Source organism: Spermophilus citellus, assembly GCF_964194105.1.
Source record: "Spermophilus citellus genome assembly, chromosome: 9".
Taxonomy (NCBI): domain Eukaryota; kingdom Metazoa; phylum Chordata; class Mammalia; order Rodentia; family Sciuridae; genus Spermophilus; species Spermophilus citellus.
Window position 1 is genome coordinate 89,028,404 of NC_138191.1, and position 72,089 is coordinate 89,100,492.

Consider the following 72,089-nt stretch of genomic DNA (forward strand, 5'->3'; position numbering starts at 1 on the left):
AAGCTGGAAGCGTAAGAACACATTCTCCCTGAAGCCTGTAATAGTGATTTCAGTCAAATGATAATGATGCTGCATTTCTGGTTCCCAAATCTGAGATTCACGTTCTATTTTCAATTTTCTTATAGTGGCCATAGGAACAGAAACATCTAGTTACAATGTCATACTTGTTCTATGGGAAGCAGGCTGAGTATTATGTGGGACATTTGTTTTTTAAAACTTCCCATAAGAAGTCTTTTAAAAGTGTGGGAATTCTGTAAAGCTGTCAAGGCAAAGTTGTGAGAGTGGAAAGATAATGGGGCAACTCTGACTAAGGGGCCCATCTTCCCAACTCTCGTCCTGGACCAAATGCTGTAACCCTCTGTGGTTTCTTATTTTTTAAGACCTGCATCAGGAGCCGGGTACAACTCAATGGTAGAGGGCTTTTCTCACATGGGCAAGATCCTGATTCAACCACCAGTACTGCAAGAAATAAAAGCACAAGTATTGAAAACACAGGGAAGAGAGTTGATCTGTAGAGGTAGGCAGTAAAATTCAAAAACTATTCAACTACCTACATAATGACAAAGTACATTGGAAAAGGTAAAACTTTTAATAGCAAAATGAGTATATTCAAATGGAAAAGGCAGATTCACTGATACATGATAAAATTATGAAATATCCTTCCCCATACATTCAGCATTTGCATTTTTTCTTCTCTACCTTACCACCTTTCCCCTGTACATTTCTATTACTTTCCCCATCTGTTCTCCCCATCTGTTCCTTCTTCCCCGCTCAGTAATAAAGAAACTTCCCTAAGCAAACTATGACGACTACCATTACATTTTTAAAATATGCCCTTTAACCTACATAACATCTAGGTAATAGCACTCCTTTCCCCCTCATCCCCAAATAAACAGTTAGCTGCCACTCTTCTGGACAGAGATGTTTTATTTGTCAATTTTCTAATATATGTTGGGGTGAGAAAAGTAACAGTTGCATCCACCTATGTTGTTTTCGCCAATAATTCTTTCAAAGTGGGTACACAAGAAATAAACATCCTAAATTCTTCCATATCAAAAAATATCTTTGTTTTACCCTGGAAATCAAATGCCAGTTTGGCTGGATACAGAATTCTAGGGCGAAAGCCTGTCTCCTGAAGCACTTTTATGATGTTGCTCCATTAACTTCTTGCATCCAGGGTGCCCAGTGATAAGTCGGCTGACAGTCGGATTCTTGTGCCTCTATAGGTGATTTCTTTTTTCTCTCTAGAAGCCTTTAAAATTTTCTCTTTATCACTACAATTCAAGAACTTCACCAACATGTGCCTAGGAATGAGTCTGTTTTTTTGTCAATCACACTGGGGTTCCGGTGAGCACTCACTATACCAAGACTAGAATCCCAAAGGTCTAGAAAATTTTCTTCAATTATTTCCTGCAGTATGTCCTCTGCTTCATTCTCTTCACTGTCTTTTTCTGGGATTCCTATCAAATGGATGTTGGCCCTTCTGAATCTATCCTCCCTCTCCCTTAGAGTTTCTTTATTAATTATCTGTTTGGCCATCAGTATGGTATACTTAGACAATTCTTCCATCTCATCATCTAGATTACAAAATCTTTCTTCAAGGATGTCTATTCTACTTCTCAGACCATCTATTGAATTGTTTGTTTCCAAGATATCTGGAAGGCATTTTTTTTACTTTTCCAATCTCTTCTTCCATCTCTCTGAAGATAATGATCATAGTTCTATAGTTTGTTTTCTGGATTAGGTCTGCGACTCTGGATGTGTGTGTTTGAACAGTCTTCCACGTAAAAAACCCTCCTTCTTCCTTTCTCCTTAGTCAGAATTTCATTCCCAATTGAAAGTAATAATCTTTTCATAATCTCCCTCCATTACCGTTACAGTTGTCTCAGGAACAGGGCGTTTCTCACATAATATTGGGAAATATCTGCTCTCCTCCCCATCCTCCCATCACTCACACTCCCACCACTCTTCTTCCCCAGAGGTATTAAATGTCACCTGCAAAGCCTCTTGTCCTTCCTCTTCTACGGCACAGGTCCCTTCTTCCTCTTCTGCCCTCATGTAAAAGATGTCGTCCTCCTGGGTCTCTGAGTTTTCTCCTGTCACCTCAAAGGTAGGGATTCCTTTATCTTTCCCCTCCAATAACTCTTCCTCCAGAGTCTCTAAGCTCTTCACTTCTGGCCTAGAGACTTTCACCTCTTTGATGAATAAGGAATGTAAGCCATCACTTGCTGTTCCTCCAGCTTCCTGTTTTGAATTTACTACATCGTTACCCTGAAAGTCAAAAGAAAAGTTTTGTGAATTGTATGGCTTACAGAATTAAAATTTTCACTTCACTCTCTAAATTTACTATGACTACCACTTTGACAATGAGCAAGTACTGGGAGAACTGCTTCAACCTTTCTTCCTTTATTGTGGTGCTGAGGATCAAACCCAGGGCCTTGTAGAAATGACATCTTTGTGAAGGCCTAATCCCCAAGCAAGGCAAGTTTGTCTATGATTATTCCAAAATTCATACCTGCTTTAGTAGTATTGGCAACAAATTTTCATGATGTCTTTATGCCTAAATTGGTCCTTCTATATCGCTATCCCTGATGCTTTGTATATAACAGATTTTAAATGACAACTTACTTTCATCACTTGTCTGTTTATTGCAATAAGACCTTGTAACCAAGCACAGTGGCACATGCCTATAATCCTAGTACCTCAGGAGACTGAGGCAAGAGGATTTGAGTTCAATGCCAGCCTCAGCAAAAGCTGAGGCCTAAGCAACTCATCAAGACCCTACTTACACTTTACACATAACTTTATACATTAATATGCTTACCCCCTTTATAGGGATCCCATATCCTCCTCCTAGATTTGGTTCTTCCTTCTGTCGGAGCACAGGGTTCAGTAATTCTCCTAAGACAGGTTTTTGGCTGGTAAATTGTCCTAAGCTTTGCAGGTCTGAAAATGTCTTCATCTCACCATCACATTTAAATGCTAATTTGACCTCACACAGAAACTCAGGTCCAAAGCCATTTTCTCTCAAAACGTTGAAGATGTCGCCCCACTGCTTACAGACTTCCAAGGTGGCTGATGCCAGAGGGTCTGCAGCCAGGGTGAGCACGGCTCCTTCATCCATCAGAGTTTCTTCTTCTCTTGATGCTTTGATGGTCTTCTCTTTGTTACTGAGGCTCTGGTGGTTTTCTTTCTCCATTGCTTTTACTGCTCCACCCTCCCTATGCTTTGGCTTCTCTTTGTTGGGCAGTCGTATGTGGTGACTGCCATTTCTACATGTGTCATCGTTCATATCTGAGGCTTCTGCCATCCCTTCAATGGCTTGGTAACTTTGGGGCTCATTCTGGGGTAATTCCTTCCCTTGACTGCTAGTGGACATCTTGGCTTTGTGCCATTTACAACTCTGCTCATATATTTCGTCCTTTCTAAAAGTTAAGTTTTCAGTACACTCAGTGAATTTAGAATTTTTTTCTTCTTGTTCACTCAACTCTGTTTTTTGTGAAGCTAAATCTTTGACTTCCTGCCACTCTTCCCTGCTACTACAGTGTTCTGTATCTTTTGTTTCAGATATCTCACTTTTTACTAGCATTTCCTTTAGGTCCTTTTTCATTGTTTCCCTCATGTCAAAAAACATCAGGACCTGCATTTGCAACAAGTCCTTATATTTCTCCATAATAGTAGTTGATATATAATCCTCGTACTTGTAATCTAACATCCGAGGTATCTCCTCATCAGTACATCTTAGCTGATTTCTTTTGACCCAGGTGGTTTTTTTCTGTTCCTTTGCAAACCTAGACATTTTTGACTGTACAGGTGACATTGTATCTATATTGTCCAGATTGTATTGTTTTCCCTTTTGAAGAGTAATTTTAGTTCTTGCACAATGGCTAGGCTCCAGGAATCTAGAATCCTCAAAAAACTCTCATCTGCAATATAAATAAATGAAAAAATTATTTACCAATGAATTTCACTGAGAAACTCAGTAGTATGAACTTCATTAACTATGTGGACTCCATAAAAATTAGAAGATGAAGACTCATGAAATGGGCATATGAACTCTAAAATGAGGAAAATCAGTATTCACAATTTGTGCATGATCATTAAAACCCATTTACACTTTGGATGTGGTGGCATATACTATAATTTCAGTTACTCAGAAAGCTGGGGAACTTGAGGCTCCTCGGGAACTTGAAGATCACAAGTTTAAGGTCAGCCTGAGAAGTTACAAGATCCTGTCTCAAAAAAAATTATATATATATGATGTAGTTCAGTGGCACAATACATGTGTAGCATACTCAAGGCCCTGGGTTCATTCCCCAGCACAGAAGAAAAACAGATGAGCCTGACAGCTGATAACTAAAAATAATGGAACTAGTTGATTTCCCATAGTATTAATTTTTCAGTTTAAATTCTGCATAACAAGCATCAAACAAATTAACCAAAACATTTTTTAACAATGTACCATACCAACCTGAGTGGAATCTTGCACAAAACCAAGGAAGAAAAGTCTCTTTCTAATTACAGAGATTAATAACATTAGGACTATTCCTCAAAAAATCACCTGACAATCAATATATGGTGGTGTCAGCCTGAAATCTAAGCTATTTAGGAAGCTGAGGCAGGAGGCTCATAACATCATAGCCATTATAAAGGGATAGGGGGTTGGGGTTGTGGCTCAGAGGTAGAACACTAGATTAGCATGCCTCAGGCACTGAGTTCCATCCTCAGCACCTCATTAAGATAAAGGTATTGTGTCCACCTACCACCTAAAGTAAATGTCAAAAAAGGATAGGGATATGGCTTTGTAGTTCAATGACCCTGGGCTCAATGCCCAGCATCAATGAAGAATTTATTATTTTTTTCAAGTAAAAATATTAAAATATTAATGCACACGTAAACCAGACCCCTCTTCCTACCTCCTGCAGGACATATGTTTGCTTAAGGAGCCTCAGTTAGGTTGTGTTGTGTGTGTGTTTGTGTGTATGTGGATAGAACTTTATTTATATACGGTGCTCAGAATCAAACCCAGTGCCTCATATATGCTAGGCAACTACTCCACCACTGAGCTATACCCCAGCCCACCTTTTTGGTTTTAACCATTGTATACACCACATTGTACAAGTGCCTGACTGAGCAAGAAGCCACTCCATTCCTGAATCAGGAGCTAAGAGACACAAGGGAGGAAAAGCACAGTACAACAGCTGGCTCCATTGCCAGCAGACATGTGTCCCACCCTCTTCCTCTCTGTGGCCTGTTGGGTACTCAGGTCTTATCAGTCCAGTTCACCACTGCCAACAATCCCCAAGCTGCTTAAAAATCACATCCTGGGGAAATAGCTCAGTTGGTGGAGTGCTTGCCTAGCATGCACACTGCCCTGGTTCAATCCACTGCCTTGCAGGTATTCAGTGGTTTATGGAATGGAGATCAGGGTTAATTATCAAAAGTGGTAGGAATTAACTGGGTATGTGGCCCTTCATGCCTGTGACCCCAGCTGCTAGGGAGGCTGAGGTGGGATGAATATTTGAGCCCACAGATTCCAGACAAACCTGGGCAACAGAGACCTGCCATCTCAAAACAAATAGTTGGGTGCCATGACACACCCCTATAATCCTAGCTATGTGGGAGGCTGAGGCAAGAGGATCTCAAGTCTGAGGCCAGTCTGGGAAATTTAGCAAGACCCTGCCTCAAAATAAAACAAAGGCTGGGGAAATTGGGCATGGTACACATGCTTGTATGTTTTCCCTCAGGTGGAAGCTAGAGAGAAAGAAAGAAGAATTAAAAAATCTCACTAAAATAGAAAGCAGACCATCAATAGAGGGAGGGAATCATGAGGGGAAGAGGGAGGCATGGGTAAGTACCAGGGAGCAAAACTGACCAAATTATGCAATGCCCATGTGCATATATGTCACAATAAATCCCACTTTTCTATATAATCATCATATCCTAATTAGTAATAGTAGAAGGGAGATCAGTAGAACAAGCAAGAGGATGGGAAGGGAGAACAGGGAAGGTACAGGGGGATGAGATTATTCACAATGTTATGTGCATATACAAATATGGAATGATGCATCGCACTAGTATGTATAATCATCACGTCCCAGTAAATAGTTACTGTAAGAGCCATCAATTCTACTTCTGTGTATATGCTCCAAAGAAAAGCAGGGACTCAGGCTGGGGATATGGCTCAAGCTCGCCTGGCATGCGTGCGGCCCGGGTTCGATCCTCAGCACCACATACAAACAAAAGATGTTGTGTCCATCGAAAACTAAAAAATAAATATGAAAAATAAATTCTCTCTCTCCTCTCTCTTTAAAAAAAAAAGAAAGAAAAAAGGGACTCATGTGTATTTGTACAGTCAGGTTTGTTGGACCATATTTTTTTTTTGCGGGGAGGCGGGGAAGATTGAACCCAGGAGTGTTCTACCACTGAGCTACATCCCAAGCCCTTTTTTTTTTTTTTTAAGAGAGAGTGTGTGTGTGAGAGAGAGAGGGAGAGAGGGAGAGAGAGAGGGAGAGAGAGAGGGAGAGAGAGAGAATTTTTTTAATATTTATTTATTTTTTTAGTTCTCGGTGGACACAACATCTTTGTTGGTATGTGGTGCTGAGGATCGAACCCGGGCCGCACGCATGCCAGGCAAGCGTGCTATCGCTTGAGCCACATCCCCAGCCCCCATCCCAAGCCCTTTTAAATTTTCATTTCATTTCATTTTTTTGCAGGGCAATGGATGGGAGGTGGATACAAGGGTTTCATTAGATTTCTTACAACCCAAGTTGGTAAGGCTAGCCTCAAACTTGGAATCCTACTGCCTTAACCTCCTGAGTTGCTGATATTACAAGTATGTTCCACTGTTCCTGGCTCCCAGTCCACAGCATAACATCATTATTTACAGCAGCCAGAGGTAAATAACCTACATACCTAACCACCATGGGTGAATAGGTGAATAAGGCTCGGCATATACATGCTGTGGAACATCACCCAGACTTAAAGGAAATTCAGACACAGAATACAACATAGAGAAACCTTGAATAGAAGCTAAGTAAAGTAGGCTAGAACGAAGAAATAGTCCATTCAAGCTAGGCTCCCAAAGTAGTCAAATTCATAGACACACAAGTGATTGCTAGGAGCTGTGGAACAAAGAGAATGTGGAGTTGCTGGACAAACCTAAAACAGACAAAATAGTTGCAAAACAAATCACTTTCTTAATGAAATAAACTAAGGACAACCCAGCACCAGGAGAGGTGCATGAATGAGGAAGCAGCCACACAACCCACAACACAGAGCCTTGTACAGGACTTGAAAATTCATACCCAGGCCAGAGAGGGGCCTTCTCTAGCTCACAATAACAGAACTCGCTATATGCAACATGTGTGCCTTATTTGGATATTAATTGAAATAGACCAATTTTTGTGTGTGTGTGACTCACTTTTTACAAATTGTCTTCAGTTTGATAAACTCTCAGGCTTAAAAAAATTATCAAAAAATCTGTTGAAAAAGAACAACAGTTTTTACATGTGTCTGGTGACAGCCATACACTTGTGTACTTATCAATGTTCCAAATGTATTGTAATATTTGTTTATTCTTCAGAATAGAAAAATTATAAAGCAGAGATTTTGGATGGACAGAGTATTAACTGATATCAAGGAATATTAATTTCACTAGCTAGATAATATGATTGTTTAGGAATATATAGCTGAATGGCAGAGTGCTTGCCTAGTACTTGTGAGGCCCTGGGTTCAATCCTCAGCACCACATAAAAATAAAAAGCATTGTATCCAATTACAACAACAACAAAAGATGTCTTGTAGTACCCAATGGTATGCACCTACTACTCCAGAGTCAGCATGTTCCAAATTCCAGGCAGGCCTCAGTAATTTAGTGATTAAGCACTTCTGGGTTTAATCCCCAGCACTCAAAAAAAACACACAAACAAGGTTTTGAATACTGAGGTTGTTGTGACCAGAAAACAATGCCCTCTGATGGTTGATCCAATGACTGTTTGTATACATCATGTAATTCTATAGAATATCTTTGTATATAATATTTTTGACACACCAAATATATACATAAAACTTGCACATTATTTTCTATACATGTAGTTTGAGCACTCCATAAACAAAATCCTAAATCTGAGATACTCCAAAATGCAGAGTTTATTGAGCATCAACTTAAAACCAGTAAAACCTTCACATTATTAAATTTTTCATCATACATGGACACACACGTTTTATTCCAAAATCTGAAAAAATTCTGACACTTCTGCTCCCCTCCAGGTTGAAGATAAATAATATGAAATCTGTGTATATATTTATATACAAACAAATGACTATGCCAGTGGGGCATGCCTGTAATCCCAATTGAAGCTGAGGCAGGAGGGCTGAAGGTTCAAGGCAAGCCTCAGTACCTCAGTGAGACCTGCTCTCAAAAAAAAAAAAAAAAAAAAAAAAAAGGGCTGGGGATGTAGCTTGGTGCTAAAAGGCACCTGGGTTCAATTCTCAGCTAAAAAAAAAGTGGCACACAAAATATAAAGGGGTAGGGATGTGGTTCAGTGGTTAAGCATCTCTGGGTTTGGGTTTAATTTCTGGTTCCAAAAAATAAGTTTCCTGGAGCCAGGTTTTTGTCCAAAAAACTTTTTTTTGGTACTGTAAAGGTAAAATTTCTAAGTTGATTCTAAGCTGCAAAAGTCTGAGTTAAAGTGTAAAAGACTAGGGCATTGTAAAGCTACTAGATTACAAGGCCTGGGCTAAAAGGTAAAAGCCTATTGTTACAATTCCTCCGCTATCCCCGGAACCTGTAAGTTGTTAGGACAATGCGAGAGCTGCTCAGTAAATATCTCCATTGATTCCCTGGTTGTTTAATAGCTAAGGGCTCCAGGTAACATGGCACGTACGCATATAGGCCCCAGGACCAATCAGTTTGAATGTGTGCCCCACTTGGAAGTGACCAATCACCCCTGCCCAAACTGTTCCCGCCAATGAATGGACTAATCATGTATCAGAATTGTTGTTCAATTTCCCCGCACCTCATGATGATTTGTTCTGATGTATGCAAAGCCCACCGCCCTCTCCAAAAAGTGTACTTAAGCTCTGCTTGACCTCTGCTCTGGGCTCTGGGCTGCTCTCCCTTCTTGAGTGAGCACAGAGTCCCAACGCGTTGGAACGGATCCCTAATAAAAATCCCCCTTGCCATTGCATGAAGCTAGTCTCGTGTGGTCTTTCCTTCTCTGACGTTTCGCCGGACCCTTACAGTACCAAGCCTCTAGGGTGCCCAAGGCCCTGAGATCACTCCTCTTAACTCACTCCCCCAAATAACACACAAAACCCCACATCCCTGTATCTGAAAGCCCCTATGGCCAGTACTAGGGCAAAAGCCCACCCTTGCTGCATTTAGAGGGACCCCAGGCATTGTTAGATCTTGGGGTCAATAACTTGGCAGAGGCCCTGTCATCCAACACTCACTTTTTAGGGTAACGTGTCCTGCAAAAGACACAGGTACATTGAGAAAAAAACTGGAAATTACCCACATACCCACTGCTGACTTGGAACAAAGGCACCAAAATGTCCAAACTATGGAAGAGTGCACAGCAAGGAGAAGAGATCTGTAGAGACTAAAAGGTTCTCAAGGACCTGGCCTCAGAATCAGAACAAAAACCCAAGTAGCCAGAAAGGAGAAAATCATAAGAAAAATATGAAGTCATCAAAAAATGTCAAAGGCCCCTGACCCTAGGAAGGAGACTCATTAACTAGAACTGAAGTTGGCACCCTACCTTATTCTCTAACCCTGTACTCCATAAGTATTAGCCCACCAAACTGAGTGCCTACTGAGGCCAGAGCCTATACTAAATGAAGTTCATTAAATTGTCAGGAAAAAAAAGGCCTATTTTGAAGTCTTTTACTTTAATGACAATGCAAATAGCTAATAAACACATGAAAAGAGGGATTCCGCAAGCCAAGGAAATGAAAAATCAATAACATTTACTTTTTCCTTCCTTAAAACTAGGGGGACAGGCTGGGCATGTGACTCTGTGCTAGAGCACTTGTGTGTGGCTTTGGGTCTTGGGTTCCATTCTCAGCACTGCATACATGAAAATAAAGGTCCATCAACATCTAAAAAAAAATCTAGGGAGAATTCACCTACCCACCCAGCTCTAAGGCCCCAGGCCTGTGAATTGCTAACTGTCTCAGTTCTTCCTAAGCATACTGCCTCTTATTGTATAGTACTAAGAAAATGAGCTTAAAAATAAAGCTTAATTTTTCAGTCACTTAGTGTTAGGGTCAGTAAACAAGTCAAGATGGCGCCTGGCATTTTGCCAGAGGGAATGGTCTGTGAAGTAACACCAGTGAGCCATTAAGATGATAGAGATTCCTTACTGACTGACTGTTGTGTCTCGATTATGTCAATTAGTTAAGCTGTGTATAATTAAGATGATGAGGATTCCTTATTGGTTGAGTGCTGTATCTAGTTTATGTTAATTAAGATAAGCTGTGTGTAATTAGTTACTTATATATACCCCTCCTGTCCTACAATAAACGGCTCCCACTCCTGCTGTATCAATCTTCACAAGTTCCTCACCCCCCCTCACCGCCCCCCACCCCACGCCCCCACCCCCCCCTCCACCCCCGGTTAGTTTGCCCAGCCAGCTGGGCTGTGGCAACTTAGGTCTGTAAAGCTAACTCTTTTAAAGGCTGTCATCCAGGACCTGACCAGCAATTTTGCTTCATTTTGTTTTACCTTGGTTTCTAGTGACTCTCCACCCCAAGTGCTGTGGGTAGAATTCTGAGTAGCTAGGATCTTGGGTGGGAAAATGATCACTGATCACGTTTATTTTCATTAATTCAACTGGAATTTATATTTAATAGTTGTAAATTTAGTATCTAGACTGAGTTTTTATAGGTGGTCAGAATATCTTTATGTGGTGCTACGGATCAAAGCCCAGTGCCTCTTGCTCTCCCTTGGAGTCACAATCCCAGACCCAAGGAAAACTCCTTTTATATATTATTTTGGCAAGGAGCTTGGAGTGCTCCATTACTGACACACATCCTCAGCTCCCACTGCCCGCCTTTTTTTAGGGTAAGGAAACCAAGGGATTAAACTCAGGGGCACTCGAACACTGAGCCACATCCTCAGCCTTACTTTGTATTTAATTTATAGACAGGGTCTCACTGAGTTGCTTAGTGCCTCAAGTTTCCTGAGCCTGGCTTTGAACTCGGGAGCCTCCTCTCTCAGCCTCCCCAGATGCGGGGATTACAGGCATGCACCACCGCAGGCCCCCCTTTCATTTTTTGAGACAGGATCTCACTAAATGCTTGAGGCTGGCCTCAACTTTTGATTCCCTTGCATCAGCCTTCCATATCCCAGGGATTACAAGTGTGTGCCACCATGCTCAGCACTAAAGATCTAATCTAGAACTCCTGAGATAGTAAAGGGTCACTTCACCTGATTCACTCTAAGATACCCTTTCCTCACTGTGGACTCCCCCACCCTTCAGACCTGCCCACCACTGTCCAGTCCCCAAACCCTTGGCCAACCCTCAGCAACTCACCCACTTGCGTGCCTCTGCCAGGAACAGACCAGTTTCAGAGCACGATGTGGTCTACTGTGCAGCAGTCTCTACCTAGAAGTCAAGTCCATGATATTGAAGTCAAGATTCAAGGTTGACTATGCAGGAAATCACCACCTTATCAACAAGAAAAGAGCAGTTCCTTGTCTACTTATGTTTCCTTAAAAAAAAGACAGAAGCCCGGCTCCATGGAGCATGCCTGTAATCCCAGTGGTGCAGAAGGCTGGGGCAGGAGGATGGAGAGTTTAAAGCCAGCCTTAGCAATAGCGAGGTGCTAAGCAGCTCAGGGAAACCCTGTCTCAAAATATAAAATTGGGTTGGGGATAGTCGGGTGCCCCTCGGTTCAATCCTCAGTGAAAAAAAAAAAAAAAAGTTCAAATTTTCCTGTGGGCAATGGAGAAGATGGTAAACCAGGCGCCTGCTCCAGAGCTCTGGCTATTACACTGCTCCTGAAAAAGACACTATTAAGTTCTCACCCCCCACCGCACCAACTTTTTACAGATAGGACCTGTATGAACCTCTTCACATGCTTCATTTTCTTCTCAGGGTCCTGCTGGTTTACTACCCCCACTTTGAAAATAGAGATTTTAAAAATGTTGTTTACTCGTACCCCACAACCCATAGGGAAAGAAGCAGGGCAAGAGGTGAGGGAGCCCAACTGCTGCGGGGCCTGCTCCAGGGCCAGGCTTACCTGGGAGGAGATCCCTACCTCAGCGCTGCTCAGTGAACAAAGGTGGGAGACTGTCTCAGCCAAGGCTATTTCACTGCTCACCTCTTCCTTGGCTCCTCCCCTCCTAAGGATTTTGAGATTTTAGGTCCAATCCCCTCTTGACCTGCATTCCTCCCCTCCCTGGAATCCCATCCCAGCCAAGGCCCCTCCCTAGAGTCTCTCCCTAAGCCTGCCAGTGAGCTCTCCACCCCACCTATCCTGACTCCAGATATGTGTCTAGGCAAAGGCACCTGTTCACCTGGCTATACACCTGTAGTCCCAGCGGCTCTGGAGGCCAAGACAGGAAGATGATGAGTTTCAGGCCAGCCTAGGGATTGAGTGAGAAACTGTCAATCAATCAATCAATTGGCCAGGGGATGGAGCTCAGTGGTAAAGTGCCCCTTGGGTCAATCTCTGGTACCAATAAAATGAAAATAATTTTTAAAAAGCACCTCCCAGTGCCTAATGCTCAGCCCACTCAGGATTTCTGTCTTCTTTAATCCCACAGTTCATCCATTCCTAAATCCACTTCCATCCCTCCCCTATGTACCAACTCTGAGCAAGCCCATCTTCCCTCTGATCACTGAAATAACCCCCAACTGGTCTGGCTTCCCCTCAGCCCCTCTACAGAGATTAAGGCAGCCTATCAGCTTTAATCAGCCTGTTTATGGTGCATCTCCCATACAGCCAGCTGGCTGGGGGGTAGGCTGCCATTGGGGTGATGGCTCCTTAGAGCAGAGGCCTTCAAATTGCAGTGTGCTGTCTGTGGGGCACACTGACCCCTCCAGAAGGAAAGGACCTGAATAGAGTTGTAAAAGGGGTTCACTTGGTGCTTTGACTATATCCCTTTTGGCTTTGAAACTTAATTTTTTTTCTTTTTCCCAGTCTCCATCTCCCTGATCTTCTCCTCCCTCATCCTCTTTTCCCTAAACTTCTTCCTGATGTTCTCACCCATGAACTTCTTTTCCTTGAGCTTCTCTGATCTTCTCTACCCTATTCTCTCACCTTCTTCCTGATCTCTCCTCCCTAATCACCTTTTCTCTGAATCCCCTCTGTAAAAGCCTCCTGTTCCTGCTGATGGGCAGAAGCATAGTCTTTGGGACAGCAGCCCTCTGTGTTCTTCCTTTGCTAGTAAAGCAATCAACCTTCTTTTCCCTTTTTCTCAAAACTGTGTCTTTGTTATTGGATTGGCATCAACGGGGACAAGGACTGAGTTTTGGCAACAGTTTTTTTTTTAATAGTTTGTACATTGAAAACTTCGCTTTGCCAGGCACAGTGACAGAGGCTTGTAATTCCAATGGCTCAGGAGGATCAAGAGTTCTAGGCCAGCTGGGCCTGGTCTCCCACATGCCTGTAATCCTGGAGGCTAAGAAGGCTGACACAGGAGGACCAAGATTTCCAAGCCCCAGCCTCAGCAATAGCGAGGCCCTAAATAATTTATTGAGACCCTATTTCTAAATAAAATACAAAAAAGGTCTGGAGATGGGGCTCCATGGTTGAGTGCCCCTAGGTCCAATTCCCAGTAGCAAAAACAAAACAAAACAAAAAATAGGAAATGTTTTGGTTTGGTATATATTGCATCCCTAGAAAGAGTCCAGGGTTTTCCCCTCTTATGTTTTCCTTTTGCTTCTTCATGTTTCCCCTGAAATTATCAGTACAGTGAAGCCAACCTGACAGGATGGGAACACATTATTCTGTTTTTCTAGATCTTTGAGTTGCACATCAAGTCTGGAGCTGAGGACTCCCCAACTGTTTAACCTGATTATGAATCCACAATTTTCCCAGCTCTGTGATCATCAGTGATTTCAAATTCCTTGATGCTATACCTCATCATCACAGAAACCAGGCAACAACCTCTGATCAAGCCCAAAAAGAACCTGATGCTGGGACCTGGAGGTGAAGCTCACTACTAGAGCACATTCTTATCATGTGTAAGGCCCTGAATTTAAAGGAAGATTGAATCTAAAAGGAAGGAAAACACAGACTTTGCCTGATTCTTTCCATCTTACAAAGCCCAGAATCCCATCAGAGAGAAAGAGCTGACCTGCCTGGAACTCAGGAGAACCACAGGGGCAAAATATAATGAATTCAGACTGGGATTGTGGCTCAGTAGTAGAGCACTCACATAGCATGCCTGAGGCACTGAGTTCAATCCTCAGCACCCCATAGAAATAAAATAAAGATATTGTGTCCACCAAGATCTAAAAAATAAAATATTAAAATACATATACATATAATAAATTCTTGTAGGAGGACTATAGGAAAATATCAACACGTAAATAGTGTATACAAGGAAGATGGGAATGGGAAAGAGTAAAATGAATCTGACATAACTTTCCTTCCTTCACATATGAATACCCAACCAGTGTAACTCCCCGTCATGTACAACCACAAGAATGGAAAGGCACACTCCTTATATGTATAATATGTCAAAATATGCTCTAGTGTCATGAGAAACTAAAAAGAACAAATAAAAAATTTTAAAATAGTATGTACAAGAAAATATAAGGGAAATAAGATATTGTTCATTTTTAATCAGAAAAATTACCACCACATGTTTCTCTATTTACATCCTTTATCTTATGTGATTCCCACAAAAGTCCTGTGAGGTACACATAGAAAGGCCATTATTGGTAAACAAAGTTAGGATACAGGGAAGGCAGGGAGGCAGCCAGGGTCCCACGTTGGTGGCTGGCAGAGCTGGAGATGGGACTCGCTTTCTGATTCTCTTGCTGTGTCCACCCATGATCACAGGGATGTCAACAGCTACAGATTAGAAATAGCCACAGGGACATGAGATCTCCTTGAAACAAAGGCTTCTGGGTATCATTAATCTAAAAAGGCCAGAGGCGTGGAGCAGACCAAGGCTTCCTGGGGAAGGCTGGGCCAGGGTGGTGATAGGAAGGCAGGCCACTGAAGCACTCAACCTTCATCTCCCCCATGGATCCACATATATCATTGCTGGGTGCTAGGTACTGTAGAGACAGAGACAAAGATGACAGTCCCTGCCAACACTCCTTGAGAACAGGAGAGATTCATAAGCTGTGATGCCCAGTGTGATGTATACCACCTGTGTTGGTGGTGGCTGATTGGAAAGCCTTTAGAGCAGATGGAGTACCTGACTAGCACCCTGGGGAAGTAGAATTCTGCCAGACAGAGAAGGAAAGCCACATTGGAAGGAATGGTCATTTTCTTGAGGAGTTCCTGGTGAGCACCCCAGCACCTGCAGCAGTCTCACCATATCCCTATTGCCCTGTGTGCAGGGAGGCCATACTGCCCTGATGCTGGGGGTCAACCAAGACCAGGGGGACATGGTCCAAGTTCTATTGAGCTGCCAGGCAGATGTCAACCTGCAGGACCACGATGGATTGTGGGTTCTCATGCTGGCCTGTCACCTTGGCAATGCCAACTTGGTTCGCCTGCTCGTGGCCCACCCGGCCTGTGACAGCAGCCTGACTGATAAGGTGAGACTTATGGACAGTTAACAAGTAAACTTCTGGTCCTGAAAAGTGCCTCAATGGCCAGCAGAATCCAAGGAACCACTGTGATAGTAAAAGCAAAAGTGACTCCAATTCATTTTGTGACTCCATTCTGTAAAACAACCATGCCAAGTACAAGGGTCATGACTGGATTGCTTGCATTGGCTAGACCTCCAAACATCCATTTTGTGGTTTTCAGGCTTACACGAAGTGCCTTGCAATTGTTCAGGGCTTGTCAGGGGAACAACTTTACGTTCTGGTCAGTCATCACTGGTGTGCTTCAATAAAGTCTTGATTCGATTATACGTGAATGGTCTGGAAGTCAGTTTATGAAACCCCGGGACGAAACTTTAACTATAACACCATATGGTGGTAGCAAGAAAAAAATCAACCTCACAAGGCTGTTGTAGATTTAAATGAGGCAATACAGTTCTAGGAGCCAGATGGCTGGAAAACCCACAACTTTGAGCAACTGGATGAAGGAACAAACTTTAAAGAGTCATCTCTTGTAGTTAAACTGGAAATACCTCTCTGATATTAATCCACTCTGCAAACTGGCCCATTCCACCGAGCCAGCCTGCGAAGTAGCTGCTTTAGACCCAGGTTTCTTAAATAAAGGTCTCAGTATGGTGAGCACATTGACGACGACAATGATGACGATGACAATGATGACAACGAAAACTAACCTGTGCCAAAATCATTAAAATTCACACCCCTACATGGACAGGCTCTCGCACCTGGAGAGGGTGGGGATTAGCTCTGACACAGTTTGGCCAGAATGCCTCACACCCAATCAGGGAGGTGCCCAATCATATGTAAGAATGGCTTCCCACATATTCCCCCTTTTATCTCTTAAAAATCAAGTGGTGGTTCACTCTTTTGAGTTTCTGCATTCTTGTTCCGAAGACTCACCATCCTATAATTACAACAAGAAAGAGAATTAACAGCAAAGAGAACAATCCAATAATGTACCAGGCCGAGTGTTTAAGAATATTTCCAGGGTTAAATCCATTTAACTCCTTCAATATTTGGTTTGCCAAAGAAGAAGGATCCGAAAAATCAGCTCTATTATTTTGAATGTCTTAGATATGGTGATGAAGTTCCAAAAGATCCAAGCTATTATTATTATTTTGCCAAATACCTAACAAATGGTTTTTAACCTTCTCCCAATCCCAGAGAGAAGCATTGTACTTGGCAGCTGTAACACACACATATTTATAATTTGTGTGGCATTTAAACCTTTCTTTAAATTTTAAAGCTGAAAGTTCATTATCTATGTCTATAACAGTCACCTCTAAGGCATTTAATTTAGTCTCAATCCTTTCATCAATATTTACTTGATTACGCAGAGCCTTGGAAGTATTTTGAGCTAAATTATTAAGAAATTTTGCATGTTGAATATTTTTGAGACAATGTCAGAGATGCAGAAACAGTGGTTGCAATGAAAGAAACTAACGCCAAAACACCAACAATTATAACTCCAATAGCATGTTTAGGTCTTGCTCCCCGGGCATGAATTTGCTGTAAGACTTGTAAACCAGCATCAGCATACCATGACTCTGAAATATTAGCAGGTAATAAAACAAAAGAGGGCTGATGAAGTACCAGCACTCCTTTTCCTCCATTATACCTAGTAATACAATTGATTAGGTTACATTTGTTACATGTGACAACATATTTGTCATCTATCCATTTAAATTTTACATTTCCAATAATTAAAACATAAGGAGATTGGACACAGGCTCGTAAGCCATACCAAGATCCCTCCTTACAGTTCTTGCCAATAAATTTTGGTAAAGGTTTGTCTGTAAAATGTAAGAATTCTGAGGCAGCAATTAAGCGCCAAACATATTTTTGAATACCACCCTCACTGTAAGTCAAAATATTACTAACAAATCCTGCAGGTGTCATAGCAGAATTTTTTCATAATTGTCTCTTATCAATTTTTGGAGACCAGTCTAAAATATACCCACTATCTTTAGACACCTTATGTTGTACAGGAAAAGTATTTACACAATCCATCCATCTAGGAAAGGTGCCAATATCAATTGTAGAACTATTTGGACAGTGGGGTATCCATGGAGGTTTTGCAGAAATAACTGGCTTGTTATGGGAAAGTCCCATCTTAATTACTGATCTAGTATAAGGTTTTAAGTCTCCATAAATAGAATAGTTAGTCAATCTAGGTCTACCAATTGCTGTTTTTTCCTCAAATGATACTTTCAGACAGCCAGCATGTTTATCGTGGGACCAACTCAAAGATAATTGGGCACTGTAGTCAGAATAATTAAATCTAGTCACATGATTGGGAGTAATATGAGTATCTGTAAATCCTCCCATCATGAATGAGTCATTAGTAAACACTGGAATAGATTCTCCAGTCTACACAGCTAAGTGTACCAGGGGTGGATCTGGGAAATATGTCCAGTGAGTGTCTGTCTGGTTTCCCTTTACCTGACAGCCCAGCAGGTTGCTACCATCATCACTGGGGTCCTGTTATTTCCTAGGAGTTGAATTATTTGGGAAGCCTGTGTTGTTAGCTTCTTCACATCTTCCCATGAAATCAGCTTTTGGCTGGGTCAATCTGGTTTCTCTTCATCTTTTTTCGATATCTCTCCTTTTGAATGGGGGCTTCTCTGGGTCGATCTTCAGTCGCTTGAATCTGGGTTCTATCTCTTCCATGTCTGATTGCGTGTTCAGGCACCCAGATAGGACAAAAAGCACCTTCTGGAAAAATACAAGCATGACCTCTGCCGCACATAATCATTGGGTCTGGACCTTCCCATTGACCAGTCTGTAACAATCTTTCCACAAAACTCTGCCTAAAGGGCCTGGTACTGTGGGAGACATTTGTCTCTCAGCCGCAGTGTGACCTCCTACATCACAGTTTAAAAAATTTAAAATGAACAAACCATGATTGAGGCATTTTGGGGAGTCATAAACCTATTCCCCCCTTTTAATTTTTGTAATTGAAGCTTAATAGATAAATGAGCTCATTCCACAATGGTTTGACCTTGGGGGTTATAAGGAATTCCTGTTTTATGATTAATTTGAAACTCTTGGCAAAATTGTTGAAAAGAAGAGCTTACATAAGCTGGCACATTATCTGTTTTAATCTGTATAGGGCACCCTAACACAGAAAAGGCTGCTAGGCAATGAGAAATTACATGTTGAGTATTTTCCTTAGTACGTGCTGTGGCAAAAATAAATCTGGAATATGTATCGACTATGACATGTACATAACATTGCTTATCAAATTGAGGAATATGAGTTACATCCATTTGCCATATTTGATTTGGTTTTAATCCATGGGCATTTATCCCTGATGGTGGAGATGGAGTTTGAATAACACACTTAGGGCATTGGCTTACAATTTGACGAGCTTATTCTCTGGTAATATTAAATTTTTTACATAAGCTAGAAGCATTTTGATAATACAAGGAATGGGAAGCTTGTGCACAAACATATGAAGACATCTGTTGACAATAAGCTACTAATTTATCAATCTTGTTATTCTGAAACTAAAGTTCCTGAAAGATTAGTGTGAGCCCATATGTGTCCTATGAAACATGGGTATTTTCACATTAGCACTGCCTTTTGTAAATTATGAAATAATTCAAATAACTCGTGCGATGAAGTATACACAATAACTGAAGTTTCAATATTTTTGGTAACTCCGACTGCATATAAGCTGTCAGAATAAATATTAATAGGCTCATTTGAAAAGTAATTTAAGGCACAAATCATGGCTTGAAACTCTGCTCTTTGGGCAGAAGTATATGAAGTTTGCATTACCTCTGTGTGAACACGACTATAAAAACATGCTTTACCTGAGCTTGAACCATCAGTGAACACCGATAAAGCTTCATCTATAGGGTGTGCACGCACAATCTTTGGAAAAATAAGTGATGTTAATGATGCAGATTGGATAAGCTTATCATGAGGCTAATGGCTATCTATCTGGCCAGGAAAATCAGCAAAAGCTATCTGCCATAAGCTAGAAGTTTGAAAAGCCAATTATTCTGTTGAACAGAAAATGGAATAATTATGATATCAGGTTCAGATCCAATTCGTTGTAAAATCCTTGTTCTACCTTTAATGACTAATTGAGCAATAGAGTCATGAAAAGAAATCAATGTTTTTTGAGGGGAGTGGGCTAAATAAATCCACTCAATAACTCCCAATCTTTGCCATATGGCTCCTGTTGGGGTATGCTCAGTTGGAAATATTAATATCTGAAATAAAGAACTTAAATCAGAAGTAGTTAGTTTTAAGGATAGCCTCAGCCAATTAATATCTCCTAAAAGTTTTTGAAAATCATTAAGGTTTTGTACGGAAACTATTGTTCCGCTCCAGTAAAATAAAAATGGCGGCCCCTGGGTCGGCGCGATGATGTCAGTTTTTGAGACCATCATCTACTTCCTCATTCTTGGCCTGGGGGGAGGGCCAACTGTAAATTTGTGTTCCGGCCAGGCAGAAATGATGACAAGAAGGCGGGCTGATCCGCAGCATCTTGATCTGCCACATGGGGTTGAGTCCTGTAATATCTATTATCAACAGGAAAAGGAGCCTTGAAATTAAAATTACGAGCACGACATTTTCATGCAAAATGATTGTTTCTCCCGCAGAGATAGCATTTTTCATGGAGTTTTCATACCAATTCCTGTGGTTGTAGGGTTTCTTTCCAGGCACGTTTAGCACAGTCAGTTATCTGATCATACACGGCAAATTCATAATTTAACTATCTTTCCAAATCAGCAAATTTACTCGTTCCTAAAAACATTTCTACTGGGGTCTGTAAATTTTGTTTTCTATTCTTTTCTGCTTGTTCAGTACAAAAATCAGCCCAATAAGATTGCCAAAGTAAAAAATCTACTCCACTCAAACAAGAGCTGGCTAATGAAATCCAATCACTCGGTGGAAGTGGTTGTGAGGATATGGTATCAATCAAATTTTGTACAAAAGGTGAATTCAGACCATAAGTCTCACAAGCACTCTTCAATTCCTTTATAGTCTTAAATGGAATTACAGCATGAACTCAAACTCTTTGGTCTTGGTCATTAAACTGCTCAAAAACTGGGAAAAGTTGAAAACTGCTAATGTCTTCTCCCACCTCCTGCGCCTTCTTAATACCTCTCTGGAACGGGGTAAGAAAAGTCATTGTTAATTCAGAGTACCTGTTAAATTTTGTCCTTTTAGAAGATAATGGCCAAATTCTAATAGCCTGGGCAGGTGGTTTTAGACGCAGTCTGTTAAAATTCTCCGTAAGTCCTGCATTTTAATGTCTGATTCCTCTTCCTCAGACTTCGACTCGTGGGAAGAATCGCTGCTGTCACCATTTTGAAATTGGGCTTCTAAGCCACGTGGTGGAGAAGGGCTTTGTGCCTCTCTAGGAATTTCTTCTGGATTTTCCTCTCCAGGAGGATTGTCTATCTCTTCCGGAGGACTCTCTATGCCTATGGATGTTTCCTCTCTATGACCCTGATCTCTATGACCTTCCTCTCTATAATCTTCCTGCAGGCTACCCTGATCTCTTTCCTGCAAGTTCAAAGTCACATTCCCAACTTTTGGTTTAGCCCCAAGAGCTTTCTTTTTAACCGGCTCAAGGGAAAAGAAATTAACTTAGCCTCAGGTGGATTTTCCATTTGAATAGACTTAATAGCTCTCTGAATGCCTTTCTTTTTTTTTTTTAAGAGAGAGTGAGAGAGGAGAGAGAGAGAGAAAGAGAGAATTTTTAATATTTATTTTTTAGTTCTCGGCGGACACAACATCTTTGTATGTGGTGCTGAGGATCGAACCCGGGCCGCACGCATGACAGGCGAGCACGCTACCGCTTGTGCCACATCTCCAGCCCTCTCTGAATGCCTTTCAATAGATCTTCAGGGGGCCACGAACTATGGCCCATGTATTCAAAAAGACAAATTTCTAAGTTTTTTGAATATTTTCTATGCCTCCAGGTAATTCATTAGAAAGGCAAATTGTTTTTGTAATTTCCTCCCTAATTTCTCCCAAGTATGTAAATTTGGGGATTCTTGGTCACAAAACCAAGGGCAAAATTCACCTACAACCTTTAAGAATTGTAATAACTGAGTTTTTAAAATCTGTTTTCCTTTCTGATTAATTATGGTGTCTACAATAGTTAGATACATCTCCTTATCAGTAGAAGTTGAATTTCCCATTTTAATTAATTTAACATCTCATTCCTTCAGTACCTCCAGGTACTTTTGTGACCCAAATTGTCACCAATTCCTTTATCTTTATAGTGCACTCCCACTCAATCTAGTTAAACTAAAATGCCTCTTCGTGGGAGCAAATTCAACCGCACAACCAGCACGTTAACTTTTTCTTTGACCAGGTCTGAGATGGCCCTCTCACTGGCTCCGGCCTCGAACCACCCGGTGGGGCACCAAGGCTTACTCAGGACTAGCAGGAGAGAGAGAGAGGCAGGGCATGCCAGGGAGTGGCCTTTTATTGAGGAACAAGAAATTCAGGGGAAAATTCCATCCAATGAAGGTCGAGGGGGGCAGCATTCCAAGTGATTAGTCTCAGGGTCAATAGTCAATGTCCCCCACATGGACAGGCTCTCGCACCTGGTGAGGGTGGGGATTAGCTCCAACAAAAGTTTGGCCAGAATGTCTCACACCCAATCAGGGAGGTGCCCAATCATATGCAAGAATGGCTTCCCACAATTAAACTCCACAATGACCTTCTGAGATTGATATATAGTTGTCAATTTGCTACAGGAAACTGAGGTCCCAAAAGGTAAGGTGCATGGGGTAAAGTACCCAAGACCACACAGCTGGTGGAACACACCTCCCTTGAACTCCTGAGCCCAACATCCAGCTCTTCCATCATCCTGGTTTTTGTCCCATGGAAACGACATGTCTCTAGATCGCAGGTGAATCTTCTGCACCTTTCAGAGAGTCTACTGTACGTCAGCAAATGAAAAAACAATTGAATAAGTGAACCCCAATGTTTGGAGACCAATCATCTCAAACTATAGGAAGTGTAGATTGGAGGTACAGTAGCCATGAGCTTATGCCCATTATGGGGGGGGGGAAGCATATTGCTTTGGGCAGTGTGAGCCAATGAAAAATTTCTGAATAGTGGGGCCATTTGATCAGATTTGCTTCTTCCAATGATCACAGGGGGAGACTAGAAGCAAAGTGATAAGTTGGAAGTTTCTATGAGACACTGGGTATAGAGCAATTTGGGTGGGGATGAAGACAGAGTCCTGCAGGAAAGGAATCAGGAACTGGGGCATGCCAAGATGGGGTGACATACCCATGGAGAGGCATCAGAAATGGGTGACAGGAGAATGGTGGTACCATTGTCCACCATATCTATGCTCTCTTCCTTCTTAGTAAAACAAATCCCAAATTTTAACTGGGCACCTAACCACCCAGGGTACAGACTCCATTTCCCAGTCCCTCTTGAGTTTGATGTGGCCAAGCAACTAAGTTCTGGCTAATGAACTATTAACAAGGCAATGGGTGCAAATTATGGCTCCCCCATTGAAAATGAAGGGGATGCATTTTTCTCCTCTGACTTGCTGGAATGTGGTAACCAGAGAGCTTGATCCATGAAGATGAGGCCCACACCAGAGGGATGATGGAACAGCGAATCAGAAGCAGCCCCCTCCCCATCAAATCTGCTCTGGACTACTCATTTCCTATTTGATATTTGAGCAAGGAATAATATTCTGAAAGGGTAAAGTTTCTAAGCTGGAAAGCTTGAATTAAAATGTAAAAGATTAGGTATTATTAAGTTCCTCTGTTACACCCAGATTCCTGAGATAGTTAAGACAACGCCCTACTGGCCATTCAGCCTAGGGCCCTGTGCAGTTTGTCACAGGGCCCGAACCAATCAGTTTGAATGTGTACCCAGTTTAGAAGTGACCAATCACCCCTGCCCAGCCTGTTCCCGCCAATGAATGGACTAATCATGTATCAGAGTTGTTGTTCAATTTTCCCGTGCCTCATGATGATTTGTTCTGATGTATGCAAAGCCCCCCACCCTCTCCAAAAAGTGTACTTAAGCTCTGCTTGACCTCTACTCTGGGCTCTGGGTTGCTCTCCCTTCTTGAGTGAGCACGGAGCCCCAGCGCGCTGGAACAGGTCCCTAATAAATCCCCCTTGCCATTGCATGGAGCTAGTCTCATGTGGTCTCTCCTTCTCCGACGCTTCGCCAGACCCTTACATTTGGTGCATTGGCCGGGAACTGCGCATCGCCGGACAGGGAGACCCAACGAACAGCTTCGGGGGTAAGTAAGGCGCCTTTCTCTCTCTCTTTCTCTCTCTTTCTTTCTCTCTCTCCCCTCCTTCTTCTCTCAGGTGCGATCGCTCAGGTTTGGTCTCTGGCGGCTCAATGGTGGGCGTAAGTCCCCACAGGGCATAAGCTCTCAGAGCCTCGGGTGGGGTTGGCAGTGTGTGTGTGGCTGTCAGTGGAGAGCGTAAGCTCCCCCTGGCGGTGGTAGGCAGATGTGTCTAGGGAGCCACAGGCTACCCCCCACGGGACGCTTTGGGGGACTCGGGGGGATGGAGGTGCCCCCCATCAGGTAGAGGGGTGGATGAACCCTCGTTGGTGTAGAGGGGCGGATGAACCCTCGTCGGTGTATTTTGCTGCCAACCCGTCTGGTTTTGCCGGCAACTCTTTCTGTTGAATTCACTGTCTGTCTTTAATTTTTGCTTCTGAATTTGTGTTAAATGTTTACTGTGTGTCTGTGTTTGCGTCACGTTTGTATTGTCTCTCTGCGCTTCAGAATGGCCCACCCTCGGAGTTGAATGGCCCCCAGGAGAGTCCCTCCATCTCTCTCTCTAATCTGCAAAGTCAGAGATATTGTCTTTCAGCCGGGGCCGCATGGCCATCCAGATCATGGCTTCTAACCTTTCAGGACCTCTTCGAATCTCTTCCTGCATGGGTGGGGTCTGCGCAGTCTGCTGGGAGGATTCCGCCCGGCGGTATGGAGGATCTGTCCTGTCCCTGTTCCTCCTGGCCCCTCCACCCACCTGTCCTCTCTGCCCCTGGCCGTCTCCCCTCCCGGGAGGGGGGGGGAAATGCTCCCGCAGGTTTGGGGGACGGGCGGACGGAATCGGGGGTGAGGTCCGCGGGGGACCGCCCCTCCTCCCCCTCCTCTGCTGGCAACCGGTTGCCACAGGGCGCACTTGCATCACAGCAGAGCGGGCGGGGTTGGCGGGGGACCGCCCCCCCTCCATCCTCCTGGGGAGCAAAAAAAAAAAAAAGCGGCTCGGGGCACCCGGCCCTCTCCCTCCCTCATGGGGGTAAAAGGGACCGGGTCCCCAAACCCCCCGAGTGTTACAGCCCTCCCCGGCTGCAGTGATCACCAAATCCCGGGGCCAAAGAAGCGAACGGGTCTTCCTCGAGTAGGGCTGCTTGGGAATGCAGCCCGAGGCGGATGATAAATTCCATCTAAGGCTAAATACTGAGACTAGGAAAGCAATGTTTTCTTTCCCTCCCATAATCGGCTTGAATGCAAATAGAGATGCCTGCTGGGGATTTAACAACTTTGACATCTCACTTTGACTTTTCTCAAAGCCCTGTCCTCATTATTAAATTGGTGTTAATTGGCTTTAGAGATGGGAACCAACTTTTCAGTCACAGATTTGAGTCTCCACTCTGCTTTCTTGGGGAAGCCTAGCCCTCGAAACAACTGCAAGAGGAGGATGAGCTTTTTGGGAGCTGGCTACTAAAAAGTGAGGAAAAAAAAATGCCTAGTGCCTAAGGTCAAACCAAACTGGAGGAGCTAATCTTGCAAGTGAAAGGGAAACTGAGGAATTCCCAGCAGCTGCCAGAGCCATTTTCGCTTTGGGGAAATTTCCTCATAATTTCCCTGCACTTAAGGATTACTCCACCTTTGTTTACTTAAAAAGAAGGGACACTGAATGCAGTAAAGCCAGTCACACTGAGACCCTTGATTTTATACCTATAGTTGCCCCTACATGAAAACATCTGGTCCACTTGTGGGAAAGTCTATGGTGCTACTGATGGGAGTCATAATTAAATGAGAGTTCAAAACCTGGAGAGATATTTTCTTATCTGGTCTGTTTTAAAGGTTATTATAGATTGTTTCTTGGGGATAATCTAGGCTAAATGTGTGTCTAAAAGATGTTTCATTGTAACATCTGGTTTCTAAATGAGATTGAAACATTGCATAATCTTGCAGTTAAAAGTTAGGGTTAGGTAATTGTTTAGTTTGTGATTTCAGATAATTCATGCCAGAGAACTTAAATACTTAGGATAGAAAATTAAAAGAACTCTACTTTCAAGTTGGCAAGTAACTCCCAATCATTCAGTTTTATTTTTCATCAATTTTTGAACTGGGTAGCCTAAGGAGATTTCACTAGGTATACAGTGCATTAATTTGGGCAAGGATAGTAAATTATGATTTGGTATCTGATTCTCTGTGTGTAAGATTTAGGAAAAAAGTGTTGAATTAAAACGTTGGTCTGGCTTATTGAAATGACATTAATTAGCAACAGTCTTGGGAATTTTCAAAGCTTAATTTCAGATATGCATGGTAGTGTGTGGTTCTTTCTAAAATTTTTTAGGCAAATTTAATGTAACTTAATGCTACTTTAGAAACTTCAGAACAAGCAAAGTGGCTTAGAGGTCTTAAAGAAATTTCTTCTGATGGTAGAGATCCTATTTCCAGTTTTATGTAAGCAAGTTTTTCTAGTGTAAAAAGATATAAAATTTTGGGAATTGCTTCTTAAATTTGTATCATAATTTTCAACATCCAAATCTGGAAAATATAACTTAAGGTTAAAATGCCTTAGGCCTAAAGTGTCTGCTCAAAATAGCAGTTTTTCCCTGCTCCTTCTAGACCTCAGCCAGGACTTAAATTGATATGCAAATAGAAGAAGCCTGGAGCACTCAGTAGGAGACAGATCTGAGGCCCAAGGAAAAAAAAAAGTAAAGGTGTCTTTTACCTGAACTCAAACTAGATTAAACCAAAGAGTAAATTGTATGGCATTTACTAATTACTGGCAGGTCAATTTTTTCTAGGACTTTTGCCTTTTCTTAGATTCTATGTTTTTTTTTTTGAGCTCATGATTTTTATCCTACAGACAAGTTAATGTTTTTCTGATAAGTTCTATTTTTGATCAACTGGAGTTCTTTTTTAAACATTGCAATGAGATTTCACCTGAGAAAGCTGCAAGGCCTTTTGTGTTATGTGTTACACTTGTGTTACGTGTTGTATGTCCGTATGTCTGTGTGTATGTCCATATGTCTGTGTGTATGTCCATATGTCATGCAGTGATATGACAATTGACAGATGAGGAGCGCTCATAAAAAAATTAAAAATGGATCCAAATATCTTTGATTCACGTGATTCAAATGGTTCAATTTAGATTGGGTAAACAGATAAAAGTAAAGATGTCTTTAAAATTAAACTTATAAGTTTCTCTAGGTGTTCAAAATGGCCCTAATAAAATGTTAACTCTGCTTAAATTAAAAAGTTTACAAGTATTGTTTCAAGATGTGAACAGAAGGAGGTTAACAGATAGAAAAGAGAAACTAGAAGGTTCTAGGTATGGATTTAATAGAGGGAAAATGTGTTTCTGGATAAGAGAGTCTATGTGATTAAGTAATTAAGAGGGTTTAAGTAAGTGATAAAAAAGGTCTGTGCAAGTTGGTTATAAGTAAGTTTTTGAGCAAGTAATCTTAAAGAAATTAAGCAGCTGGTTAAACAAGTGCTGTTGTTTTAGAGAATTGTGCTATGTTATTTCTTTAAAAGCCAAACTTGGTTAGCATAAAATCATCAATGTGATTGTAATGTTACTAATGTGTTCATATCTTCCAGGTATACAAGTCTGTAAGGTAGAAGCTTTACAAGCTGGTGTTCTAAAGTTGTATGGTAATTTTAGGTTCAAAGAAAAACATGTTGGAGATTCAATTATATCATTTGTGTTCTATAACTGGACTTGTTATCAGTAAGATATGTAAGGTTCTATGTTACTTTCTACACTGAGACACAATTTAAATGTATTTTTAAGTTAATGAGAGCCTAATCTGGGTAAAGGTTTCATTGTAAAACACAAAAGTGCTTTGCTACTTTCCTACAAGAGGTTAAAAGCTTTCAGCCTTTCTTTAATTCATGTTTTAGATGTGATATTATGTTGTGTTAGCTAATATTCATGTGAACTTGAGCAACAATTTATGTAGGCTTTGTAAAATGATGTCTAAAAAGCAAAGATCAGCTTCAGAACTATAGTATTTGAGATTTATGAGCCCCGCCTTACTTGAGATAAGGCTCTATGTCCCATCTCACTGCATATGAAGGCGACTATAAAAAATAGACCAGATTTCAGTGCATTTAAGGTCATGTCCAAAAGTTGTTTTTTGTCACAATTGCCAGGACCTCAAACAGGGGATTATAATGTATAACTCTGCCAAAATTCAAGGTAGCTATTACGTAAACTAAATATGTTTTTATCCTAGTTAGTTTTGTTTTGAAGCTTGCTTTTAGATGGTCTAAGGATTACCTGTTAATTTTTTAAAGAGGTACTGTTTTAAGAACTCACAACCTGGGTTAACTTAAGATAAGGAGTTATCACCTACAGGATAGAGAGATAGACATTAAAGTCCACTACTCATAGTATAAGGCTGTTGAAACTTATTTGCTGGATGTTTAAGATTAAGTTTTAAAATTAAAGTTAAATTAAAAGGGCCAAGAAAACCAATATTTGGCTCTTGCCCTCTAAGTCAGTCTGAATCAGGGAATAGGGGACTTCTTCAAAGGGCTCTGCAACTCTAGGCCACATAACCTCCTGATCAGGGAGATTAATGAGACCAGTGGAGGACAGAAGGCCAATCAGTGCATTTGCTGTAAAGAGGAGGGTCATCAGAGAAGGGAGACATTCCTGATGCCTCTGAGGGAAGCCGTATGGTCAAGCAAGGCCTGGACCCATCCCAGTGCAAATGGCACTAGCAGAACTGAGAAGCTGCTGTGAAGTTCCCGAGGACTCCCAGGAGACTCAGCTGACTGTTAACAATAGGTAGAAACAGAAGTCAGTTTGACTTGCTTCATCTTAAACACTTAGCAAAGACAGTCAAAGCCAAAGCACGGCTGTTCCTAGACATCTTAAATGATAATAATATTTAAATGTAACTTCCATAAATAAGTAGACTGGAGGCTACAAAAGAGATTCTTAGACAGAAATGCCTGATAACTGTCAAAGGGACTGCTAGAGTAGTTTTAGTCTAAGGCCTTTATTTCTAACCAACGCAGGTAGGCTTGATGTTTGCTAGTATGGTTATCCAGCCCTGAGTAGCAGAATTAAAGATTTCTCTATTAGACACAGAGGTCATACTAGTAAAAGGATTTTGCAGGATCAGATGGCATTAAATTATTAGACTATATCTTAAAGGAAAAGACATCTGTAACCCTAAATGTTGTGTTGACATCCCTGACATTTCTGACAATGTGACAAATATCCTTAAAGATTTACATGCTCAGATAGAAGCCATGTCCTCAGCAATATTGTCGTGGAAACAGTATCTTAACTCCTAGTTCCTGGTACTGCCTGATAGAAAACATTGTTGATCTTTGTCTTGGCCATTATACTCATTGACATATTTCTGTGCTGTGGCATTTCTTGCTGTATCAATCTGGTTCCAGTACTAATGAACTCTTGTTTCTCTTATAGACCACCTATCACTCGAATGGCCCTCCAGCCTATTACTTCTCAATTGGACTTTTAGCATGGACCACTCGATAGACCTGATATTTTTAAGGGGGACTCCAAACTGCTTGCCCCACACCGTCCCTTTTCAGCCTGAAGAAGCCAGAGAGATCCTCTTCGTCCCCCTTCCTCACAGCAGTAAGGAGTTCCAAATTAGAGGGGGGAATGAAGCCAGATTTAAAGTTAGGTAGTCAGTGTAGTTAGATAAATTGGGGTCTAATACTGAGTGAAATCTAAAATGGAGTCCATGCTAAAAATGATTCCAGGAAACACAGGACAACCCATGGTAATCAGAAGGCAATATGCTCCACTGATAGAGATGAAAAATGAGACTCCCCAATAATTATGATTCATTACTTTTAAGATTAAAAGTAGTCAGAAAAAGGAGTGGGGAATGAAACGGTAAAGTTTCTAAGCTGGAAAGCTTGAATTAAAATGTAAAAGATTAGGTATTATTAAGTTCCTCTGTTACACCCAGATTCCTGAGATAGTTAAGACAACGCCCTACTGGCCATTCAGCCTAGGGCCCTGTGCAGTTTGTCACAGGGCCCGAACCAATCAGTTTGAATGTGTACCCAGTTTAGAAGTGACCAATCACCCCTGCCCAGCCTGTTCCCGCCAATGAATGGACTAATCATGTATCAGAATTGTTGTTCAATTTTCCCGTGCCTCATGATGATTTGTTCTGATGTATGCAAAGCCCCCCACCCTCTCCACAAAGTGTACGTAAGCTCTGCTTGACCTCTACTCTGGGCCCTGGGCTGCTCTCCCTTCTTGAGTGAGCACGGAGCCCCAGCACGCTGGAACGGGTCCCTAATAAATCCCCCTTGCCATTGCATGGAGCTAGTCTCGTGTGGTCTCTACTTCTCCGACGCTTCGCCAGACCCTTACAATTCTAACTTGTTTAAGACACAGTACATTTGGATCTTTGTTGAGTTGGAAAAATGTCCTCAGCATCCTATGGCAATCTCAAGGGTCTAATGCTATAGCATTAGTGGACTTCAGCATTGAAAAGGTTAGGAAAGCCTTTTGGAAGGAGCATCATGGCAAAGCTAGGTATGGTGGATGTCTCCTCCTGGTACCAGCCCCTTTTAATATGCACAGTGGAAGCACTCAGTCCAAGACCTGTAGAAAAGGGTCACCTGGCAGATGCTTGAATACAAACTGGGACCCCTAAGGCAGCCAGTCCTTAAACCAATCAGTGAGTTTGAAGTGATGTGGTGTGGAAATCTGTGCAAAGCCATTGAATTATCTGAGCATTTTGAATACAAAAACATGTGGAGTTTCAGACAATAGGGGTGGATTATTGTCAGAGAATGCAAACACAGAGTGCAAGAGACATGAGGACAAAAGCTGAATTTGCATGAGTAAAGGTCAAGACAAATTGAAGGTAGGAGCAAGAAGGAACTAGGAGTGGGCATCAGATCAAGAGCAAAGAATAAGCTTATAGAGTAGCTGCCTCCTGGACTACCTACTGAGTTCCCCTGGCCTGGAAACCTCCCTTTCTAGACCCAATCCTCATCCCAGGATGGCACCAGTAAGCAGCCATGTTCCTGCAAGAGAACTAACTTGGCCTCTGGCCCCATGAAAACAGGAACCACACACTACCTGTGCCAATCAGAAACTTAGGAGCTGGGATTTAGAAGAGGCCTTCAGCCCTCTTCTGGTGTCCAGGTTGTATCATGTGGATCTCAGAAGCTACTGGTGCCAGAGTCAGCCATGTGGGCTGAGGGCCACAAGGAACTCTTCAGATGGAAAGATTGGAGCAGATGGTCAAAGCAGAGCAGTGGTGACAGACTACTTCCTGATGTGGCCAGGGCAACCCTTGTTCCATGAAGGCTCCAATGCATACCTCCCTTGCCTTCAGTAACTGCCCTAGGTGAGTGTCTTTCCCATGTCCCCTCTGGGTATGCAGCCTGCAGAAGCCAACCAAGGCCTGGTGTCTACTCAGACATCTCAGGGTTTGGATCCCAGTTGGGCCACTTGGCCATTCGGCCATTCAGGCTCTTGATGTAAAAACTAGATTGGCAGTTCCTCCTCTGTTCTTGCAAGCATTTAATTAGCTAGAGCACTCAGCACAGTGCTTGGCTCAGGGTAGAGCTCAGCAGAGAGCTTTCCCTTCCCCTAGATCTGGCCATGTGCTTAGCAACTTGAAGCCCCTGGGTCCATCAGCCCTCCACATCTGAGGGCTTCACATCTGTGGATTCAATCAACTGTGAATTGACAAATGTTTAGAAAAACATATTTCATGTGCCCTAAACACATAGGCTTTTTTTTCTTTTCCTGAGTTCCTCCACAATACAGTAAAACAACTACTTACATAGCATTTACATTGCATTAGGTATAAGTAATATAGAGATGAGTTAAAATATATGAAAGCCTGGTGCTTTGGCACATGCCTGAATTCCCAGAGGCCCAGGAGGCAAGTGGATCATGAATTCAAGTCAGCCTAAGCAACTAGCGTGGCACTAAGCAACTCAAGCAACTAACAAGATCCTGTATTTCTCAGTGGTTAAGAGCCCCTGGGTTCAATCTTTGGTTCCAAAAAATGAATAAATAAATAAAACGTATATGAGAGGTTCAATCTCCAGCATTTCAAAATAAATAAATTAAAAAAATGTCCAGGAGGTTGTGTGGGGGTTATATGCAAATACTATTCCTTTGTTCATTTGTCTTTCTTTTCTGGTGTTGGGAGTTGATCCCAGGGCTTCAAATATGTAAGACAAATGGTGTACCACTATGACCCACATCCCAGCCCTGACATTTTTTAAAAACAAAGTTTTATTGTTTTATTCATTTTTTTTGCACAAACATAACTTTTCATTTCTCTGGTTGTACATAATGTAGAGTTATACAATTTGTGCATTCATACCCATACAGAGGGGTAATAATGTCCATATCATTCTACCATCCCCCTCCACTCACCCTCCCCTCCCCCTCTCCTCCCTCCCCTCTGCTCAATCCATAGTTCCTCCTTTCTTCCCTTGCCCCCTGCCCACTGTGAATCAGCATCCACTTAGAGAAAACATTTGGCCTTTGGTTCTCTGGGATTGGCTTATTTCACTCCACATGATATTCTATAATTCCATCCATTTATCTGTAAATGTCATAATTTCATTCTTTAAAGCCATGCAATATTCCATTGTGTATATATACCACAGTTTCTTTATCCATTCATGTACTAAAGGGCATCTAGGCTGTTTCCACAGTTTAGCTATTGTAAATTAAACTGCTATAAACAGTAAGGTGCCAACCCTCTCATTTTATATTAGGCACTTGAGCATCCACAGATTTTGGTTTCCTCAGGGATTCTTAGAACAAAGAGGGAGAAAGAGAAGAAGTCTGGGGATGTAGCTTATTGGTAAAGTGCCCCAAGTTTCGATCCCCAATACTAACAATTGAACAGCAATTAAAACTGATCTTTAAAATCCAGAGACTCCTGCGGGGCGGGCGCGGTGGGGCATGGCTGTAATCCCTGAGACTCTGGAGGCTAAGACAGAAGAATCACCAGTTCAAAGCCACTCTCAGCAACAGCCAGGCATGAAGCAGCTCTGTGAAACCCTGTGTCTAAAACACAAAATAGGGCTGGGGACATGGCTCAGTGCCGAGTGTTCCTTGGTTCCATTCCTAGTAGCACCACCACCAACTCCCCCCCACAAAAATAGAGACTCAATTCTGGGTTTGGTTTCCCACACCTCTAATTTTGGCATCTTGGGAGGCTGAGGAGATAGGATCACAATTTCCAGGCCAGCCTCAGCAACATAGTGAGGCCATGAGCAACTTGGCAAAAGACCCTGTCTCAAAATAAAAAGGCCTGGGGATGTGGCTTGGGGGTAAAGTGTCCCTGAGTTCAATCCCCAGTGCTCCCCACTAAAAAAGTTAAAAACACATAGGAGGGACAACACAATTTTTTCATGCCTTAAGTAATTCATTAAAGGTTGACTATGTGTCAATTTCAAGATATACAAACTGAATAAGACCCTTTTCCTGGGCTCAGCTTGCTGAGTCATCTGTGGAGGCAGATGGGAAACAGGGATTGCAGGAGAGCAAGACAGTGCTATTAGAGAGGAGACTGGAATACAAAGAAGCAGGGCTAGGGAGCATGCCTATCGAGCAAGGGTCAGGAAAGCCACCTGCAGAGGCTGCAGAGCAGTAGGAGTTAACCAGGTGGCCAGAAAAGTGATAGGGGTGTGCTTCCACATGGTGTCCCTGGAAAACAGCAGCATTTGAGAAGAGCAGGTTCCACAAACCACCCAAAGTCATATGTGTCACCAAGATGAGATGTGAGAAGTGGGTCCTCATGAGGATCCTGCAGTTCACCCCTACAGCATGATAGGGTCACTGAGGTGTCTTCATGTGAGGAGTTTCAGTAAGATTTGTCCTTTAAAGCAATAAAGGTTTGGCCTTCATACCATTGTTTTGTTGTTGTTGTTTTGGGATGGTTATTCGTGGATTGATTTTGGTGCTAGGAATTAAACCCAAGGTCATGGGCATGATAGGTGAGCCTTCTACCTCTCTACCTCTGATCTACACCCTCAGCCTTTGTGGTATCATTTTTTTCTCAGAGTGTGTTCCATAAGCAGTTCCCATTAGGATCCTGGATAGTGGCAGGTGTACATTTAGACATCAGAACCTTGTCTAGCATGATGGCACACACCTCTAATTCCAGCAACTCAGGAAGCTGAGGCAGGAGGATTGCAGGGTCAGGCCAGGGTCAGCAATGTATAGGGACCTTGTCTCAAAATAAATAAATTAAAAGGGGGTTGCAGCTCAGTGATAGAGTTCCCCTGGGTTTAATCTTCAGTACCAAAAAGTAGAATGTGCATTTTAACCTACTTCCTCAGGTGGTTCTTTATTGACAGTGTGCCCATGCATGCACATACACACGCACACACACACATACACCCCAAATTACAAAGAACCTCTGATTTAGCAACTGGAAAAGCAGAGGAAACCCTGCATCTAATAATTGAAGAACCAGAAGTCTACAGAAAATGTCACATCATCCTGACCAGAAGATGGTGCACATTTTCCATTTACCAGATTTCATGTGTGGCTATAAAGATGGAAATCTTGTTCAAAAGACATTGCTTGATCTCCCTGCCTAAATCCAAAAGAGCACCCCCAGAAATTGTGATGACAGACAAGAAACTGGAAAGACTGTGGGTGTTTGGGTGGGATGTGCTGGTACGGGCTTTCAGTTCTCACAACTAAAAGGCTCAGGGGTCACTCCAGACAAACTAAGCTAACTGGGCTGCATGAAATAAACACACAAGAGACACAAATACCTTTTTCTTTGGGGTCACTGTGACGGCTTCTCTGACCTTAAGGGTCTACAGAAAGAGAGCGAAAGCACACGCTGACCCCTTTTATTGAGGAGAAGTTATTTAAATGAGGCAAGGGGTCAGATTTCAGGGGGCTGAGTCTCTTCATGATGTCCACTGTCAGCAGGTTGACTGACACCCGGGTAGGCCACACCCAAGGGCACAGTAAGAGAAGGGGCCACACACAAGGCACTTCCATGGAAGATTCTATCCTAAACAGGTCAAGGGGTTATATTACAAAGGAACAGGTGAGCATGCCTCACCCATGGGGTTGTAGCAAGACACACCCATGTATGAGACACCAACCCTCACACCCAAGAAGGTGCCACATTTCTGTGACTGAGAGCCTCAGCACCCAGCCAGGGAGTGTAACTCAGTCACATGTAAGGTTGGCCTCCCACATATTCCCCCTTTCTAAATATATATATAAAAAAATGTAACTGGGAAATTTTATCTTTCAGTCACTTGACTCTTGGTCCAAGGTCATCACAATCTGCTCTTGAAACACGAAAAGAATTAGTAGAAAACATTATCTTCATAACACAATCAACACGATAATCTTGATTATTATTACTTCACCAAACACTCATCAGAAGATTTTTAATCTTTTCCCAATTTTATTGGGATGCATTGTTTTTGGCCATAGTAACAGACATTTGCATTGCCATGGCATTTAGGCGTCTCCATAAACCTTAGAACAAGGGGCTCACTCACATTATTTATTACATTGTCTTCTAGAACATCATTACTTAGTTCTCATCCTTCCATTAGCACTTATCTGAACATGAAGGATTTTGGAAGTAATTTAAGTCAAACATTAAGAAAATTCATACATTGTAAGTTTTAAGACCTAGCCACAAAGGCTGTAATTGAAGAAGTAAGGAATAATATTTAAAGTAGTCACTTCAGGGATTATGAGACTAGCAGTTTGCCCAGGTCTGGTTAATTGACATACACCTGTTTTTAAAGCCTGAATATTAACCTCAGCATATTATAGCTCTGAAATATTAGCTGGCAATAACTAATGATGTAATAAGTTGTATTTTTATAGGCTACAAGGTATTTATCATTTTTTTAACCCTCACATTTAAGAGTTAATTAGGTCTGTCAGTAATATAAATACTTTTGGAAAAATCTATTTTAATAATCTTCCCAACAATTGTCCATATAGGTAAATGTAGTCTTAGTCACTAAATTTCAGCATAATTGGCTGGCTTGGGTTTTTTATCCGCTGTCTAGCATACATTTCTGTCACTGGTGCAGTCAATTTGTTGCTCAGCTACTTTGGCTACCTCAGTCACAGGAGCTGGTGATAACTGGCTGGTGGCAAACCTCAAGTTGAAGTCCAGTAGCTCTGTTTATTTTTGGAATGTACACAACTGTTATAGGGTTTGAGTGGGGCATGCCCGTCAATCATACATAATATCCATAAGCCAATCATCTGCTGCCTAATGTAATCACACTGTAAGGAAACTCTAAATGCTCACAACTGTTAGTTGCAACTGAGGCTATTCTAACATTTCCTCCCCTTTATTAAATTTATTGATAAAGGAGAACCATGATAAGAGAAAAAAGGAAAGGAGAAAAGCATAGAAAAAAAAAATGGGAACCAAGAAAGAGAAAAGCATCCAGACATGGCCCATTCTTGTAGCTGCAGTTGTTTCCTGCTGTGATGAGCAGGCAGACGCTGTTGACTAGGTCTGTCATTCACTTGGGTTATAGACGTGGGGAGCAAAGCAGCCATGGGGGCAGGAGACCTCTCTCAGAAGCAGTGAAGAATTTGCACAGGTGGGGGGGGTGAGATTCTGTGCCTCACTTCTGTTGGCCCCAAAGTTTTCTCCTGATGGCCCCTCTGTGACTGTGTCTGTCTTAGGTTGTCCCTCCCTTGACTAATCTTACCCCTCATTGACTAACCAGCCATCCTCAGGGGCCAAACAGGTTGATGTGGACTGTGCAAGGCATTGTCCCTGAGAGGGCTCTCTGTCTCCTTGATAGATAATGCCCCCATGGCCTCCACACCAGCATTTACCTTAGGATCAGCAAATTCAGGTTTCTTCTCTGTGGAGGGCCCAGCTCACAGCACTGGGCTGGTGAGGCTGTGTTCAGGAAGGAAGGAGAAAGGCCATCGACAGACAAACAGTAATATTGTGACAAAGCCAAGAGACACAGATAGATGAATAGAGCAGTACTAAGACTCAGGGCATGATCCCTCATAGATAACTGGCCCTTAGTTGGTATTACTCACATCTGGTCCATAGCTGCCATCCATATGGATACGGAACAATTCTTTATTTCAACACCGTCTTTTTCTCAAAAGATACTTCCAGACAGTCTGTTTACCATAGAATCAATATATAGGTATAACTGACCATTACAGTCAGGACAATCTAGTTTTATGGATGGACTTTCCAGTCCACACTACAAGACACATTAAAGGTGGACCTGGGAAATGGGTCCATACAAGTCTTTTCATAATTTCTACTTACCTGACAAGCTCGTGAAGCTGCATGGTTGTAAACTCTACAGCTGTAAATTTACTTCCTGAGCCATGCTTTTCAGTCATTATCGTGATGGCTGGTTTAAACTTTCCTTTGATATCTGATTTAATTTACTGAATCATGTTCAGTAACATTAAGACTCTCAATATTACAATTTAAGAAAAAAAATTAAAATATTTGTAAAATCTAGTGTGTGTCTCTGTGGGGTCCTGTATTCCCCCATTTCTTTATTTAATAAAATTGAGTAAAGGCTTGGCATAAGTTATAATATCATTAGTTTAAGTTATAGATAATAGTACAAGTATTTAAATGATAAGAATAGATTTAGGGCTGGGGATGTAGCTCAAGCGGTAGCGTGCTCGCCTGGCATGCGTGCGGCCCAGGTTCGATCCTTAGCACCACATACAAACAAAGATGTTGTGTCCACTGATAACTAAAAATATTAAAACAAAAAGAATAGATTTATCTTTTATTGATTATTATAATTTTTTAATATAGACTAGTTGACCCACCCTAACAATTTAGAAAGAACCCTCAATCTCTTTTTGAGAGAAGGTTTAACAATAGCTCTATATTTTACAATACTACCCTTTAAATAAGTATCTCTTAATTGTCTTAAAAAATATGATTAAAGTTATTTTTTAGTGTAGGGAGTAGTATATAAATCTTACTGTATTTTTTATGGATAATAGGTCAAACCAGAGAACTTTATATATAATATCAATGAATTTTTTAAGTTCATAAACTTTATTGCTCAAAAGTAACATATACCTTTAATTTGGAGAACTTCAGACCTAACAAAATGTTTTTTTTTTTTAAATCTCATAATTATCTAACAAACAAAATATGTAAGAATCAACAGTGTCTCAGTGTCTTACAATCAATCAAATTTAATCTCAAAGGACAATTGTCAAAATTGGGATCTAAGTTAGTAGTTTAATATACTTAGTGTTTAATGAATGATTTGAATTTATTTATTTATTTAAGAGAGAGTGAGAGAGAGAGGGAGAGAGAGAGAGAATTTTAGTATTTATTTATTTATTTTTGTAGTTTTCCACGGACACAACATCTTTGTTTGTATGTGGTGCTGAGGATCGAACCAGGGCCGCATGCATGCCAGGCGAGCGCGCTACCGCTGGAGCCACATCTCCATCCCAGATGTGAATTTATTTATCATTAATCTTTGTCTTAAACAGGAAGAATTATTAGGCAATAAACATCTTTCTTTAAGGAAATAAACTTAACATTTTAATAGGTGCTTATCATGTCAACATATGGACAAAATCTTAGCTCATATCAGTATAGTCAAATTAGGAAAATAGCCTGAAATATCCTTGATTTAATCAGTTAAAATTTTTATAGTCAATTCAGTATATATAAATCTCTTTTTTAATTGTTCTAACTTTTTACATCATCTGTTTAGATAATAATATAAAAATATTTTTATTTAGAAAAATATTTTTATCATTGAAATATGAATATAAAGACCTTGTTTAACCCAAAGATGATTTCTTTCTTCTTTTTAGGATCCAATATGTGCTTTCTCTTTGTTGAAGCATCTTTTTCTTTTAGAATTTTTTTCTGGTTATACTTTAGAATAATTTCTGAAAACCTTAGAATCTATAAACAAATTATTGTACTTTGATAAGAAATATCAAAAAATATAGTTAAAATCCTTAGATATTTTGTAGACAGAATTATAATTTTTTATCATCTTATATGAGTTTGAACAATAACTTTGAGAATTAGAAACTACTTGAAGATTGAATTTTCACTTAAAAGCAAATTTATAGTAAATACATTTTTCTCATTTATCTGTTCTAAAAGGCAGAGTACCTGATAAATGTCGTATAAAACATATAAATTATGGGTTTTCTGTTGAAGAAAAACAATTAGGCAAATATATATTAACTAAACAATTAGACATGTGCTAATTATTTTATAGATTAACAAATATAGGTTATCTGAATATCTAGAAAAATATATATTAATAATAAGGACATAACTTATAATAATTGTATTAACTTTATGTAACCACATGGTTTTTAAAATACTTGGATCCATTTCAATTTATTTTTAACTAGGAGTGCACTCTTTTATGTGACTTCACTTGATGTAACTGAAATAGGATCCTTGAGTATACATATTTATTTTTTTATAGTCAGGAATGAGAATAAGGATTTTTTGGTCATCACAAGAACATTGCCGGCTTTGTTCCTGTGGCGAGCAAATGCATCCCCATAACCTCCAAAATTAAAGTTAAATACAAACAAGCATGTTTGATATCTCTTATTTATATAACATTATTTAGTAATACAAGTATAAAGAAAAGTCAGGTTATTTAACTCAGAACTAACTTAAATTTAGGGCTGCAACATAGAAACCTGTGGAATTAAATTTTGTCTGAAAAATATGTCTTTCATTAGCATTTACAAGTGGGCATTCTTAAAAATACAGGCTCTGAGCACCTCCAGTAGCAATCTGAAATACAGTAGTACAGGTTAGTGACTGGAAGGCGGGATTAGAAGTCCTGTCTGAGTGACTGTGGAAGAACCAATCGGAAGTCCGCGAAAGTGTGGGAGGTGGGACCAGGAAGCCTGCTCTTCAGGACAGGTGCCCCTTGGTTACCATGGTGATGCAAACAACATGGAGTCCACTGCCCATTGTTGGGGCAAAAGTTCCCCAAGTTTTCCTAGCTTTGTCTCTGCGACCTATGGTTGCAGCCTTTTTACTCCTGCATCCAGCACATTTTTCTATGGGATGTGGGTGCTTCAAAAGTTTTTTTTATCAGCAGATGCCAGCTTTACAATCAGATCTTAAGCTGGTCTGTGTTCCGCATTCAGGTAAGTCATTTAAGGGTTAAAAGCACTGCTGGCTGCAGGGGCTAGGACCCCATAGCACAGCCATTTTGATTCATAGGACAATCATGTAGCAAAAAAGGTCAAGTACATACTTTCTTAGTATTGACAAAACAATAGAAAATTGAAATTTATTTCTCTCAAGGTAAACATCACAACATTTTCTATCCCTTTTTCTCACTCTCCTAGCGCAAACTTCTAGAACATAAAGGCCAAAAAAATCTATTTTTCTCTCTCTCTCTCTTTTTTTTAAATGCCTTTATATTTATGTGGTGCTGAGGATCAAACTTGGGTCCAGCCCATGCTAGGCGAGCACTCTACCGCTGAGCCACAATCCTAGCCCCCCAAAAAATCTTTTATAAAGATTTATAAAAACAATTTTTTAAAAATCCACAAAAGCACACTTTCCATGGAGAGGACTCAACAACCTAGCCCATCAATCATCTTAATAACTATATTTATTTAGAGTCTTCACAATTATAGCACAATATTAAAAATTTTAACTTCAAAGATTTTCCTTTTGTCTAATTCACTTACTTTCTACAATTCTGCCCACAGTACTCTGCAATCCTAATCATGCTTAACTTCTGGAGAGAACTTTCAACTTCACTAAACTTTCTTTAATATTTAAATTGGAGTCCCTTAGGAGCCAGCATTCATCCCTTTTGTCCCAGTGGCTTAAAGACACAGACCTTTTGACCAACATTGGACACCAATTGCCAGGTTTCAGTTCTCACAACTAAAAGGCTCAGGGGTCACTCCAGATAAACTAAGCTAACTGGGCTGCACAAAATAACCACACAAGAGACACAAATACCTTTTTCTTTGAGGTCACTGTGACAGCTCCTCTGACCTTAAGGTCCACAGAAAGAGAGAGAGCAAGATCATGAGCTGACCGCTTTTATTGAGGAGAAGTTATTTAAATGAGGCAAGGGGTAAGATTTCAGGGGGCTGAGTCTCTTCATGATGTCCACTGTCAGCAGGTTGACTGACACCTGGGTAGGCCACACCTAAGGGCACAGTAAGAGAAGGGGACACACACAAGGCACTTCCATGGAAGATTCTATCCTAAACAGGTCAAGGGGTTATATTACAAAGAAACAGGTGAGCCTAGCCTCACCCATGGGGTTGTAGCAAGACACACCCATGCATGAGACACCAACCCTTGCACCCAAGAAGGTGCCTCATTTCTGTGACTGAGAGCCTCAGCACCCAGCCAGGGAGTGTAATTTAGTCACATGTAAGGTTGGCCTCCAACATGCTGGGGATTCAACTCAGGGCTACTTGAATGCTAAGCACATATCCTGCCCCTGAGCTGCACTCCAGCCCCAGAAAGACTCTTTCATCACAGGTGAGAACAGCCATTCATCTCCACAGAAGCCTCTTGTTTAGAGAAAGATTTCCTCATAAGGACCTGTCTTCTAGATTAGAATAGTACCAACCCCCAAAGGAAATCTCTAATCTTGTTCTACTTAGGCTGCAGAGTCAGGGTGAGAAGAGGTGGGTCTCTGTAGAATTCCTGGCCTCCAGCCCTGGAAAAAGAAGAGGCTTCTAGACCCAGGACAAGTGCAGATGGTGCCAAAGGGTCCCTAGTGATCCCACCCCGCCAGTTTTTCCTAGTTCCTATTTGAGTCCTGGCATCCATAGTGATAGAAGCAGAGCCACCACCTTGGCACCAATGCTGAGGAAGAGGTTAGTAGTTGTGGGTGTGCAGCAGATATATCTGTGCAAAATGCCTTTTTCCTCTAGACTCAGCACCTTTTTTTTTTTTTTTTTGTGTGTGTGTGTGTGTGTGTGTAGCTAGGGATCAAACCCATGCCCTTGTTCATGTGAGGCAAGCACTCGACCAGCTGAGCTATATCCCCAGCCTTTTTTGTTTTGTTGGTTTGTTTATTTGGTACTGGGGATTGAAGCCAGGGGCACTTAACCAATGAGCTATGTCCCCAGCCCTTTTCTTTATTTTATTTTGAGACAGGCCTAGCTAAATTGCTAAATTGCTGAGACTGGCCTTGAACTCATAATACTCATACTTTAGGCTTCTGAACTGCTGGGTTTACAGGTATGGACCACTGCACCTGGCTCAGAGCCCTCTGATGAATTCCAAAAACTCTTATCCAGATTTCCCTCCCGTGTTCCCTCTCCCTATCCCACCATGAATCAGACTCCTTATTGCAAAGGAAACATTTGGCATTTGTTTTTTTGGGGGGATTGGCTAACTTCATGTAGCACTATCTTCTCCAACTCTATCCATTTACCTGCAAATGCCATGATTTTATTCTCTTTTATTGCTGAGTAATATTCCATTGTATATATATGCCATATGTATTTTTATCCATTCATCTATTAAAGGTCATCTAGTTTGGTTCCACAATTTAGCTATTGTGAATTGTGCTGCTATAAACATTGATGTGGCTATGTCCCTGTAGTATGCTATTTTCAAGTCTTTTGGGTATATACCAAAGAGAGGGATATTTGAGTCATATGGCGGTTCCATTCCAAGTTTTCCAAGGAATCTCCATACTGCTTTCCATATTGGCTGCATCATTGCAGACCCACCAGCAGTGTATGAATGTAACTTTTTCTCCACATCCTCATCAAACTTATTGTTGTTTGTTTGCATAATAGCTATCATTCTGACTAGATGAGATGAAATCTTAGAGTGGTTTTGATTTATATTTCTCTAATTGTTAGTGATGATGAACATTTTTTCAGGTGATTGTTGATTGCACATATCTTCTAAGAAATGTCTCTTCAGGTCCTTGGCCCATTTATTGATTTTTTTTTTTTTTGGTGTCTAGCTTTTTGAGTTCTTTATATACCTTTGTGATTAATGGTCTATCTGATGTGTGAGGGTACATGATTTGATCCCAAGATGTAGGCTCTGTATTCATCTCACAGGTTCTTTTTTTTTCTTTTCTTTTCTTTTTTTCTTTTCTTTTTTTTTTTTTTTTTTTTTTTGCTGAGAAGAAACCTTTTAGTTTGAGTCCATCCCATTTATTAATTCTTGATTATAATTCTTGTTCCATAGGAGTCGTATTAAGGAAGTTGGGGCCTAATCCCACATGATGGAGATTAGGGCCTACTTTTTCTTCTATTAGATATAGGGTCTCTGGTGGTATTCCTATATTCTCCATCTATTATGAGTTGAATTTTTTGCATGATGAGAGATAGGTGTTTGATTTCATTTTGTTGCAATGGATTTCCAATTTTCCCACTACCTTTTGTAGAAGAGCCCATCTTTTCCCCAATGCATGTTCTTGGCACATTTGTCTAATGTAAGATAACTGTAGTTTTGTGGGGTATTTCTGTGTTCTCTATTCTGTACCATTGGTCTACCAGTCTGTTTTGGTGCCAATACCATGCTGTTCTTGTTATATTGCTCTGTAGTATCATTTAAGTCTGGGATAGTGTTGCCACCTGCTTCACTCTGGGGATGGAGGCCTGTTTGCCTGTGTACCTGATGGAAACGGTAGGGATCAGTTGGGGCTTCTGTAGTGGATGATGTGCAGAAATTTCCAACTTATTTTTTTTTATTAACACATGATTGAAATCATATAAACACAAATCATACATCCAAAATAAAATAAAATGTACTGTTCTTGGGGCTGGAGTTGTGGCTCAATGGTAGACAGCTTGCCTAGCATGTGTGAGGGCCTAGGTTCAACCTCAGCTCCACATATAAATAAAGGTATTGTGTGCAACTACAACTAAAAATATATAAGTATTAAAAATAAATAAAATGTACTATATTTGATGAAAAAACTATGTAAGCTAGAAGTGGCCACCACATCCGATTTATGGCTCAGTTTTCAAACTCCCAGTTTGCTTCATGCTATAAATCTCTTGAGGGTTTTTAATCCTAAATCTTGACTAAACTCTTCAGGTTTAACCTGTTGGCCTCAAAAATCCTGAGCAGTAGTTTACCTGTGTGTGTGTTTATCACTACAGTAATCAGTTATGTGCTTTCCTTGAAATTAAAGTGAGAGGCACCTCTCTGTGAAACTCTATGCATAAAATCACAGGCAACTCTGCTACAAACAACAGCAAAAGAAATGCCAAGAACCATGCCAGCACAAACAGACATTTCTACATGAGAAGCAAATCAAATGTTATTTCTTTCAGCCCAAGATCTTTATGCCAAAAATTCAGTTGTGGGCTGGGGATGTAACTCAGCAGTAGAGCACTTACTTGTCTAGCTTATGTGAGGCCCAGGGTTAAATTTCCAGTCCTGCAAAAATTTTACATTAAATTCTAAAAGGGTTAGGTTCAGTGGCAGAGCTTTTGTCTACCATGCCATGAGGTCCTGGATTCAATGCTCAGCACATCAACAACAACAAAACAAACAAACTAACAGAAAAAAAAAAGAACAGATAAATAATTGGAGTTTGTATGTCGACAGACAATTGAGGATTTTTTGTCTACTTGTTTGGGTGCTAGTGATGGAACCATGGGCGTCTTCACCTATGCTACATGAGGTTTTTACCACTGAGCACCAGTACTAGGGGGTAGTTTTGTTTTGTTTTAGAGACAGATCTGAATAAGTTGCTTAAGGCCTAGCTAAGTTGCTGAGGTTGGCTTTGAACTCATGATCTTCTTGCCTCAGCCTCCCCAGTTGCTGATACCACAGGCAGCCTCTGCCAACTCACCTGAGAGTCTTATGGGTTTTTTGTTGGAGGCCAGGGATACTGGGGATTGAACTCAGGGGCACTCAACCACTAAGCCACATCCCTAGTCCTATTTTGTATTTTATTTAGACACTGGGTCTCACTGAGTTGCTTAGGGCCTCACTTTTAACTGCCTTTTAACTTGGGATCCTACTGCCTCAGCCTCCCAGCTGCTAGGATTAAAGGCATGCAGCCCCAAGACCAGTCCAGTCTTATATTTTTGATACTTTAATTTTGACCTGAATAATATTGATTCTTTCCTATTGAGATGTAAAACAAAATTGTAAATGTAATTGCTCTGATTAAATTTCATGAATATTGTAAATGTTCTCAAATGTAATTAATTTTAAAATATTGTCTTACCATTAAAAAGTAACAAGTTGGGGCTGGTGTTGTGGCTCAATTGTGGAGTACCTGCCTAGCAAGTGTAGGGCACTGGGATCGATTCTCAGCACCACATATAAATAAATAAATAAAGGTCCATTAATAACTAATCATTTTTTTTTTAAAGTAACAACTCTTCATCTTCCAACCCTCTATAATGGTTCTCATGAATGTCCCAGCTGATGGTCTTTTCTTTTCTTTCTTTCTTTTTCTTTTTGTTTTAGTGGTACTGGGGATGGAATTTGAGGTGCTTTACCAGTGAGTTCCATACCCAGGGATGCTTAAGCACAGAGTCCCATCCCCAGTCCTTTTTATTTTGAGATAGGGTCTCATTGCAAGTTGAAGGCCAGTCTCAGCAATTTAGCTTGGAGCATTGCTAAATTGGTGAGGTTGGCCTTGAACTTGCAATCCTCCTGCCTCAGCTTCCTAAACCTTACTGGGATGGTAGGTGTGCACCTCCACGCCTGGCTCAGGCTGATGGTTTTAAGAATATCAATGAGACATTGTGTAACTCACACCTTTAATCCCAGTGTCCATTGATGGTTTGGATATAGACTTGCTGTTCTGCCACTATGACTGATTTTTATTGATCGATTTATTTTTAAATGGACATAAATGTTTTCTTTCTCTTCCTGCTCCTCACTAATCTCATCCGCCTCCCTAATCTCAGGGGAAGAAAAAGGAAAAAGAAGGTTGATTGCTTTACCAGCAAAGGAGAAACATAGGGGGCTGCTGTCCTAAAAGCTGTGCTTCTGCCCATCACCAGGAACAGGAGGCTTTTACAGAGGGGATTCAGAGAAAATGAGATTAGGGAGGAGAGATTAGGAAGGAGGTGAGGGGTTAGGAAAGAGAAGCTCAAGGAAAAGAAGATCGGGATGAGAACATCAGGAAGAAGTTTAGGGAAAAGAGATCAGGGAGGAGAAGATCAGGGAGATGAAGACTGGGGAAAAGAAAAAAAAATTAAGTTTCAAAGCCACAAGGGATATAGTCAAAGCACCAAGTGAACCCCTTTTACAAAGCTATTCAGGTCCTTTCCTTCTGGAGGGGTCAATGTGCCCCACAGACAGCACACTGCAATTTGAAACCTCTGCTCTAAGGAGCCATCACCCCAATGGCAGCCTACCCCCCAGCCAGCTGGCTGTATGGGAGGTGCACCATAAACAGGCTGATTAAAGCTGATAGGCTGCCTTAGTCTTTGTAGAGGGGCTGAGGGGAAGCTAGACTGGTTGGCTGTTATTTCAGTGATCAGAGTGAAGATGAGCTTGCATAGAGTTGGTGCATAGAAGAGGGATGGAAGTGGATTTAGGAATGGATGAACTGTGGGATTAAAGAAGACAGAAATCCTGAGGGGGTGAACATTAGGCACTGGGAGGTGCTTTTTAAAATTATTTTTATTTTATTGGTACCAGAGATTGACCCAAGGGGCGCTTTACCACTGAGCTCCATCCCCTGGCCTATTTATTTTTTTATTGACAGTTTCTCACTAAATCTCTAGGCTGGCCTAAAACTCATCAGCTTCCTACCTTAGCCTCCAGAGTCGCTGGGACTACAGGTGTGCGGCCACATGAACAGATACCTTTGCCAAGACACATGTCTGCAGGCAGGATAGGTGGGGTGGAGGTCTCAGTGGCGGGCTTAGGGTGAGACTCTAGGGAGGGGCCTTGGGTGGGATGGGATTCAGGGGAGGGAATGCAGATTCAGAGGGGGTTGGGCCTAAAATCTCAAAATCCTCAGGAGGGGAGGAGCCAAGGAAGAGGTGAGCAGTGAAATAGCCTTGGCTGAGACAGTCTCCCACCTTTGTTCGCTGCACACCTCTGTGGTACCAATCTCCTTCCAGGTTCCTCCCAGGTAAGCAAGGCCAGGGAGTAGGCCCCGCAGTTGGGCTGTCTCACGTCTTGCCCTGCTTCCTTCCCTGTGGGTTGTGGGTGGCTAGGACACAGCATTTTTTAAATCTCTATTTTCAAAGTGGGGGTAGTAAACTAGCAGGGCCATGAGAAGAAAATGAAGCATGTGAAGAGGTTTATAGAGGTCCTATCTGTAAAAAATTGATGCCGTGGGGGGTGAGAACTTAATAGTGTCTTTCTCAGGAGCAGTGTAATAGCCAGAGCTGTGGAGCAAGAGCCTGGTTTTCCATCTTCTCCATTGCCCATGGGGGAACTTGAACTCTTTTTTTTTTTTTTCACTGAGAATTGAACCAAGAAACACCTGACTATCCCCAAAACTTTTTTATATTTTATTTAGAGACAGGATTTCCCCAAGCTGCTTAGCACCTCCCTATTGCTGAGGCTGGCTTTGAACTCTCCATCCTCTGCCTCAGCCTTTTGTACCTCTGGGATTAAAGGCCTGTGATACCACCCCCAGCTCTTATCTTATTAAGGAAACATAAGTAGACAAGTAACTGCTCTTTTCCCTGTTGATAAGATGGTAATTTCCTGCACAGTCAAACTTAAATCTTCAATATCATGGACTTGACTTCTAGGTAGAGACTGCTGCACACATCCTGTAGACCACATCTGCTCTGTGAAACTGGTATGTTCCTGGCAGAGGCACCCAAGTGGGTGAGTAGCTGAGGCTTGGCCAAGGGTTTGGGGACTGGACAGTGGCGGGCAGGTCTACAGGGTTAGGGGAGCCCGCGGTGGGGGAAGGGTATCTTAGAGTGAATCAGGTGAAGTGACCCTTTACAATCTCAGGAGTTCTAGATTAGAACTTTAGTGCCTAGCTCCATGGCACACACTGTAATCCCTGCAATTTGGAAGGCTGAAGCCAGGGAATCAAAAGTTTGAGGCCAGCCTCAGACATTTAGTTTGATCCTGTCTCAAAAAATGAAAAGGGGGGGCTGGGGATGTGGCTCAAGCAGTAGCGCGCTCGCCTGGCATGCGTGCGGCCCGGGTTCGATCCTCAGCACCACATACCAACAAAGATGTTGTGTCCGCCAAGAACAAAAAAATAAATATTAAAAATTCTCTCTCTTTCTCCTCTCACTCTCTCTTTAAAAAAAAAAAATGAAAAGGGGCCATTTGCGGTAGCGCAAGCCTGTAATTCCAGCATCTGGGGAAGCTAAGACAGGAGAATGGCAAGTTCAAAGCCAGCCTCAGCAAAGGTGAGGCACTAAGCAACTGGGTGAGACCCTGTCTCTAAATAAAATACAAAATAGTGCTGGGGATGTGGCTCAGCTGTCTAGTGCCCCTGAGTTCAATCCCTTGGTACCAAAAAAAAAAAAAAAAAAAAGGTTGGGAGGGGCGTGCTGACGGTGTGTCTCAGTTATGGAGCTCTACCCCAAAGATCAATGCCAACCTCCTTGCCTAAATAAATAAATAAATAAAAGTAGTTTAGCTTGGGGCTGGGATTGTGGCTCAGAGGGAGAGAGCTCACCTGGCTTTCTTGAGGCACTGGGTTCAATCTTTAGACCTTAGCACCACATAAAGATATTCTGTCCACCTATAAAAACTCAGTTTAGATACCAAGTTTATAATGATTAAATATAAATTCCAGTGTAATTAATGAAAAGAAATATGAGCAGTGATCAATTTCCCACTCAAGATCCTAGCTTCTCTGAGTGGAGAGTCCCTAGGAAAGCAAGGTAAAACAGGCTGAGCAATTTTTCTGGTTAGCATTATAACCTAAGTGAAGCTGAGGCAGGAGGCATGGGTTAGCATTATAGACCTAAGGAACTGAAAAACTGAGCTTTATTTTAAAGCTCATTTTCTTAGTATTTTATGCAATAGTAGGCAGTATCCTTAGAAAAAAGTGAGACTGTTGAGCAATTCACAGGCCTGGGGCCTTAGGGCTGGGTAGGTAGGTGAATTCTCCCTAGTCTTTTTTTTTTTTTTTAGATGTTGATGGACCTTATTTTCATTTATTTATTTATATGCAGTGTTGACAGAATGGAAGCCAAGGTCCAAGGCTGTACTGGATGCAGGCAAGGGCTCCACTGTGAGCCACAAGCCTGGCCCCCTCCCTAGTTTTAGGAATGGGAAAAGAAAACATTGATTTGTGTTTTCTTGGCTTATGGCCTCCCTCTTTTCATAGGTTTATTAGCTATCTGCAATAAGTCATTAAGTTAAATGACTTAAAAAGAGGCTTTTTTTTTTTCTGACAGTATTAATGAACTTCCTACTCCAGGTTGTGGGTAGGAGCCTAGAGGGTCAGGCTCTGTATTTGAGGCCCTCCATTGCATCCCCAGTATCTCACAAAATTCCACTTTATTTAGTATAGGCTCTGGCCTCCTTAGCCACTCAGTTTGGTGGGCTCTTACTTATGGGGTACAGGGTAAGAGAATAAGGTAGAGTGCCAAGTTCAGTTCTAGTTAATGAGTATGCTTCCTTGGGTCAGGGGCCTTTCTCATTTTTTAATGACTTCATATTTTTGTTATGATTTTCTCCTTTGATACTATTGGAGTTTGGTTCTGATTCTGAGGCCAGGTGGTTGAAAGCCTTTCAGTCTCTACAGATCTCTTTTCCTTGTTGTGTACTCTTCCATAGTTTGGACATTTTGGTATCTTTGTTCCAAGTCAGAAGTGGGAATGTGGGTAATTTCCATTTTTTCTCTCATGGTACCTGTGGCTTTTGCAGGACACATTACCCTAAAAAGTGAGTGTTGGGTGACAGGGCCTCTGCCAGATTATTGACCCCAAGATCTAACAATTCCTGGGGTCCCTTTAATTGCAGCAAGGGCGGGTTTTTGCCCTAGTACTGGCCATAGGGGCTTTCAAATACAGGGATATGGGTTTTTGTGTGTTATTTGGGGGAGTTTAGGGAATTGAACCCAGGGCCTTGGGCATGCTAGGCAAGTACTCTACCACTGAGCCCTGGCTCCAGGGAACTTATTTTTTGGTACCAGAGTTTGAACCCAAACTCAGAGGTACTTAAGCACTGAACCACATCCCTGCCCCTTTGTATTTTTACTCTGACACAGCCTGGGTAATTCTGAGGCTGGCTTTCAATTCCTGAATCCCCAGAATGAAGCCAGGTGCCCTGCACCCAGCTCTAGGAAACTTTTGATTTGCATTCCTCTAATTAATAAAATTGAGAATCTTTTCATATTTATGCTCTGTGGCTTTTGTGTATATGCTTACAAAGAATACAATTGCAGTATATATTGTCAGATCAGTCGGGGCAGGCAATGGCCAAAGGTGGCAGATTGAAAAGAACCACTGAACAGGCTTTATTGAGTTATCACTGGATCAGACCCACAGAGGGGACAGGAGAAGGGTCTGAGGAGAAATCGCATGGAAGCTCGACCGGACCGGACTTTTATGGGGCTTTCAGCAGGAAGGGAAGGGCTTGGGACAGGAAAAGGTGTTTCTAGGGTCCCTTGCCCCCTTGAAGTTGGTCAGGGGATTTGGCTGAACTCCAGGATTGGCCAGGGGGGTCCTGTTGATTGACAGGCATTAGTCAGGAGATCTGGCTGATTGACAGGCATTTCTGCCAGCATCTGATTGATGTTCTTTTCCAGAGCGGGCTGCTTTGTTCTAAATTGCCACTAAGTCGCCGCCACCGACCTAACATATATTTTTTCTGCCACTTTTTTTTTTTTTTTTTAAGCTGGGGATTGAACCCAGGTGCCTTTTACCACCAATCTACATTCCCAGTCCTTTTTTTTTTCTTTTGAGAACAGGTCTCATTGAGTTGCTGAGGGTCTCCCTGAGTTACTGAGGCTGGCCTTCAACCTTCAGCACTCCTGCCTCAGATTTAGGTGTGATTACAAGCATGCCCCTCTGGCATAGTCATTTGTTTGTATGTAAATCTATGTATATATACACACACAGATTTCATATTGTTTATTTTAAATTTGGAGAGGAACAGAAGTGTTTCAGATTTTTGTTTTTTCAGATTTTTTTTTCAGATTTTGGAATAAAGCCTGTGTGTCTGTGTATGAAAAGAGATGACAAAGTCGATTGATGTGAAGTATTTTATTGGTTTCAGTTTGGTGCTCTATAAACTCTGCATTTTGGAGCATCTCAGATTTAGGATTTTGATTTTGGAGTGCTCAAACTACATACATACAATATAAGGTGCAAGTTTTAGTTTCATAATTGGCATGTCATAGATATTATATAGAATTACATGATGTGTACAAACTGTCATTGGATTAACCTTTGTTTTATCAGAGGTCATTGTTTTCTAGTCACAACAACCTCAGTATTCAAAACCTTGTTTCTGTGTTTTTTTGAATACTGGGGATTGAACCTAGAAGTGCTTAATCACTAAGTTACTAAGGCTGGCCTTGAACTTGGAAGCCTGCTACACACTGCTGATTCTGGGGTAGTAGGTGCATGCAACTGCACCCTACAAGACATTCTTTTGTTATTGTTGTAGATGGACCCAATGCTTTTTATTTTTATGTAGTGCTGAGGATTAAACCTAGTTCCTTACATGTGCTAGGAAGGCACTCTGCCATTGAGCTGCACATTCTTAAACAATTATAATTTTACCCAGCTAGTGAAATTAATATTCCGCTCTTACGCTGTCCATCCAAAATCTCTGCTGCTTTATAATTAATCTATTCTGAAGAATAAACAAATATTACTATGCATTTGGAACATTCTGGTAAGTCTACAATTATATGGCTGTCACAAGCCACATGTAAAAACTGTTGTTCTTTTTGAACAGATTTTTTGATGAGTTTTTTAAGCCTGAGTTTCTCAAACTGAAGACAATTTGAAAAAGTAAACCATACACACACAAAAAATTGGTCTATTCCAATTAGAATCCAAATAAGGCACACATGTTGCATATAGCCAGTTCTGTTATTGTGAGCTAGAGAAGGCCCCTCTCTGGCCTGGGTATGATTATTCAAGTCCTGTACAAGGCTCTGTGTTGTGGGTTGTTGTGGCTTCTTCCTGATTTGCGCACCACACCTGGTGCTGTGTTGTGCTTAGTTTATTTCATTAAGAAGGTGAGTTTTTTTTTGGCAACCAGTTTGTCTGTTTTAGATTTGCCCAACAACTCCACATTCCCTTTGTCCCCCAGCTCCTAGCAATCACCTGTGTGTCTATAAATTTGACTACTGTGGGAGCTCAAATGGAGTATTTCTTAGTTCGGGCCTACTTTACTTAGTTTCTATTCAGGTTTCTCTATGTTGTATTCTGTGTCAGAATTTCCTTTAAGGTTGTGTGATGTTCCACAGCATGTATATGCCGAGCCTTATTCACCTATTCACGAATGGTTAGGTATTTAGGTTATTTACCTTTGGCTGCTGTAAATAATGATGTTATGCTGTGGACTGGGAGCCAGGAACAGTGGAGCCTACTTGTAATACCAGCAACTCAGGAGGCTGAGGCACTAGGATTCCAAGTTTGAGGCCTGCCTTACCAACTTAGGCCATAAGCAATCTAATGGGACCCTTGTATCCAGCTCCCACCATTGCCCTGCAAAAAAATAAAATGAAATGAAATTTTAAAAGGACTTAGGATATAGTTTAATGATAGACCAATCCTGGGTTCAATCTTCAGTGTGTATATTCCTCCCCCCCCAAAAAAAAATTATACTGCAAGGAACGTGTACAAATGAACAATGTACAAATAACTGAGTCCCTGCTTTTCTTCTGGGCATATACACAGAAGCAGATGGCTCTTACAGTAACTATTTTTTTTACAGTATCTATATTTACCTGCACATGATAATTATTTGTAGTAGTGTGATGCATCATTCCATATTTGTATATGCACATAACATTTTGATTAATCTCATCCCCAGTACCTTCCCTGTCCTCCCTTCTCCATGCTCTTGCTTATTCCACTGAGCTACCTTCCATTATTACTAATTATTATAGGATGATTATATAATTATATGTAATATAATATATAATAATTATATAATAATTATAATTATATAATATATGATAGGAGGTGAGGGATATATGATGATTACATAGAAAAGTGGGGTTTATTGTGACATATATGCACATGGGCATTGCATAATTTGGTCAGTTTTGCTCCCTGGTAATTACCCATGTGTCCCCCTTCCCCTCCTGATTCCCTTCCTCTATTGGTGGTCTCCCTTCTATTTTAGTTAGCTCTTTTAATAATTCTTTCTTTCTCTCTAGCTTCCACCTGACAGGCATGTGCACCATGCCCAATTTCCCTGGCCTTTTTGTTTTATTTTGAGGCAGGGTCTTGCTAAATTTCCCAGACTGGCCTCAGATGTGTGGTCCTCTTGCCTCAGCCTCCCACATAGCTTGGATTATAGGGGTTTGTCATGGCACCCAGCTATTTGATTTAAGATGGGGGGTCTCTGTTTCCCAGGTTTTTCTGGAACCTATGGGCTCAAATATTCATCCCACCTCAACCTCCCTAGCATCTGGGATCACAGGCACGAAGGGCTACATACCTAGTTAATTCCTACTCCTTTTGATAATTTACCCTTATCTCCATTCCATGAACAACTGAACCCCTGTAAGGTGGTGTTTTTTGTTGTTGTTGTTGTTGTTTTGCTTTGTTTTGTTTTGTTTTGGTTGTGTGGGGATGGAACCAGGGCTGTGTGCATGCTAGCAAGCACTCTACCAATTTAATTATTTCCCCAGCCCAAGGATATGATTTTTGAACAGCTTGGGGATTGTTGGTTGTGGTGAACTGGACTGATAAGAACTGAGTACCCACCAAGCCAGTTGTTCTGTGCTTTTCCTCCCTTGTGCCTGTTAGCTGCTAATTCAGGAATGGAGTGGCCTGTTGCTGAGGTCAGACACTTGCACAATACAGTGTATACAATGATTAAAACCAAAGGGGAGGGGCTGAGGCTGTGGTTCAGTGGTAGAGCTCTTGCCTAGCATGTGTGAGGCACTGGGTTTAATTCTGAGCATCACATATGAATAAATAAAGTTCTATCAACAACTAAGAATATATATGTACATTCAATTTAACTGAGGCTCCTTAAGCAAAGATGGGTCCTGCAGGAGGAGAGAGGAGGGGAGTGGTTTACTTCTGCATTGATATTTTAATATTTGTACTCTGGAAAAATAATATTCTTCATTGACTTGACAGAAAATTTTATTTTTTTATTTTATTTAATTAATTTATTTTTTTTGGTGCTGTGGGTTGAACTCAGGGGCATAGAACCACTCAGCCATATCACTATCCTTTTTTCTTTTTGACATTTAATTTTTAGTGGTAGGTGGACACAATATCTTTATTTTTTTCATGGTGCTGAGGATCAAAGTCAGTGCCTCACACATGCTAAATCTAGTGCTCTATAACTGAGCCACAACCTCAACCCCCTATCCCTTTATAATGGCCTTGAACTTATGGGTGTCCTGCCTCAGCTTCCAAAGTAGCTGAGATTTGAGGTTGACACCACCACATACAGTTTGTCAGCTGATTTTTGAGGAATGGTCCTAATGTTACCAATCTCTGTAATTAAAAAGAATTCTCTTCCTTGCTTTTGTGCAGGATTCCATCCAGGTTGGTATGGTACCTTGTTAAAAAAATGTTTGTTTTGGTTAATTTGTTTGCTTGTTATGCAGAATGTGAACTGAAAAACTAATACTATGGGAAATCAACTAGTTCCATTAGTTTTAGTTATCAGCTGTCAGGCTCATCTGTTTTTCTTCCTGTGCTGGGGAATGAACCCAGGGCCTTGCATATGCTACACATGTACTGTGCCACTGAGCTACATCCCCCACACTTTTTACATATATATATATATTTTTTGAGACAGTATCTTGTGAAATGGCTCAGGCTGACCTTAAACTTGTAATCTTCAAGTTCCTGAGGAGCCTCAAGTTCCCCAGCTTCCTAATTAGCTGAAATTATAGTACATGGCACCACACACAGCATGTCAATGGGTTTTAATGATCATGCACAAATTGTGAATACTGACTTTCTCATTCTAGTGTTCATATGCCCCATCTCATTAGTTGTCCTCTACTAATTTTTATGGAGTACACATAGTTAATTATTATTATTAACTCATTACTGAGTTCCTCAGTGAAATTCATTGGTAAATAATTTTTTACTTCTCTATATTTCAGATAAGAGTTTTTTAAGGATTTTAGATTTCTGGAGCCTAACCAGTGTGCAAGAATTAAAATTACTCTTCAAAAGGGAAATCAATACGATCTGGACAATATAGACACCCTGTCAACTGTACAGTCAAAAATGTCTAGATTTGCAAAGGAAGAGGAACAAACCACCTGTGTCAAAAGAAATCAGCTAAGAGGTACTGATGAGGAGATACCTCGGATGTTAGATTTCAAGTACAAAGATTATATATCAACAACTATTGTGGAGAAATTTAAGATCTTCGTGGAAATGCAGGACCTGATGTTTTTTGAGATGAGGGAAACCCTGAAAAATGACATAAAGGAAATGCTGGTAAAAAGTAAGATATCTGAAACAAAAGATAAAGAGCACTGTGGTAGCAGGGAAGAGTGGCAGGAAGTGAGAGATTTCGCTTCACAAAAAACAGAGTTGAGGGAACAAGAAGAAAAAAATTCTAAATTCACTAAATATACTGAAAACTTATCTTTTAGAAAAGAGGAAATAGATGAGCCGAGTTGTAAATGGGACAAAGCCAAGATGTCCACTAGCAATCAAGGGAAGGAATTATCCCAGAATGAGCCCCAAAGTTACCAAGCCATTGAAGGGATGGCAGAAGCCTCAGATATGAAGGATGACACATGTAGAAATAGCAGTCACCACATATGGCTGCCCGTCAAAGAGAAGCCAAAGCATAGGGAGGGTGGAGCAGTAAAAGCAATGGAAGAAGAAAACCACCAGAGCCTCAGTAACAAAGAGAAGACCGTCAAAGCATCAAGAGAAGAAGAAACTCTGATGGAGGAAGGAGCCGTGCTCACCCTGGCTGCAGACCCTCTGGTATCAGCCACCCTGGAAGTCAGTAAGCAGTGGGGCGACATCTTCAACATTTTGAGAGAAAATGACTTTGAACCTGAGTTTCAGTGTGAGGTCCAATTAGCATTTAAATGTGATGATGAGATGAAGACATTTTCAGACCTGCAAAGCTTACAACAATTTACCAGCCAAAAACCTGTCTTAGAAGAATTACTGAACCATGTGCCCCCACAGAAGGAAGAACCAAATCTAGGAAGAGAATATGGAATCCCCGTAAAAGGGGTAAGTATATTAATATGTCAAGTTATATGCAAAGTGGAAGTAGTAGTTGGTGCAGTTATTCTGGAGAAAATTAGTTTTGTGGGGATTGTTTTTTTGTTTGTTTTTTTTGGTGCTGGGCTCTGAACCCAGGGCCTTGCACAGGCAAGATTAGCACTCTATCAACTGAGCTGTATCCCAGCCTGGAAAATCAGTATTTATGAAACAATTTTTTTAAAGAAAAAGCATGACATTAAAAATAATTACTTTGACATGTCTTTACAATTTTTATTTACATTTACTTATTTGGGGTGATGAGAACTGAGCCCAGGGGTACTTTACCACTGAATTACATCTCACCCCTGTTTTTGTCTTTAAGTTTTTAAATTCTTTTTGTGTGTGTGTGGTGCTGAGGATCAAACTCAGTGTCTCACACCTGCCAGGTGAGTGCTCCACAACTGAGCCACATCCCCAGCTGTTTTTTGTATTTTATTTAGAGGCAGCTTCTCGATGAGTTGCTTAGGCCTCAGCTTTTGCTGAGGCTGGTTTTGAACTTACATCTTCCTGTCTCAGTCTCATGAGCTGCTAGGATTATAAGCAAGCACCACTGTGCCTGGTAACAAGGACTTATTGCAAGAAACAGACAACTGATGAAAATAGTCATTTAGAGTCTGTTATGTACAAAGCATCAAGGGATAGGAATGTAGAAGGACCAAGGTAGGCATAAAGACATCATGAAAATTTGTTGAGTATTACTAAAGTAGCTATGAGTGTGTTGGAATAATCACAGAGACACTTGCCTTGCTTGGGGACTAGGCCTTCCCAAACATGTAATTACTTCAAGGCCCCAGGTTTGATCCCCAGCACCACAAAAAAAAAAAAAAAAAAAAAAAAAAAAAAAAAGAAGAAAATATTGAAGTAGTTCTCCCAGTACTTGCTCACTGTCAAAGTGGTAGTCATATTAAATTTAGAGAGTGAAGTGAAAATTGTTAATTTTGTAAGAGACATAGAATTTACCAAACTTTTCTTTTGACTTTCAGGTTAATGATGTAGTAAATTCAAAACATGAAGCTGGAGGAATAGCAAATGATGGCTTGCATTTTGTATTCACCAAAGAGGTAAAAGTCTCTAGGCTAGCAGTGAAGAACTTAGAGACTCAGGAGGAAGAGTTTTCAGAGTGGAAGGATAAAGGAATCCCTACCTTTGAGGTGACAGGAGAAGACTCAGAGACCCACAAGGAAGACATCTTTTATGTGAGGGCAGAAGAGGAAGAAGGGGCCTGTGATGTGGAAGAGGAGGAGGAGTGGTGGGAGGAGGAGGAGGAGGGTGAAGATGACTCAATATTATGTGAGAAACAGGACTCAACCTGTCGCCTTGTTCCTGCAACAAGGACAAGTGTGATGGGAAAGATGGAAGCTGATGAAAAGATTATGGTGTTCAGTAAGGTACAGAATTGTGAGAAAGAGGAGGAAGAGGAAGTTGGAGGGTTTTCTATGCTGAAGAACAACTGTAATCGGTGTCCTCAGAGAGATGGGGGAAGAGATTGGAAAAATTAAAAAATGCCTTACAGATATCCTGGAAACTAAGAATTCAATAGATGACCTGTAGAGTAGAATAGATAGCCTTGAAGAAAGACTTTGCAATCTAGATGATGAAACGCTACAATTCTCTACAGATATCATACACGTGGCCGATAAGATAATAAATTAATGCTAAAGAAGAGGGAGGATAGATTCAGAAGTGCCAACCTCTGTTTGATAGGAATCCCAGAAAAAGAGAGTGAAGAGAATGAAGCAGAGGACATACTGCAATAAGTAATTGAAGAAGATTTTTCCAGAGCTTAGGGATTCTAGTCTTGGGATAGCGAGGGCTCACCGAATCCCCAGTGTGATTGATAAAAACAGACTTACAGATGTGTCAGAAGACACATCTTGGTGAAGTTTTTGAATTGTAGTGATAAAGAGAGAATCCTAAAAGCTTCTAGAGAAAAAAGTTAACACCTAAGAAAGGCTTTCGCCCTAGAATCCTATATCCAGCCAAATTGGCATTTGATTTCCAGGGTCAAACAAAGATATTTTTTGATATGGAAGAATTTAGGAAGTCTATTTCTCATGTACCCACTTTGAAAGAATTATTGGAGAAAACAACATAGGTGACTGCAACTTACACTCTCCTCACCCCAACATAGTCTAGAAAACTGAGGAACACAACATCATGTCTGTCCAGAAGAGTAAGAGCTAACTGGGGATGAGGGGAAAGGAGTAGTCTTACCCAGATGTTAGGAAGGTTAAAGGGCATATTTTAAAAATTTGATGATAGTCATTGTAGTTTGCCTAGTGTGAAGATTCTGTATTACTGAGCAGGGAGGAAGGAATCTGTCCATGGAACAGATGGGTAAAGTAATAGGAATTTACAGGGTAAGGTGGCAGGGTAAAGTAGAGAAGAAAAAAATGAAACCGCTGAATGTATAGGGAAGGATATTTCATAATTTTATCATGTATCAGTGAATCTGCTTTTTCCATTTGAATATATTCATTTTGCTATTAAAAGTTTTACCTTTTCCAATGTACTTTGTCCTTACTGTATGTAGTTGAATAGTTTTTGAATTTTACTGCCTAACTCCATACAGATGAACTCTCTTCCCTGTGTTTTCAATACTTGTGCTTTTATTTTTTGCAGTACTGGTGGTTGAAGCCAGGATCTAGCCCATGGGGGAAACCCCTCTAGCATTGAGTTGCACCCCCACTCCTGATGCAGATCTTAGAAAATGAGAAACCACAGAGGGTTACAGCCTTTGGACATTAATGAACAAGGGCAAGTCTTGGCAGCTGCAGTACAACAGGCTTTAGGTGCCAGGCCAAAAACATGCTACAATTGTGAACAAACAGGACATTTTAAAAGAAATTGCCCAATAGGAGGATGGTTTAACAAAACTAGGTATCAAAGGAGTAGAATACTGGGTATTTGCCCATGATGCCATAAAGGGAGACATTGGGCTAATGAATGCTTCAGTCTGGCTACGCAGAATTCACAAGCCATTGTCAAGCAGAAACTTTATTTTTAGAACACACTCGCTCTACCACAGGAGCTCTTCAGTAATTCCCTCAGAGCCCAACTGCCACCACTAGGTTCTGGTGAGCCTCTCAACTCCCAACTCATCCTGCTCTTAAGGCCATTGGCTGGGTCGCATGGGCAAAGCCAAAAAAGTCCCCCAATGAGCAGCTCCGCTGTCTGAAAGGGCAGGGAAACAGCCCAATGAGCATCACCACAGAGGAGCCAATCAGCTGGCAGCTGGAAGTTTGCTGGTGCCACAGTGAGCCAATCAGCTGGAAGTTTGCTGGGGCCACTTAGGCTGTTGCTCTCAACACTGAAGCATTTCCCCAGCCCTTTTAAAAAAGAATTTGGGACAGTGTGTTGCTAAATTGCTTAGGGTCTCACTCAGTTGCTGAAACAGGCCTCACTGGGGATCCTCCTGCCTAAGCCTCTGGAGTTACTGGGATTACAGGTATTCACCAACAAGCATGGCTCATAATGTATTGTGTTTTTTTTGTTTGTTTCTTCTGTTTTGGTATTGGGGATAAAACTTCAGGGTGCTTCACCACCGAGCCATATCTTCACCCTTTTTAATATTTTATTTAGAGACAGGGTCCCTTAGGGCCTCCCTAAATTGCTGAGGCTGACCTTCAACTTGACCTTGATCCTTGGTTCTCAGAGTCCTGATTCGATGGGATACCAGATGTGCACGACCTCCCCTGACTGGTTTTTTTTTTTTTTTAAACTTCATATAGGTGAATTTTCTTTTCTTTTGTGAGGTGTGGGTTTGGGTGGGGATTGTTGTTGTTGTTGTTCACTTCTGTTATTTTCTAGTGGCAGTTAGTGACTTTCTTTGGGGTGGCAGCTATGGGCTCAACTGCGCCATCTGTTGACCTTCTGGGACAGCATGCCCACTAGAGATGACCTTTTGAAACTTGACTACTTTTCAAGGTATTTTGGAACCTATGTTCAAAAGACTAGAGAATCCTGAGCAAGATGGGAACATGCAGATACTGGGCTTGGAGACATCAAGGAGGCAGAAGGCACCATACAGGAAATTCTTAGAGGAGGGGAAAAGGAGCCTCACAGTCTAGCAGGAGGGAGTGACCCACTTGGGCTTGGTGGGTGTTAGGAAGTGGGGAAGCTGGGCCAGACCACACTGGAGTGTGAAACCAAGGCTTTATTTCAGAGAACTTCTGTAGGCAGCGGGGAGCTTTTGATGAGTCTATTGAGGGCAGGATGCCATGAGCTGAGAGGGGTTCAGCAGACGCAGTGGACAGCTGGGCGGTGGGCACTCCTGCCAGGTCAGTTCTCAAAGTCAGGGTGTGCTGGAACTCAGGAGCACTTTGGAAGAGTCCTAGGTATAGATGTCCTTGGGATGAAAGTATTTGGAGATGCTCTGGGTCCCTAAAGGAAAGGAGGGAAGAGAAGAAAAGAGAATGAAAACTTTTCAATGGGTAGGAGGAGAGAGGATCTGAGATGGAGCCCTGGGGAGGAGAGCCAGGGAGAGCAGCATGGCAGAAGCCCAGGACAGAGCAGCACTAAGCTCAGGAAGTCACTGCATTAGCACTGCACAGGGTGGAGGAGTGACAAAAAGAGGAAGAGAGAATGGTAGAGACTGTTCCTAGTAGAGGGCTTCTTCATTCTGGCACCAAACCTGCAAAAGAGTGTTAAGGAACAAATTGGAAGCACTGATGGGAAGTAGGTTCTAGAAAGAAGGGGTTCTTACTGTTGTTGGGGGGTCAGACTTTTCCTTGTCTGGCTGGGTAGGACATTCTTGTTGAAGATACTGACTAGAGTTTTTTTTTTTTTTTTTTTTTTTTTTTTGGTGGTACTGGGGCTTGAACCCAGGGCCTTCCACTGTACCAACTGAGCTATAGCCCCCACCTCTGGTGCTTTTTTAAAAAAAAATTGTCAAAGAGAAGTCCACTAGATGAAGAAACCTAAACTAAGTAGTATTTCCTTCATATTAGAGACTTGCTTCAAGTTTCCTATAAATAGAGGTCTCTCTAAATATTGGGAATATTTGATTGTGGATTGTGAATATGTTGAACTTTTCCATGCAAATGATGTCTAACAAATGCCTGTGGGTTCTCAATAAATGTTTGTCCCCCAACCTACCACTCCAAGTACTTTCTAGGTAAATCAGGCTCAGTGTTCCACCCTAGGGAGGTAGGTTATTCCTGATTAGAAAGGAGACCAAGTCTGCTCCTGGGGCCACACATGTCTGCTTCCAGGTCCAGGCTGTGTGCTTCCAGCCTGGCTTGACCTTTCCAGGCACATCAGCATTTACCTCTGCTAAGCCTGCTCTCTTCTCTCTCTCTCTCTCTCTCTCTCTCTCTCTCTCTCTCTCTCTCTCTCTTTGATATCAGGGATTGAAGCCACGGGCACTTGTTCACTGAGCCATGTTTCCATTCCTTTTTAATATTTTATTGAGAGACAGGGTCTCACCAAGTTGCTTAGGGCCTCGCTAAGTTGCTGAGGCTGGTTTTGAACTTGTGATCCTCCTGCCTCAGCTTCCAGGATTCTAGGCATGCTCCAGGGTGCCTGGCTCACTTTGTCTGTCTGCAACTGGGTAATCACTTTGGAAGCTACAGGACAGTCCTCTTGCTTCCAGACTGGGCATGGATCAGGAGGCATGTGGAAAAGGTCACTGTGTTGCCAAATGCAACTTGTCCTCCAACAAACACTCATACAAACCATGCTGGATTCTAGTAGATGAAAGTCTGTCCAGATCTTGAACAACTTTCCTAGTCCATGATGGAACATGAATTCAAAGGGCATCACCATGTTGTGTGGTGTGAGGGATCAGTTTCTGGTTTTCAGGATTATTTTTACTGTCTTGATGAGTGACTGAAAGGTGTCCAGGTCGAGTACTCTGAATAGACATGCTTGGCTATTCTGATGCTTATCTGAAATTCTTAGAATTAAAAATATTGGGGATTGTTTCAGATTTTGGAATAATAACATATACCTGATATGTTTGGGATGGGAACCAAACCTAAACATGAAATTTTAATTTGTGTATATGAGTGTACGTATGGGGGTCGTCTGAAGATTGTACCCAGGGATGCTTTAAAAGTGAGCTCAATTCTCAGCTATTTTCATTTTGAGATACGGTCTCATTAAATTGCCAAGTTTGCCTTGACCTTGTGATCCTCCTTCTTCAACCTTCTGAGTAGCTGGGATTACAGAAGTGTGCCACGTTGCCTGTTAAAATACATTAATGTTTCCTAAACACTTTATATCCATACATCCAAGGGAATTTTATGCATTATTTTTAATGATTTTATGCATGAATCCAAGTTTCATGGTATGGAATTTTCTACTTGTAGCATCATGTCAGAACTCAAAATGTTTCTGACTTTGGAGCATTTCGGGCTTTAGGTTTTTAGATTCAGGATGCTCAATTTGCATTATTTCAGGAAACCTTTCCCATGGAAGATAAAAATTGCAAATAACTATAATTTATTTTAGGAATTTTCCAAAAAAAGTAAGCAAATGTCAATTTGTTTGATTCTTCAACAGAATGCATCTAACAAGTTTACTTCTAGACTCTTTGAATCTCTCACCTCAAAAACATTATCCTTGCTGTATTCACCAGTTTTGAACTATTATATCATTATTTTTTCATTTTGTCTTCATCACTGTACTTGGAAATTGAACTTGGGTCTTTGGGCATGCCCACAATGACATCCCAGACCTTTTAAAATTTTATTTAGAGACAGGGTCTCTTTAAGTTGCCCAGCCTGGCCTCAATCTGTGATCCTCCTGCCTGAGCTTCCCAAGTAGTTGGGGTCACCGGCATGCTCCATGTCTCACTATTAGACTTTCTTTTTTTTTTTTTTTTTTTTTTTTTAAAGAGAGAATGAGAGAGGGGAGAGAGAGAGAGAGAGAGATAATTTTTAATATTTTTTTTATTTTTTAGTTCTCGGCGGACACAACATCTTTGTTGGTATGTGGTGCTGAGGATCGAACCCGGGCCGCACGCACGCCAGGCGAGCGCACTACCACTTGAGCCACATCCCCAGCCCTAGACTTTCTTAATCCTAATCATGCCCAATCCTCATGAGACCAGGTTCCAAAGCCTTTTGTATATCACAACTTTCCCCCAGTGAGAAGCTACTAGCTATCTCATTGAGACAAAAATGAATTGACTTGTGTCTTATCAATATCCTATTCTGGTGGCACTTTAAGAAGCCATCATTCAACAGTCTCAGCCTCTCTCCAGGTTCTGGAATCCATTCTAACTCAGACAGATGGGGTCTAGGTTAAAGGAACTCTGGTCACATGGGAAGGTTTTAGTCTTATGTTCAATATAAGTGGTCCTAGGAAATCCAGCCTGGACCTACACATTAATGAGGTTTATTCCTGTCTGCTCTGTATGAGGTCAAGAGCTAGGTAATGCAAATTAAGAGGAGAAAAAACATGAAATCTCCATGCCTGCTTTCCCTCCAGAGTTTAGTGATGGAGACACATCTATGCACATAAAATATGATCCATCACACCCAAGGAATTTATGTGGAGAACAGCTTCTCAAATTGCATTAAGAACAAATGCTAGCCAGGTACCTTGGCACATGCCTGTAGTCCCAGCACATGGGAGACTGAGGCAGGAGGATCACAAATTCAAAGTCAATCATCAATCTCAGCAATTTAGGAAGCCCCTGAGCAACTTAGTGAGACCCTGTCTCAAAATAAAAAATAAAAAGGACTGGGGATGTGGGGCTGGGGTTATAGCTGAGTTGGCAGAGTGCTTACCTTGCATGCACAAGGGCCTGGGTTCAATCCCAGCATGGGAAAGAAAGAAAGAAAGAAAGAAAGAAAGAAAGAAAGAAAGAAAGAGAAAGAGAGAAAGACAGAGAGAGAGAGAGAATGATAGAAAGAAAGAGAAAAAAAGGAAAGAAAGGAAAGGGAAGGAAGGAAGGAAGAGGGCTGGGTATATGTTTAAGTGCCCCTAGCAACCTGGGAGTCTGAGGCAGGAGAATTGCACATTTCAGGCCAGTCTGGGCAACTTAGCAGGAACCCATCAAAAATTAAAAATAAAATGGGCTGGGAACGTAGTCCATTTGTGAAGCACTCCTGGGTTCAATCTCTATCTACTACCACATATTCAAAGAAAAAAGAAAATGCTTCCCCTCAAAATGTGTGGATGACCAACACTTTTATCAATACCATTTTATGAGTTTTCTTGGACCGCCATGTCAAATTACCACACACTGTGTGGTTTAAAGCCACAAAATTTACTTTAATAATTCTAGTTATTTGTTTCCAGCAGCTTCTGGCTCCAGGTTTCCCCTGCATGGTGGCTGCTTCATTCCAATACTGCCTCTATCCTCAGATGGCCTCTAAGTGGGGTCCCCTTTGTTGAGCTGTTGATGTTGGTTTGGGACATGCTGCATTTGACCTTCCTGTGGGCTAGTCAGAGGGAAGTGTCCACATGGAAGTTAGGCTGAACAGGAGTGGTATGGTAGATTCATGGCTTTTCATCCAGGTGTGAATGTGTATACATTTCTTATATTTAATACAATGTAAGTGTTATGTAAGTAGTTGTTTTACTGTATTGTGGAGGGACTCATGCAAATAAAAATAGCCTGTATGTGTTCACAGTTGGTTGAATCCAAAGATGTGAAGCCCTTAGGTGTGGAGGGCTGGTGGACTCAGGGTAGTTAAGCTGCTAAGCACATGGCCAGGTCTAGGGGAAGGGAAAGCTCTCTGCAGAGCTCTGCCCAGAGCCAAGCACTGTGCTGAGTGCTCTAGCTAATTAAATGCTTGCCAGAACAGAGGAGGAACTGCCCTCCCAGTTTTTAGATCAAGAACCTGAATGGCCAAGTGGCCCACTGGGATCCAAACCCTGAGACGTCTGAGTAGACACCAGGCCTTGGTTGGCTTCTGCAGGCTGCATATCCAGGGGGAGCATGGGAAAGACACTCACCTAGGGCAGTTACTGAAGGCAAGGGAGGTATGCATTGGAGCCTTCATGGAGCAAAGTTTGCCCTGGTCACATCAGGAAGTAGTTTCTCACCACTGCTCTGATCTGGGCATCTGCCCCACTCTTTCCATCTCTTTCCATCTTTTCCCCTGCCCACATGGCTGACCTTGGCACCAGTAGCTTCTGAGATCCACATGTTATAACCTGGACACCAGAAGGAGGCTGAAGCCCTCTTCTAAATCCCAGCTTCTAGTTCCTGATTGGCACAGGTAGTGTGTGGTACCTGTCTTTTGGGGGCCAGATCCAAGTTAGTTCTCTTTCAGGAACATGGCAGCTAACTGGTATACTCCTGGGATGAGGAATGGGTCTAAGAAGGGAGGTTTCCAGGCCAGGGGAACTTGGTAGGTAGTTCAGGAGGCAGCTACTCCATAAGCCTATTCTTTGCTCTTGATCTGATCCCCACTCCTAGTTCCTTCTTGCTCCTACCTTCAATTTGTCTTGACCTTTACTCATGCAAATTCAGCTTCTGTCCTCATGTCTCTTGCACTCTGTGGTTGCACTCTCTGACAATAATCTACCGCTACTACCTGAAACTCTACATGTTTTTGTATTCGAAATGCTCAGATAATTCAATGGCTTAGCATCAATTTCCATACCATGTCATTTCAAACTCACTGATTGGTTTAGGACTGGCTACTTTAGGGGACCCAGTTTGTATTCAGGCATCTTCCAGGTGACCCCCTTCTACAGGTCTTTGGGCTGAGTGCTTCCACATTGAGCATGAACAGGAGCTGGTACCAGGAGGAGACATCCACTGTACCTAGCTTTGCCATGATGCTCCTTCCAAAAGGCTTCCTAAGCTTTTCTATGCTGAAGTCCACTTATGGTATAAAATTAGATCCTTGAGATTGCCACAGGGTGCTGAGGACATTTGTCCAACTCTACAGAGTTCCAAATGTACACTGTCTTAAACAAGTTAGAATACTATTTCTTGCTCAAATATCAAATAGGGAATGAGTAGTCCAGAGCAGATTGGATGGGGACGAGGCTGTTTCTGACTCACTGTTCCATCATCCATCAGGTGTGGGCCTCATCATCATGGATCAAACTCTTTGGTTACCGCTTTCCAGCCAGTGGGAGTGGGAAAATGCATCCCCTTCACTTTCAATGCAGGAGACAGAGTTTGCACCCTTTGCCTTGCTAATAGCTCATTAGCCAGAACTTAGTTGCTTGGCCACACCAGACTGCAAGAGGGGCTAGGAAATGGAGTCTGACCCTGGGTGGTTATGTGCCCAGCTAAAATTCGGGAGTTGTGTTACTAAGAAGGAAGAGAACCTAGATATGATGGACAATGGTACCACCATTTTTCTATCACCCGTTTCTGATGCCTCTCCACCATTCAGTATGTCACCCCATCTCGGCAGGTCCCAGTTCCTGATTCCTTTCCTGCTAGGCACTGTCTTCATCCCCACCCAAATTGCTCTATACCCAGTTTCTCTTAAGAACCTTTCAACTGATCCCTTTGCTTCCAGTCTCCCCCTCTGATCATCAGAAGAAGCAAATCTGATCAAATGGCCCCACTATTCAGAAATTTTTCATTTTCTCCCACTGCCCATAGCAATTTGCATTTTTTTTTCCTGTACTGGACTTGAGCTCAAGGCTACCCTACCACAAATCTATACCTCCAACCCCTTTTCTTTTCTTTTTTGTTTTTCATTCCAGGAATTGTACCCATAGAGGTTTCACCACTGAGCCCTGTTCCCCTGCCCTTTTTACTTTTTTAAGATAGGATCTCACTAAGTTGCCTAAAGCCTTGCTAAGTTGCTGAGGCTGGATTTGAACTTGAGTCACTGGCATTACAGGCACACACCACCATGCCTGGCCTTTTCCAATTTTTGTTTTGAGACAAGATCTCACTAACTTGCTGAGGTGGGTCTCAAACTTGTTAACCTCCTGCCTCAACCTCCCGAGTTTCTGGGATATAGCTATGAACCACTGTGACTGGCAGGGGGGTGCATGGGATTTCTGAATCTTTGAAGTTAGCAAATTTTGCACAGATGTGCATTTTTCTGAGAGCTTCCATTCTCCAAGTGGTCTGTGAAGCAGACTTCTAGAGTTCCAGGCTCACGTACTAATTCTTAAGATTAACACGTGGGGCTTGGGATGTGGCTCAAGCCATAGCGTGCTCGCCTGGTGTGCGTGTGACCCGGGTTCGATCCTCAGCACCACATACCAAGAGAGATGTTGTGTCCGCCGAGAACTAAGAAATATTAAAAAAAAAAAAAAGATTAACACGTGATGCATCTCCCCACTTCATCCCCAAATCTCATCTCTGTGCACTTCTCCCACACAACTAGAGTCATTGTGAAGTTCTCATTGCTCACCAGGCCACGCCTTTTCACATGCCCAGTCCAGTGTCTGCTGCTCTGTCCCCAGTGCTCTAGCTAGCTCCCACCCACCCTTATGGCTTTGTCCAAAGCCACCTCCTCTGGAAGCTTTCCTGACTCCCTCTGGCAGTCAGTTCCCACAGCTCTGTGCAGTCCTTACTCCCCTGTGAACCGGGAGGAGGTGTGGAACTTTGAAGAAGAGGGGTCTAGTGGGTGGTCTTTAGGTCAATTGGGGATGTGCCATAGAAAGGAATTGAGGTATTTCTAGGGGGACCCTGGTTAGTTCTTTTATGAGGGGCTGTCAGAAAAGCTGGAGCTCAGACCATCCAGTTCTCCAGCTTCCTGTTTCAAGATGTGATTCTTCTTCTTCCATGAGCTCCTATCATCTGTCATAGGTCCCTTGCCAAAGCCTGGGCCATGAGGATTAGACTTACAGCCTTCAAAACTGTAAGCAAAATAAACATCTTTTTCTTCATAAGTAGGGTGTCTCAGGTATGTTGTTATAGAAATTAAAAAAAAAATGAACTAATATAGACCTGCACTGCGAGTTCCCAAGAATCAATAGCAGAGAAATGCACAGAAATTTTGAGACAGAAGACAGAGAGGCAGCACTTTTAATATACAAACAGTAAGGACAGGCCAGAGCCCTGCTACCTGAACTGTGGATGTAGCCCAGTAGCCTCAGCATCCTCTGGAAACTGGTCAGAAATGCAGACTCTCAGTTCCCACCCCAGACTTACTTCTTTCTAACAAGGTCCCAGAGGATTTACATGCACATTAAAATTTGCAAAGCACAAGGACAGAGAATGTATAATTGTAGTTTTTTGTTCTAACAACGTGTTTTGCGGTCAAAATAAATCCATTTAAAGCACTTTTCCCCCTCATTATTTGCCCCAACCTCTTCACCTCTGAGCAGTATCAACACTCATGAATGCTCTTGCTCTGAGACTTGGCATCTCTTGAATCACAATAGCATAAAGAAGTTTTCCACACCATTTCTGAGGACAGCCTGTATGGGTTATAAACTGTATTCCAAAACTTCCATCAGCAGTTTGTTGTGCAGCACCTCCAGAAGGTAAGTTGTAGGATCATTCCTGCTTTTAGAGATGATGAAACTGTGGTCCCAGGAAGCTTTGTGACTCTCCCAGTGAGTGCCATGCAAGTTAGCATTCCAGCCACAAGAAAACCTCATGCTTTCACGTTTTCAGCAGGAGGCTCACCAACCTGGATGTCTCTTTTCTTTTTATATAAAGGGGAGTTTTGTGGGGTTTTTGGCATAAGAGGTGTTCAGAAAGAACAATTCATAGATAATCTATGTGAGCTACTGAATATGTACCATGCATGTGTGGGGCTAGAGAACAGGGAATTCTCAAGAAGGAATTGTCCAGTGGAGAGAGGTTAGTGCTAAGGTCGTGTTTGCTGCTGTGCTGGCTGATTATAACTCCAATCTGCAGTCCCTGTGCATTCTGCTGCCCTGTTCAGTGCCCTGGGGCTTTGAAAAAGAAAGGGGGCTTGGAATCAGAAAAATCCAGGCTCTGCCACTTAGGAACCTCATGAATGTGTGCAAGATACCCTCCATATCTCTCCCTGATCAGGGAAGACAGGAATGACAAGCATTCTTTGTCTGGTGGACTTGTGATGATAACAGGGTCCTTAGAAAGCCCTGAGAATGTGTTACCTGTCAGGGTCTTCATGCAGGTTGGAGATGGTGTATGGTAACTGCCCAGGTCGTTGTGTGCATTACTAGATGTCCTGGTCCCCCACTTCTCTGAAATCCAGCCACATCTTTCCAGAGAAGCCTGTGTGCATTTTTGGTGTGTTTTACTCAGCCCCAAGGTAATGGTTGTTCACTGGATGAACCCAAACATGAGTTTCCATCCAGACCCCTCTCCCCAACTGTTTTTTAATTCACATGGCATTTGCAGCTTGCCCTCCCGTCTGCCCCTCTGCTTGATTCAGGGTCCCTTCTTCCCTCACCGTCTCTCTGGTCCAGATCAATACACTCCACACACAATTCAGTGGTCATTTACAGAGTCCTACTGGTCACCAGGCTCTGCACTGACCATAGAGAAACAAAGACAAAAAAGTAGCTTATTCCTAGGAGACTCTCCACTCCATTCTATTTTACATGGCCTCTCCACCTGTCCTCATATGTAGAGGCCCCAGGGTAGCCGCAGGGGACAGCTGCAGCTATGAATTCCCATCCCTTGTTGGGGGAGCTGGGGTAACTCCTTCTTTCTCCTAGAGCACAGGTGTTTGCTCTGTAAAAAGAATCAGTTGGCCTTGATCACTGCTGAGCATCCCTCCTACAAGAGGCCAGGTTAGAGAAAAATTTAAGTTTATGAGACAAATATTATTTAAAATGAAAATAGCTATAGGGAGTCTTGTGGAATAGGAGTTGTAGGTGAGTGAAAATACTTAGAAAACTGGAAAGTGATCTACAAATAACTGTGTGTGGCTATCAGGAGGATGGCTAATGGATGGACAAAGTGTCCAAAGTAGCTTTGCCATCAGGTTAGGTCCCTGTCTGCAGTTGCGTTGGGGGAGTGTGGAACAGTGGAGCTGAGTATATTGTTGGGAGTCAGTTTTCCATGGGGTTTCTTACCTTTCTGCATATCTAGGCTCAGATATTATCTGCTTATTCTCTTTTTTCTTTTTCTTTTTCTGGTACTAGGGATTGAACCCATGAGCTCAGGAGCATTCTGCCACTGAGCTACATCCCCAATCCTTTTCCTTATTTTATTTTGAGACTCTCACTAAGTTATCCAGGCTGGCCTCAGATTGTCATCCCCCTGCCTCACTCAGTCTCCTGAGTTGCTGGGATGACAGGCATGTGCACCCAGTTTAGGGTGTTTGTATAGCAACAGCCCTGGAAGATAGAGGTGGTATCTTCTCCTAAAACAGGGTCAGACTTCCTCACTGTTCATTATAAGAGATAAAAGGCTGAGGAAGGAGGATCTCAAGTTTGAGGTCAACCTCCTAAACTCCACAAGACCCTGTCTCCAAATAAAAAAGAAGAAAGGGCTGGAAAGATGCTGGGATTGTGGATCAGTGGTAGAGCACTTGCCTTGCACATGTGGGTCACTGGGTTTGATCCTCAGCATCACATAAATAAATAAAATAAATATTGTGTGCATCTAAAACTAAAAATAAAAAAAATAAGAAAGGGCTGGTATGTTGCTTAGTGGTTAAGCACCCCTGGGTTCAGTGCCTGGTACAAAAAAAGAAAAAGGAAAAAAAAAGGATGAAATCTCAGGTACTTCACAGTTCTTGATAGATATGCCATCATCTATGCTGACTCCAAAGGGACAGGAAAGGGGCTGGGGTTCTGGCTCAGGGGTAGAGTAGTGGCCTAATGTGTGTAAGACCCTGGGTTCAATCCTTGCAATTTATATTGCAAAGCATGGGACAGAAAATGTATATTTGTAGTTTTTTGCTCTAACGTGTTTTGTGGTCAAAATAAATCCATTTAAAGCAATTTTCTCCCTCATTATTTGCCCCAACCTCTTCACCTCTGAGCAGCATCAACACTCATGAATGCTCTTGCTCTGAGACTTTGCATCTCTTGAATCACAATAGCATAAAGAAGTTTTCCACACCATTTCTGAGGACAGCCTGTATCGGTTATAAACTGTATTCCAAAACTTCCATCAGCAGTTTGTTGTGCAGCACCACCAGGAGGTAGGTTGTAGGATGATTTCTGCTTTTAGAGATGATGAAACTGGGGTCTCAGGGAGCTTTGTGACTCACCCAATGAGTACCATGAAAGTTAGCATTCCAGCCACAAGAAAACCTCATGCTTTCACGTTTTCAGCAGGAGGCTCACCAACCTGGATGTCTCTTTTCTTTTTATATAAAGGGGAGTTATGTGGGTTTTTTGGCATAAGAGATGTTCAGAAAGAACAATTCATAGATAATATATGTGAGCTACTTAATATGTACCATGCATGTGTGGGGCTTCTTGAGAACAGGGAATTCTCAAGAAGGAAGTGTCCAATGGAGAGAGGTCAGTGCGGGGAGGGCCCTGACCTGTGCACCCACTCCTGCTGCAGCTATGGCTCAAGGGCTCTTCAGCTAGGAGCCCTGACACCTCACAGCAGATGCTTGCTCACAGGAACAGCACTGGGGATTACTGTGAGGCTAAGGATGAATGTGGTGGCTTCTGAATGACAATAATCCATCTCCAGGATCTCACTCGGATTCGTTGCCTCCATGGGCTGGGAATAGCTGATAGAACTGGACCCTGCCACTCTATGATGCACATCATTGACTTGGACTTCCTGATTAATTCCATTTCTAGGGGCAGATTGGAGCCACTTGATGACTCAGAAATGGTCAAGAGTGTTATAGTTGGCAATGATGCCAATATGCTTCTTCCCACCTTGTCTGAATTCAAGATTCCTCTGTCAAGCCCCAAATGGGACTTGCTCGTTTTCACCTGACTTCATGGTGATTTCCCGAAGGTCCTCTTGAGAATGATTCAATTCCTTGCCATCCTCTCTAGACATGCATAT